This window comes from Tauraco erythrolophus, chromosome 6, assembly GCF_009769465.1.
Source record: "Tauraco erythrolophus isolate bTauEry1 chromosome 6, bTauEry1.pri, whole genome shotgun sequence".
In the NCBI taxonomy this organism is placed as follows: Eukaryota; Metazoa; Chordata; class Aves; order Musophagiformes; family Musophagidae; genus Tauraco; species Tauraco erythrolophus.
This window is the reverse complement of record NC_141470.1, coordinates 20,345,287-20,417,375: the sequence shown is the minus strand read 5'-3', so window position 1 is coordinate 20,417,375 and position 72,089 is coordinate 20,345,287. Positions and strand designations below refer to the sequence as shown.

At 42.7% G+C, this 72,089-nt stretch overlaps 2 protein-coding genes and 1 non-coding gene across 3 annotated transcripts; 1 reads left to right on the top strand and 2 right to left on the bottom strand.

Moving 5' to 3' along the window:
- Positions 1-14,179: 14,179 nt before the first annotated feature.
- On the bottom strand, positions 14,180-53,401 carry BBOX1 (gamma-butyrobetaine hydroxylase 1). Its single transcript, XM_086613754.1, has 7 exons — positions 53,018-53,401; positions 50,905-51,019; positions 28,276-28,474; positions 19,450-19,555; positions 17,149-17,345; positions 16,303-16,469; positions 14,180-14,340 (listed from the first exon to the last, which is right to left on the bottom strand). Exons 1-7 carry the CDS (start codon positions 53,399-53,401, stop codon positions 14,180-14,182), a joined length of 1,329 nt encoding a protein of 442 aa, XP_086469880.1.
- Positions 46,936-47,008, top strand: TRNAA-AGC (transfer RNA alanine (anticodon AGC)). Its single transcript has one exon. It is a non-coding gene; the product is annotated as a tRNA-Ala (tRNA).
- A 16,354-nt stretch (positions 53,402-69,755) lies between the features above and the next one.
- Positions 69,756-70,382, bottom strand: FIBIN (fin bud initiation factor homolog). The gene has a single exon (XM_009983880.2). It carries the CDS (start codon positions 70,380-70,382, stop codon positions 69,756-69,758), a length of 627 nt encoding a protein of 208 aa, XP_009982182.2.
- Between the last annotated feature and the right edge of the window lie 1,707 nt (positions 70,383-72,089).

Genomic DNA, 72,089 nt, shown 5'->3' with positions numbered 1-72,089 from the left:
TATCCTGTAACTGTAGCTGGTTTGCTTTATAAGCTTAGAACAAGTTATTTAGCATTTTCCACATCTCCTTGGGCGCACATAGGGGTTTACTGTCCAACCCTGTATCACTCATGAGGATTACACTTAAAACATCTATAGCAAAGAGACTAATAGCGTTCGTATTGTTCGCATTAGTTCTCAAGTGTGCTGAGAGACCTGCTTTCCTTCCTGATTTTGGCAGATCATTGATTTTATACTTCTTCAAATATTTTGCTTAGTTCAGCAAGCATATATAAAAAGATATTTTTTTATTTTGTTCTAGGAAATGTAATAATCTATTGGATTAAATAAAAGAATTACCAGGGGTATTAATTTAAAAGAACTGGTTATCCTCCTTCTGATTTAAATGACTTAGCAAGGTTGATAAAGATACTAAGAGCTGTATAGACCTGAGCAGAGAAAAAGAATAATTTAAAGAATAATTTATTATTACTTTTTCTTTTTTTTTTTTCTTTCAATTTGAGGCTAGTATTATGAACACTTATATAGCACATACATAAATGTATATGAACACACATAATATTTCTGGTAATTCAAGAGTAGAAGAGATCCTTAGTTAAAGAAAAACATATTTTTCTGCTTTCTTCAGACTGGTTTCCAAAGGCAGTTTCCACCTTCATCCAAATAATATTTGTCTGCTGTTGAAGGCTCTCATGTTAGAAGTCAAAAAATGTTCTTCACTGGATGCTCTGACAGAGCCAATTTCATGCTTATGGGTTACGGCTGAACGTTAAGTTTTCAGTTTTCTAACACAAGTTATAACAGCATGTTCATTCTGCACCAATCAAATAATACAAGTGCCCAAGAAGTAGTTCTTGTTGACTTTCCTGTTGAAAACTCATGTTCTCAAACTTCATCAGTCAATATTGCCTTGTGTGTGTATTGACAGGATGTCGGGCTAAGAGGAAAGCGTGAGCTCGTGTTGACACAGCGTTACTTGGAGGAAAAGGTACATATCTGCTGGGAGGGTTGTGTTTAACAAGAGAAATGGCTTTCGATGCCATTACTCATTTGAAATCAAGCACCGCAGTCAATTTGTTCAAACAGCAGGTCTGCAGCCTCCTGTGAAGTCTTGCTGCACCATCGGACTGGTCTGGCTGGGCTGGGTGAAGTAGTAGAAGTAGTAGACCCAGGAATCTTTGCCTTGTTTGGTTCTGATAACCCTGTCCAGGGCCTGGCTCTGGTAGAGCCGTGGTGCAAAGCTTTCAGGTGGTGCCATCCCTGGAGGTTGCTTTGTTTTTCCTAGGGACCATTAGTTATGGTGATGTTACCTATCTTCTCACAGATACACCTATTGCTCAGACAACAAGACAAAGTTGCTGCCAGTGCCCCTGTCTTCAAATATACTGTACGCTTGTGTTCCCTGCAATGGTGGTCAATGGGATTAGTGAAGTCTAAACAAGTTTTAGCTTGTATCTGCTAGCCAGCTTCAGGATTGTGCTGGTACCCTGATGCCAAAGGTTATGTTGACCCAGAAAGGAACTGGAGTACATCCAAACTCCTCCGTGCTCAGCTTGCTGATGTATTTGAAATAATAGGGCAGCTGCAGCAAAGATGAGTTTTGAACACTGGATTTTCCTTTCCTGGTTTAATGTCTGTTCTTAACACTGTGATAGCCATCACTCACACAGTTGTGTAAGTTATGGTGTTTCCCTTCCCCTTTACTGAGCAGAGCTGTGGCTCTTGCACAAGTTTTTGGGCCAGTATCTGTGGGCAGGAGCACGCAGGGGATCTCGAGGGCTGAGCAGAGGCCTTGATATTTCAGGTCTTTCCTGTCCTTCATTTCTCCTTTTTTTTTTTTCCATTCTGAAACATTCCCTGTGAAGGAAAGGAATCCATGATCTCATGCCACTTCTATGTTCAACAACCATTTTTGAGAGAGCACTTTACCCTCTCCAGGAGGAGTGGTGAGGGATGTGTTTATGAGCAAGGATGGTTGTGCATGGCAGCAGAAAATCTGAGCTCATCCCATCTCTCCTTTCCTAAACAAGAGCCTAAAAATACTGCCAGTATGGCTCGCTGCAGAACACAGAATATGGGGCTCCTTGGCCGTGTAAAAGCTGACTGGAGCTCTGCCCCTGTTCAAAACACTTTCAGATTTATAGGCCGTGTGGACTAAACAAAAATACTTGGAAGGAGTAAGGAGGCTTTCAAGGATTAGTGATTCTTTGCCTTGTTCTGGACAAATAAACCCATGAGTAAAAAGAGAATAGAAATGTGTTTACTCAGATGAGACGTTTGATCCGACAGGGAGAAGCAGCTGCAGAGCCAAACTCACCCTACGTGCTGTCTCATCTCCAGGAGACGAGGGCTGCAGATCAGACCTATTAGTCAGTCCATAATCCTGGCGAGTCCTCTTGTAGAGGGTGAAAAAGGTCAGAGAAGACTGTGACAACACTTACTAATCCTTAGCCTGTGCTGTGGTGATTTTTTCAAGTTGAGTCCATGACTTGGAAAACCCCATTTCTAAGCTACGTGAGTCAGTGCTAGCACACACTAGGTCACCAGCGTCTTCATCGACTCAGAGCTTTCGTGTGCCCTGCAGCGCAGACCGGAGCTCTGCATGGCCAGAAGGCAGTGAGAGCAGAGCAATGCTGAGACGAATGCCAGAGCTCCCCCTGCTTTTAAAGAGAGACTACTGGATGGCACCGAGCTGCTGGGGAGGTGTCTGCTGGTTTCCACCCCTGGGCTGACACTGGTGATACCCCGCTCAGCTCTGGGACACTGGTTGGTTAGATGGGATGCAGTGTTGGAGGCACAGGCGAAAGCGGTCCTAGGCATGCGCGGGAGCTAAAAGCCTTGGGAGCTTCAAAGCCTTGGGAGCTTTGAAGTCAAACAGTGGGATGGACGCATGGTGGGTCTGGGCACCTTCCTGTGTAGGCAGAGGTGAGGAGACTGCTAACCAAAGATCTGGTGTGAGATGCTTTTATCTGTCTCTGGTGGATCCAGCTCTGGATGTCACCTTGCAGTCTGTCCCCTGGTGCGTGTTTCTTATGGCTGTGTACATGTGAGGCCGTGCTGCTCCAGGTGCTGGGCTGCAGCCGCGTTTGTAACCACAGAGCCAGGATTGCTGTGTTACGTCCTGGGCTACTTGGGTTTATATCTCATTTTCCCAGGGTGAGTAATGTTAAAAGTGGAGAGCTTGACAAGGGGAATGTGTGTCCGTAAGGTAGAAGGTTATTCCTGAGGTCCCTGGTTTATTTCACTGCAGAGAAAGATACGGTGGGATACATTCATGGGAATGAATTACCTGTGTAGGAAGGAAACATTGATTTCTTTGCTGCTTTGACTGTTCAGTTTGGAGCTTGACAGCATGCCAGGGCTTCCTCAGACAGCTGATGCCTAGGTGAGGTTTGACCACACACCAGAGCATCGTGAGTGGATCTTGTGTGTTTAGCTGCTAGTGCCAGCTTAGTACAGTGCTCTCCCACGAGCAGGTGGGTGACCCCAAAGCTGTGCCAGTACGTGTACGGGCTCTGAAATGGAGATGAGTCTAGCTGAAGTATCTCCTTATCTAGCTCACAAAAATCCAGTTGTAACTGAACTGCTTGCTATACGGACAGCAGGATAATGTAGGAGAAGTGGAAGATGCTTACAGCTCCTCAACTCCTCTGCTATCATAGAATGGTTTGGATTGGAAGGGACCTCAAAGATCATCTAGTTCCAAGCCCCCTGCCATGGGCAGGAACACCTTCCACTAGATCAGGTTGCTCAAAGCCTCATCCAACCTGGCCTTGAACACTTCCAGGGATGGGGCAGCCACAACTTCTCTGGGCAACCTGTTCCAGTGTCTCACCACTCTTATTGTAAAAAATTTCTTCCTCATATCTAATCTAAATCTACCCTCTTTCAGTTTAAAGCCATTTTCCCTTGTGCTATCACTGCACGCCCTTGTAAAGTCTCTCTCCAGCTTTCCTGTAGGTCCCCTTTAAGTACTGGAAGGCTGCAATAAGATCAGCCCGGAGCCTTCTCTTCTCCGGGCTGAACAGCCCCAACTCTCTCAGCCTGTCTTCATAGCAGAGGTGCTCCAGCCCTCAGATCATCTTCATGGCCCTCCTCTGGACCTGCTTCAGTAGCTCCATGTCCTTCTTGTGTTGGGGACTCCAGAGCTGAACACAGTATTCCAGGTGGGGGTCTCATGAGAGCAGAGGGGCAGAATCACCTCCCTTGACCTGCTGGCCATGCTGCTGTTGATGCAGCCCAGGATATGGTTGGCTGTGCCACGTGTGGAAGGAGAAGTACTCTAAGTGGGCATTTGCAGTGATGTTGAAACAAGGACATAGCCAGGATAAAGAACGCAATGGGTACACAGGAATCCCGGATATGTGCTCAAGCTGGACACAAGTCTCATCCTCACTGAATGTGCTGTTTCTGAATGCCCTCCTGTGCCAAATGTGAACGAAGGCCATGCATTCTGCTGTTGCTCTATCTGGTTCCCCGGGAGAGTAAGCAGCACCATTCCCAGCCATTACCTTCATCTCCAGAGCAGAGAGTAATTTACTAGGGGAGCTCCAAGTGTAGGAGCTCCAAAAAATCAAGGACTGCAAAATGAAGCAGCAGATTGAGAGCATGGTGCCACCACCCATGGACCCAAGCTCTCTATAATTTGCTCTCAAGAATGATCTCAAGGGGAAATTTCTATTCCTACCCATATTCAGGCTAAGGGGCATTGAGCAAGCTTGGTGCCCACCTCAAATTACTACCAGTCTAAGAGGATAACTTTGCTGCTAATGCAGTAGGTATGACCAAAACCAACCTGAAGAGCTTGTCTCCACAACAGAAATAGCATCCTTCATTGTACTGTGATTGGATTGATTCCTTCCAACTATAGGTTTCTTAAAATATTCATGGCTGAGGTTGCCTACAGCAGGGTAGTAGAGTTTCTATACCCAAATCCATCTGGACTGCTACATCTGTGAGCTTTCTCCAATCTCACCTCTGTGCCCGGCAAGATCATGGAGCAGATCCTCTTGGCGACTATGCTAAGGCACATAGAAAATAAGGAGGTGATTGGTGACAGCCAACATGGCTTCACTAAGAGCAAATCCTGCCTGTCTAATTTGGTGGCCTTCTATGATGAGGTTACAGCATTGATGGATAGGGGAAGAGCAACTGACATCGTCTACCTGGACTTATCCAAAGCATTTGATACCGTCCCACATGACATCCTTGTCTCTAAACTGGAAAGACATGGTTTTGATGGATGGACCACTTGGTGGATAAGGAATTGGCTGGATGGTCACACTCGAAGAGTTGCAGTCAACAGCTCGATGTCCAAGTGGATGCCAGTGATGAGTGGTGTTCCTCAGGAGTCAGTACTGGGGCCAGTGCTATTTGACATCTTTGTTGGTGACGTGGACAGTGGGATTGAGTGCACCCTCAGCAAGTTTGCAGATGACACCAAGTTGTGTGGTGTGGTGGACACGCTGGAAGGAAAGGATGCCATCCAGAGGGACCTTGACAGGCTGGAGAGGTGGGCCTGTGAGAACCTCATGAAGTTCAACAAGGCCAAGTGCAAGGTCCTGCACATGGGTTGGGGCAATCCCAAGCACAAGTACAGGCTGGGCGGAGAATGGATTGAGAGCAGCCCTGAGGAAAAGGACTTGGGAGTGCTGGTGGATGAGAAGCTCAACATGAGCTGGCAATGTGCACTGGCAGCCCAGAAAGCCAACCGTATCCTGGGCTGCATCCAAAGAAGCGTGGCCAGCAGGTCAAGGGAAGTGATTCTGCCCTTCTACTCTGCTCTTGTGAGACCCCCCCTGGAATACTGTGTTCAGCTCTGGAGTCTCCAACGCAAGAAGGACATGGAGCTACTGGAACGAGTCCAGAGGAGGGCCACGAAGATGATCAGAGGGCTGGAGCACCTCTGCTATGAAGACAGGCTGAGAGAGTTGGGGCTGTTCAGCCTGGAGAAGAGAAGGCTCCGGGGTGATTTTATAGCAGCCTTCCAGTACTTAAAGGGGGCCTACAGGAAAGCTGGAGAGGGCCATTTACAAGGGCATGTAGTGATAGGACAGGGGGCAATGGATTTAAACTGAAAGAGGGCAGATTTAAATTAGATCTAAGGAAGAAATTCTTCACTCAGAGGGTGGTGAGGCACTGGAACAGGTTGCCCAGAGAAGTTGTGGATGCCCCATCCCTGGAAGTGTTCAAGACCAGGTTGGATGAGGCTTTGGGCAACCTGGTGTAGTGGAGGGTTTCCCTGCCCATGGCAGGGGGCTTGGAACTAGATGATCTTTGAGGTCCCTTCCAACCCTAACCATTCTATGATTCTATGGAGGTTCCGTCTCATCAGCTGCTGCTAAAACTGAGGCCACCACCTTACTGTAGGGGAAACAAAACAAAATGGGTACTTGGATCTTGGCAATTGCTCCCACCAGTGGCTAGTATTAATGGGAGTCTTCTCCACTGGCACTGGTGGCTTTGGGTTTGGCCCTGCACAGAGGAAGTCCAAGAGCACTGGTTGCTCCTTTTTTTTTTTTTTTTTGACCCTAATGTGCTCGGAAGGTCTTTAAACGCCTGCACTGGCACAACAAAATACTTTCAGTGCTATGAGTAGTCCTTCCTATCAGCCAATATAGGCCACTCCACTGCATTTTTCAGGAAAAAAAAAAAAAAGTCAAAGCTACAGAAAGCATGTATATTTCTAAGTGGCTGTAGCCTTTTCATTCTTCTTTATCTGCTTTTCCCATGAGGTCACCAATAGCACTTCTTATTCATGATTTCTACAGTAGGTACTAGAGGCTTGTCCTGGAGTGGGCAGCCCTGGTTTCCCCTTGGGGCAAGGGAGGGCTCCTGCTGCACAAGAAGCTGCTAGGAGCCACAGCCCCTCACCAGGCGCCCCTGTGTTAATTAAACCAAACCATATCCCTTCCTAACTTGCTGTTTCTAGGCTCTATCCACTGTTGTGGTATGCAGGGATGATAACGTGAGGGAGACCAGCCATTGGGAGGATCCTAGACCAGAAACCCAGCTGACAGCAGAGACACATGCACAGGACAACCTGCTCCTAAAGCACAGCTCCCCGTGAATGCTCTGGCATCATTAAGTACTCCAAAGTAATTTTGCAGCTTCTCTGTCTTCAGCCTGTCCTTGTGATGGTGGCCGATGCCGGGGTACTCGCTTGCCCGCAGCGGGCAGGATCCTGCCCATGCACCTGGACAGCTGCCTGCACAGCCCCTCTCTCCTGCGGCATTCCGCTCTGAGGCTCTGCAGAGGGTACCAGAATGACACCTGTGATCCCTTCCCCAGTGATACAGCCATAAGTGGAATAACCTGAAGGGAACATAATGAATCTGTCCTAAATTTTGCTCGGTGTCCTGGATCCCTGAGACATCTGCAAGGGTACCACCAGCAAGCCAGGAGATAGTGAAGGTTTTTCCTCCTCTGTAAACCGTTTGGAACAGTAAGGTAGAAAATGTCAGGGAGGATCACCAAGCTGGGAACGTTAGGATTAAGTGGAAAACTTTCAGGAGGGCTTCTCAGCTCCTTGGCACAGTAATGTGATAAATCATCTGTAAAGTGCTTTTCCAGCAGATGTGGCATGCATGTAAGGTGCATCTGACAGCAAACATCTGTCTAGACTGCAGGAACAATGTGGTCTGTTTTTCCTATCATATCAGTTTACCTTACTCATCTGATGGAGATAAATTCCCCTGAACCTTGGCTTCCCCTTGGCCACTGCGCTTCCCAGCTGAGCACCCTCCATCTCGTACGTGATGGCAGGGATGGCAAGCAGACGCAGCTCGCTGTGGCCACTGGCTGGGAGGAGGCAAGGTTGGCACATGGCTTCCAGCTTCAACAGGGTTTGAAAATTAAACTTCAGTTATGAGAGTTTAGCCTAGCTCGACACGAACTGGGTTGTGGGTTGCATCTAAAAAAGGAACAAGACTTACCATCTTCCTCTGGCCAGGATATGGCTGTAATCTCACCAGCCATATTTTTTCTCGCCAGACTGCAGTGGACCTCTCACAGAATGTTGATCTGATTACATTCCCACAAATTTCATCTGAATTGTAATAAAGGGGACTAAACACCTGAAATCCAACTTTAACCACAGCACAGTAGCTTTTGGCCTTCACTTAGTTGCCATACGAAGAAGACAACTTTGTCCTTCAGCTTATGTTTTTATCCCTGCTGCTATGAGGATGCAAAGGCTGAGTCCAGGGAAGGAAATTCAAACAGTCAAGTGGAAATCTGCTAGGCGGTTAAATCCTACAGAGTGGGAAAGGAGCTCCTCCTGCAGCAGGTGTAGACAGAAGAGGGCTCTGAAATACATGGGTTACCCCTCTGCTGCATCCTCTTGCTCAAAAAGAATTAATCTGTCTGGAAAAAAAAATAAAGTCAGATGTAAATCCTTAGCCCTGGAGATGAGTGAAGTGCACTAGAGGAGATGATGTTTTGCCCTCTGACACTGATGGTTCTTTTAGCTTTGATAGCTGCTCATCATGAAACAACAATTAGATTCTGCTTTTTAAATCAATGACGATGGAAATAAGGGCGATGGATAAAAGTAGTACATAGAGCATACTGTTTATAAATTGATAAATAAATAAATCCAGAGTTGAAGAACTTACCGGATTGCATGCCTCTGGGCAAAGAGATGGCATTTAGAGAGCTGGGTTGTGATGAAGTCAAGGAGAAGCCTCAAATACAACACAGAAAACTGCCTCGGTTTCCTTGCAGGGCATGGCTGTAAGGGAACCACTGCCACGTGGCATCAGGGAGACGTGAAAGGATGAGGAAAGGCTCTTTCTAAATCTTTGCAGTTGCCAGAAAAAAAATCACATGAGCTGGCTGTGCAGCATTTGATTTTCTTGGCAATCTTCAGAGGAGCCAAGAAAATCAATGGCTAGGGTTTTCCTCCTACTTACCCTGGTCTAGTGTGTTTACTTGTCAAAATTAAAACAAGATTGCAAGCGTGGGAAAACTTGGTCGTGAGCATAGTATTGGAGACAGCAATGGACTTTAGAAGTGAGACTTTAGCAGTGTCCTGCCGATTTCCAGACGTGTTATGGGGAGTTAACCAGCTCCTCCGTCACGAGCAGTGTTTCAAAGGCACGCTGCTGCAGAGCTTGCTGCTGCAGCCTGCTCCTCATCCACTTCCTTTCAAGGGCGTTACATGGCCCGTAGCACGTTTTCCTAACAGCGTTCCTGTTTGATTAAAGGAAAAAAGCAGGCCAAGATCTCAGAAATTGAGTATGACGTACTCTGAAACTTTCTGTCTCTTCTCCATGTCCGTTGCTCTGTGATCTTTGCTGCTTTGAATGCTTCCAAAAATAACTTGAAAGAGATGCATGGCTCGATTATTGCCAACATGAGTAGTTAGTGATCTAAACGACTGCTTGGAAAGAGAGGACAGTAGAGAAGCCACACTCTGCTATCCACATGTTCAGACCTCCTTCCTCATTTTGCTTGAGCTAATAGGGAAAGACATGTCTCGTGGCATGGCAACAAAGAAAATTCTCTGTCTGCTTTAAAGCTATCTGGTACTTTTATAAATATTAAAAAAAGTCATTAAAATACATAAAACATTTGACTTTAAATATATTTTACTAACTAAGCCATCTCATATGCTACACAACACCCCAAAAGCAGCTCCTAATCCTTTGGTTGACCAGACACGTTTGACACAATGCAGAGCAGCCTTGGGACTGCTCTGAATTGCTGTGGTTCTGCTGAAGATCCTTTTAAGTAGTTGGGAAAAACAGCAGCTCGTTGGTTGTTCTGGCCGCTCTTCCTGATCCCCAGCACCGTCCTGCAGGAGATGTGTCAGGAGACCGGGAGATGTTCCTCTCCCTTCCCTCGTGCCGCGGGAGCAGCAGGCCCACCTGCCTGCCCACCCCTTGGTCCAGCACCGAGGGGGAAAGGGTGGCTGCAAAATGCCCTCTCTTCCTTCTCTTGGATCTCATCCCATGTCCAATATTTTGATTGGTTTCAGCCAGAAACATCCCATATAGCTGCCACGTCTATGCTTTAGTTAAAGTTTGATATTACTTTGGCTATTTTCTGGAGGTCCTGTAGCTAGTTCCCTGCCTTTGGCAATTTCCTTTTCTACACTTTAACCAGACACGAAGCAGAAAAATAGGTTCCTTATGAGCAGTTCTGATTTCTGTTCCTTTTAGTTTTGATGTGGGCTGGATTTTTCGTTTGTTCGGTTGGTTTTATTTTTTGTTTAAAGGGGAGGTGCGTTTTGGTGCTCCTTCTCCATCGCAATCTTTACCATCTTTTTCGTGCCACTGGATTGGTGTAACAGAGTGGGGGGCTCTTTTGATGTAAGTTTAAAATACGTGTATAAAATGTATTTATTATGTGAGCTTTTACCAAAAGTGATGTCAAATTTCCAGCATGAAACCTTCAAATATGGACTTGCCCTAAACTGACAGTTAGCTGTATGAATGTGTAGATTAGCATAAAAACTCATCTGCCTTAGGGAGAATTTGAGACATGATCGCCCAGTGCTTTCTCTGATTTTTGTTGGAGAAAAACACAGTACAGAATGAATACATATTTTCCAGGAGTAATATATTGTACACGTGATGAAAGGCTGCATTTAATTTGTTGGACATATATAAAGCGATATATTTCAACTTGCAAAGCTGGGCAGCTAATCCAGCTTTCTTCCCACAACAGGCATTTGGAAATTTCTCTGGATGTGGGTTTGCTGTCCACCCAGCCAAAAGAAGTTGGCATGTGCTGCAGGTAGCTCAGCAGTGGCTAAAGCAGAGCTTTAGTGATCCACAGAGATGTCAGCGTACTGAAATGCCCAAGACACTCCTTGCTTTCAGCAAGCTTTAAAAACTGGAAATCTGATATATATAAAAAAAAATATTTTAAAAATTGTACATGAAGACAATGCCACAGGATTGGATCCAAACATCCATAGCTACAAAATGCAATGGGAGGAGAAGGCGGCTGGGACAGAAGAGAAAAGGTATTTGCAAATAATAAAATGGATTTTTCCTGTTTCTCCACCTGTGCCGTGTGCCCAGCAGATGCAGCCAGCTGCTGACGGCAGGGTGGGTAGCTGATGTATCGTGAACAGCACAAAGGTAACACGGTGTTACAGCTTTGGGACTACAGCTGGCAAAGTGAAGTCGGCATCCTCTGGATACAGCCCAAAGCTTCCTCAGAATTGTCTTGCAGACATCTATCACCAGATAATTTTCCTTGCTGCTGTAAGACAGCAGAGACAGCTGGGCCTCCTAGTCTGCGCAGGCTGGGGTAGCTGTGCTGAGTGGCCTGTGCATGTCAGTACCGTAGGCAGATCAGAAGCTGGACCTATCTGAAAGCTTTGCAATGTCATTCTTTGGTATGGATTTAGAGATGAAGGGGAAATAAACCCATTTTGGGCTTCCTCCGTCATTGAGCCTGACCAGGTATCAGTATCAGGAGATCTACTTTGCAGATAGTTAACAGAAATACTCTCTTTTCCCAGTACGACTGTAGTAATATGCAAAGGTGTTTAGAATTAAAATTTGTGATACAGAAAGTGGCTGGATCCTAGAAGTTGAGCAGGGGGTTTGCAGCCAGAAACGTAAATTTTGATTGTGCATGAGGTTTGTGTGAGTAGCCTGACCCTTTCCCACTTCAACTGTATGTTGTGTCACAGCTCACGGAGGCGTTGCAGGGGTTAGATTTTGTCTGTGCAGGATTTCACTCTTCCACTGATGAGTGTTTTTTATCACTATTTGTACTCTCTTCTGCATGAAATATTTTGTTGAATATGTAATAGCTTGAATTATGTTTACATATAAATCTAATGAATTTGTAGGCTGCACATTGCATGCAAGCAGGGTGATTGTGCTGTTGGGAGCCTGGAGCCACAGCACTCCTACACCTGTGTGTGTGGCATACACCTGTGATCTGCAAAGCTGCTTTTTTTTTTTTTTTAATTATTATTTTATCTATTTAACACTCATACTATATGTTTTGGGGCAGTGTGGACAGTTCAAGGAGGTGCGGGTGTATAGAGTACAATATGTCTCAGGCATGAAGTATGAACTTCAGGGATCTCTTGTGTGAGTTTTTAACAAATGTACTTCCTGATAAAAAAAATCTCAGCAGTGCAAAATTAGATCCATAGAGAGCCTTGAATAATTACGGTGGGTTTTTTTCTTCTTGTTTTCTCCACAGCTGTTCAAAACTGTGGGTTTACTTGTATTTTAACTGTATGTTAAGTATATGGGATGAACCTGATTGGATCCAGATCTAATCATATTTCAAACATTTGTAAATAACAATAATGACACTTCGTATCTGTGTGCAAGATGTTATGTGTGAGATTAGATACGAGCCCAAAATAGTAATCAGTTCCATATTAGCTTTTAATAAACAGAAATTTGAATAAAACAGTTTTTAGAAAAGTACAGAATAAAAGCAGAAAATAGCTCTTTTGTATTAACCACTGGTATAAATCCCAAGATGTCTTGTTTTAAAGTAATAAATTGCGCTCTTCACTAAATTGTTATATGGAAAATATTGCAGTTAATCCACAGTACTGCTGGTGTCTTACAGAATATAGGTATTAACCTTTCCTCATCTTTCCCCCCTTTTTTAGCAAAGGCAAAAAATACTTTCCTCGTATTTCTGAAATTAATTATTAAAGGAGGCACTGAGAAATCAAATTCCTACCAGAAGCTGGTTTAGTTATGCTGTGTCTTAATGTTATAAGTTTGAGAAAAACATTTCACTATTTACTAAAGAGGAATGGTTTCGAACTGCACTATGCTAGATCATGACCAAAACCTAATTTGGTTTTACTTGATTGTTCAGCTGAGATATCTGTTGACTGTAAATGGTAAGTAGAAGCTATGGAAGTGTTTGCAAGCTGATGTTAGGGTCTTGCTTATGTTGAGTTTTTTTGTATCAATGAATTTATTTCCACAGTTATTTAATTCTGTAGTAACAGTTCTGTTGTTTTAGCCTACTAGGAAAAGCCTAGGATTTATGTGACTTTCAAGGAATAGTTTGAAAATAACCAATTGAACAGAGCAGCTCTGAGAGTGGAGGTGTGATTATTTTGTCAGGCTCACAGCATGGGGAAGAGGGCGTCCTGTTAACTCTGCAGCTACAAAGACAGTAAAAAATAAACTTGGTTTTATACTCACTAATATATCTACTAAGTATTTTAAAATTCTTTCTCTTTCAATCTGGCATCTGAATATAGGAAAAAACTCCACTATTTTGGCTTCTCTATTCAGAATGTAAGCTAGAGGAAAATATCCTGCAGATCAAGTCTATCGGAGGAGCGCTCCCGTATTTGGTGTAACAAAAATGAATCTGGGTTCAGTAGCCACTTTTCTGTCAGATGCGGAGTCAATAACCACCTCTGTCACTCTGTGGTTTCTAGCAGCCAAGAGGCATCAGCGTTCCTCTTCCCGACTTTCCTCAAAAGTCTGTCTGCCTGCAGATCTTAATTACATTGGTGCACAGCATCTGATGGGATTTATGACCCTATCTGTGACCTCTACGCTGAGATTTATTTCTATCCTAATGCAGAGGAAAATTAATACGACTCATTGTCTGGTAGCTCTATAGTTTTTGAGCTTATGGACTCATAAATGTAGAAAAAAATTATTTCTGGCTGTGATAGTAATCACATGTATAGCAGCATGTAGAGAACATAGCATCCGTTGAATGAGATGTTGTATGAAAGTGGAGTTCTACCTAGAAAGAAGTGTACATAAAAATAACTCCACAGCAGTGGTTGCTTATGTTGATAATGAATTTTAGTTATGATGTATATAATAAAGAATGCTTCTCTGAAAGTAGAGGAAGGTGCTGTTCATAACAAACCTTTAGTAAGTAATACTTTAAGCTCTTTTTTGACGCTCCCTTCCAAGCTTTTTAGGGAGGTATATTTGTTGAGGCACAGGAAGGCATTGAGATACCCAGTCAGCCCAGTAAAGTGAAAATCTTTCAAGCCACTTTGCGCACTGATTTTAAAAAGCAAATAAAGTGACAGAGGTTTTATAGATTCAATACCAGGACACAGACAAATCTTAAATTGTTACGAAAACCAGCTTTCTTAGCTTATGGAACTCAAAAATATATTCATGATGTTAGTTTCTGAACACTTTTTTTTTTTTTTTTTGAGGTTAGACAATCTAGGTTTTAGTCATTCTAGTTAGAAGAAAGCTCAGTCCCTATTCAGGACGCTCTTCCTGAGGAGCCGGAGCCTTGACATGACCACATCCCAGTCTGCATAGGCACCTTCCAGGTGACGAGTGACTTCTGATCCCGACGGGTAGCTTTGGCGACCATGAAGCACGCGCCAGTTATCAAACGTCACTATGTCTCCTATAAAGAGATTACACGGTGTTTAATATTCAGTATGTTATATTTATAATTCCTTCAAACAGATAACATGGAGGTAGATTTATATCAACAGTTAGGGAGCAATAAGTTTTTAGTAGCTCGGCTGGAGATACACAGCGACGACACAGTAATGTTAATTTAGCTGGTCATTCTCAACCAGGGAGGGCAGGTCCCTTTCAACCTCTGCATCTTTTCTTGTATAACTAGGAGTTAAAAGCAGAGTGGTAGGGGAATCCACGCTGAGAAATGCAGGCCTTGAGTGGAAAAGCCACTAAAGCAAATCCACAGGAAGGATAAAAGGGGTGAAAGCCACTAGGATGATTTTTATTTGATCAGCCTGGTGCTATTTTTACTGTACATATCTTGCATTACTGTCCCTGTTAAGTGAATTTTATGAGAATAAAGTCAAGCCATTGAAAGTTAGGAAATCACATAATTAAGGCTAGCATGCCATTTTAATTTTTCTCCCTTTTGTGCCACCATTATGATAAATCTCTAATTAAATAACCTTGTACTCTTTCTTTACTTCTTCCCCTCCTCTCTACTACCAATTTAGTGCCTTAATTGATGGGATGGATGGTACTAATGTAATGTGAAGTACTTTGTTTTACCATTTATTACGTGATCTTATAAATTATTTTATTGCATATTCCCAACAGAGGTTAATTTTCTCATAGACACTTTAAAGATACTACCATCATAGTACATGAGGCAGGCAGATACACTAATGAATTTACTTTTGTAACATCTCTTGAGAGATGAAGGCCTATTCATATCTTTATTTTATAGCTGGGGAAAGAAAGACTAGAGATCAAGGCCAAAGATGTTAAATATACGCACGGACTGACTTTTAAAGAGTAAAGGGTGTTTTTTGCAGCATGTTTTATGTTTAAAGCACAGCCCTGTACAACTCTAGCTGAAGTTTCGAGCGCGTAGTGCTTCTGCAAATCTGCCTCCAGATGTCTTGCAGAGGCCACCCAGAAAAAGCAGCACAGCAGCAGTGGCCTGTTGTCATTTATCCAGCTTTACACTGGCATTTGGTGTCTCAGCAAAGATGACAAGTGAATTCCCCGCGGCACTCTTCCGCTTCCTTCAGCGTTACGGACATTATGCAATTGCACCATCTTCTAGATGTTCTGCAACTCCTGCAGCTACTCTCCCCACTAACAAATTACAATGTCATAAAGAAAGACATATCATTTGGCTTAATGTACATACTCTGCATCAAATGAAGCAGAAGAAAACGTATGTGATCGTGTATCATTTAATGAACAGACACTGAATTATGACAGCACAGCAGTCTTACACGTGGCATGTCTCAATCGTGCTGCTATTGATATGACAAGTTACAATTTCCTATATAGTATGGGGTTTGATGAAATATAAAGATTATAAGATACGTTGGACTAATTAATATATAGACTCTATTCTCCTCTCCCTTTTTGTTTTTTTTTTGTGAAAGAAATCTGTGGAGACCTTCTAGCAGCCTGTCAGTACCTAAAAGGGGCCTACAAGAAAGCTGAAGAGGGGCTTTTTACAAAGGTGTGTAGTGACAGGACAAGGGGCAATGGCTTTAAACTGAAAGAGGGCAGATTTAGATTAGATATAAGGAAGAAATTTTTTACAATGAGGGTGGCGAAACACTGGAACATGTTGCCCAGAGAAGTTGTGGATGCTCCATCTCTGGAAGTGTTCAAGGCTTTGAGCAACCTGACATAGTGGAAGGTGTCCCTGCCCATGGCAGAGTGGTTGGAACTAGATGATCTTTAAGGTCCCTTGAAACCCAAAACATTCTATGATTCTATGTAAAGACGCAGTATAAAATAAAACAGGTGACAGAAGGACTGACATTTCCTCTCAGTACCAGTGCTAACCATGCTCAAGTGTTTTGACTGCTTGGAAAGAACTGTGAAAAATCATTGCGAAGAGAAGCAACTTACTGACCTGGTTTCAGCTTGTAAGTAAACTTGTGTTCTGCACTGTTTAATAAATTATCAAATTCCTTTAAAGCTGCATAAAACGGCCTCACTTCTTCAGCTGGTATGTCAAACACTGTGTCTCTTGTTGCATTATTGTAATTGATGCGAACTGCTTGGCCTCTGGAATCCACGCTATGAAACAGAGAAGGACAGGAAAAGGAATGTATTATGTTGTTACTGAAACATTTTAAGATGGTTAAACAACAACCAAACTTTACTGCAGGAATTTCAGTTTGTTTCTACAGTGAAATTTAGCTTGTTACTGAGTTGGATTTTGACAATTAAGCCTAGCTAGCAAAAGGGATAATCAGGAGAAAGTGTAGACGCTTGAAACCCTCAAACGTCTATATTCTATACACTTTAATTGTAGAATTGTAAACTCTTTAAATTCAGAAGAGATTATGAAAATTTGCCTTTTATCTTTTTATAGTATATAATTCTTAATCTAAATAAATGCTTCAAATTGTGACCTGTCTTTGGCATGATACATACATACATTTCCTGGAATTTAGTAACAGACCCAACTGCTGTTAAGCTGTGTCTGTATCTAGGAGCTGCTCTAATTACCACCACTTCTTGATGCTATGTGGCAAAAACAAACAAGGAAAACTACGTTATGGTGGTACAAAGAACAGAACAAGTCATAAACTGGCAAAAACCCCAAATTAACCAAAAAACCCCTCCAAAAGAACTACTGACCAAGTTAAATCAGCATTTCCCCACAAGGTGGCAGGACCAGACCTTCTCCTACCAATGCGTAATCCACCATACAAGAGGAATTTCATTTTTCGATGTTGTTGAACCAACTCACTCTATAATCCTTTGTTTACATTGCACAGCAAAATCACAGTAGTCCACCCCGACGTCTGTATAGTCTACAGCAGTAGAGGACAGGATCTGATACGCTTGCGGATTTTGTTTCTTCAGCTTGTTGGCTACATGAAATCCATCCACAACTTCACTGTCACCTCCTGCAGCTGTTTGCTTTATACAATGGAGAAACTGAACCTGGCATGAATCAACATCACATTACGAGAAGAATTAGCTCGCATATTTAACAGTTCATTAGTATCACTTCCCTCATATCTGTAGTTCTAGTCTTTTGGTGGTTTGTTTTTTTTTTTTTTTTTTTCAGTGAAAGACTGAGTTCCCATTACTGCAGCTGCACACACTACTATCACACAGGCAGAAAATTGAAGTAGCATGTTCATAAATCCATCCCATTTGGGATATCTTCTAACGCTTGCAACATGTGAGTCAACTGCAAAGCTCTGGTCTTGCTTCTTTCCTTTGAGTCCCTCTTCGCGGTAGTCATATAATTTTAAATGCATCACGGTCTGCCTCAACAAAGAGGATTAGTTTTCTCTTGCAGAAATAAAGTGCGCTGTGAATTATCTGCTTGCCGAGGGGAAAAGGTGTCTCTCAGAAGGCAACAGGCCCAGTGCCTCTATCATAAACTATGATTAAGACAGTTTCATTTCACTTCACAGTGAAATTGCCAAGGGGTAAGACAGAGCAGGTGGTCTAAACAGGGCTCTTGGTTACACCAGTGTAAATCTGAGCTACTGACACAGGCAGTAAAACTTCCCGTGCCATTAGAGGGCTCAGTGTAAACGTGCATCTCAGCCCAACTACACAAAATACATCTGTTGTACCAATGGTAACAGCGTTCACCTTTCCCTTCCATGGATGATGAATTATTTCTGAGACAGTTAGGAGAAAAAAAAAATGGAAAAAAAAACAGGAGGAGAAAGAGGAGCAGCTTGTCCCAGACTCTCCTCACCAGCTGGACCCATAGTCCTTGATGATGGTGATGAAAGGGGAAACTGAAATAACCAACAGTGCAGAAGGGTGACTCGCTTGGAAAGGATGTAAGTTAGTTTATTAATTTGGTGAAGCAGTTTTCTGCCCTTCTGCCATGCTCCTTTTGGCCAGCAAGCTATGGGAGCACTCAGGGCTCCCACTGAAGGCAGCACAAGGCAACTAGCCTTGCATAGACACGGCAAGCAAGGCTTGGCACAGCTAAGGAGTGCTGCACTAACAGTAAACATCTCTGAAAATGTTCAAATGAGAATTTAGGTTTATGTTTTAGCGAGGTAATGTTTCTGCTAGATCTAATAATCAGTTGTTTGTTTTGTTTTGGTTTGGTTTTTTTTAAATCAGGGTATCTCCTGGGAAAATAATTGCCAGATCAAAACCTAGGAAATGCTAAAATTATTTTTACAGGATGGCTCTGAAACTAATCATCATCCATTTTAAAACATTTCTACAAATACAGAGGTAAATACACCTTAAGAGTTCGAATATCATGTAACAAGTAGATAAAGAAAACTGCACATTCAGGACAATGTTCAAAAATAATTCAATATGCTTTAATTCTTTTCTTTCTTACAAGCACATTTGAATGAAAAGGTTATGCTTTTTTTTCTAATGTTTCATAGCAGGGTGTGAGTTAATTCAAATCTGCTTTCTGTTAATGAAGCCCTATTCCATTGTTACTCCACATTAACGAACAGCATCTAAATGATATTAATAGGCAATGGTAGTGTGAAGTATTTGGTGTGCACTTGTGGATAAACAAACCACATTGGCTTTTTGTTTAATTATAGAAATAACTGAACTCCACAACATGAGAAAGGGAAGTTGTAGGTATGAAGCTTATAGATGAAAACTTTGCCAGGATTGTCTTTGTTCCTTTTTTCTGCTCCTACTACTTTTCAGTTCTCTGGTGAATTTGTGGATTAAGCTTTGATATGTCACAACTTAACTACAGCACTTAGATGCCCAACTTCTTCAATACAGTGAAAGCAGCAGTGAAGCACACATGTAGGACCCTAATGCTTTCTCATACGGTAATATTCTCAATACTTTGTGAGTTTCCATTTAAAAATTATGGCATACGTAATGGGCTTGTTATGTAGAACTTGCATCATAATGTATATATTACATACCCATGTGTGTAGATTATTTTATGCAGATTAATATATTGTTATTTTTACATGGCTCTTTTCAGACAAAATTCAGAGTCACTCAACGCTAACCATATTTCACACAGTAGGAACATTTTCCTTTCCCCTTTTCTGTTGAGAAAAAGTCAGTGGATTCACCTTACCCCAGGTGGATGCTGCAGAACAGGGTAATCAGTGTGAAAACATAGTTTCCCGGTTGTATAAGCCACATTGTTAGCATCTGCTTTGTCTTGCACTTGCCAAGTTGGTCTTTATAAAGAAAGAGAAAAGAGAAAACATGTTAAAACAGCCAGCCAGGATGCCAGCCAGTACACACTGAAACAGCATGATGAAATCACAGTACGAAAGAATTGTTCCATCTTTGACTATGAAAATATTATAAAATTATAAGGAAATAATGATTTAGCAGTGTCCCCCCCCCCCAAGCAAAGAAGGCTGATTTCTGCTGTCCTAGAATCAAGCTAGAAACTGAAGTGTGCCAAGGGACGTGTGGCCCCAGGGTAGTATCTAGAAGAACGATGGCTTTCCAGTGGTGAATGCAAATGCTAGGATAAATCATCATCTTTTTACTGAGGCTTCAGAAGTAAGGGTGTGGAAGTTGGCCCATTTCTTTTTATCAGCCTTCCATTTTCTAGCTGCCAAGTGGAGCACATTATCAATGAAGTATGAAATTGTTAAAGGCTATGTAACTTTCCCCAAAAAATATTTTCAGAGCTTTGTGATCTTAGAAAATATAGAATATCCTTTGCAGTGAAATCTTTCCTGTATCTTGAAGACTTGCCACTAAAGGAAAATGTCTTGATGAAAGACTTTGTAACGTCTTCCCTTTCCCTGATGCTCTTTCTGGGAACTATCCCCATTTATTTTGTTACATAGTTTCTGTCTTGAAAGTTGACAAAATTCAGTACGAAAGTTTACTGTCGACTGCAGGGGAATAAAAAAAAAAGTCTTCGTTATATGACAAGGACATGAATACATATCGTTGCAGCACAATAAAAATCTGTTTTGAGTGACACACCATGACACTGTGCAGGAGAATTTAAGACAAAGAACTACACGTTTTGCTTGTACAGAGTTCACATGATTGAAGACAGCCCTCAGCAGATACATGTTATAGATCCAGACATTTGTCTGGAAAAGTGTAAGTCACCATATGTAGCCCATGTAATCACAGGAGCATGTGTGATTTAAAAGCAAGTATGAAACTCATTTTCCCTTGCGAAAGGCTATGGACCAAATATATTATGTTTCAGATGGTGTGTGTCCAGCATTACTTCTTAGTAATATTAAAAAAAAAAATAGGCTAAAGAACGTGCAGACCAAAATGCTTTATATATAGTATACAAATGCTTTTGTTCTAGGAGTGGTATTTAGTATAGAAACTATGCCAAATGCTAAAAGTAAATTTCTGAAATTGCTAGGAGGAAACCCCCCTTGAATACTTGCAAATGGGCTTAAGTGCCTGGGAAAAATCATCTTTATTATTTGGTACAGCACATATTCATCAGTACATGACTGCAGTACTCAAGTATGATAACTTCAACCACGCTTCCCTAGTTCCCAATTTTACAGCCAAGAAATAGCCTGTTATATCATCCTTGTCATTAGCGTTGAAGGTAGCTAGGCTCACTATATCTTTAATTTAAAAGGCTCCAGTGTCACTGGAAGGTTCTAAAATGATTTAACACATTTTAGTTGTCTCATTTAAATGAATATATACAATTGCTGGAATGGTTGTACCTTATAAAATCATTGCGAGGTTTTGCTTTTGTGCTATTATGCTTGGCGAGGGGAGCTGGTTCCTGGGAACATGCCTTCCACGCAAGGAGCTTCAGTCAAAGCTCAAGTTACTGACTTGAAGTCAGCAATGATTAAACGAACAACACAATGCTAATGGGGAACTTGGCACTGAATATGAAAAAAATCAACCTTACTTTGTCAAAGTCTCCACAGAGGTAAAGTATTAACTCTGTCACGGGAAGAGCGCGCAAGAAGGAAGAAAACGTGGGTAACATCAGAGGAATCGTGGTCCTTAGGGGGAGCAAAGAACCTTGGAATGGTTTATGGTTTAGTAATCAGGGTCAGATTTCAACATCAATTGCTCAGGCTGTTGGACAGAGGAGGAAATTTGGCACTAGGCAGGTGTAGCGGTTTTTGCATGAAGCGGCAACATGGGCTCAGTCTCCCTGAGCAGAAAAGTAGCCTGCCTGTTACAGCCTTAGTCTTGCAAAATTGCTGCACTAGGAACTGAAACTACACTTGAATCATCTTGTTGTGCACTTTATTAAAAATCCAAGTCTCATTCATAAGAGATAGGGGACCAATGTCCTTCTCTTGCAGCTGAGGCTCTTTGGGAGGTGCAGATGGTTTGGCTGTCTCAGTGGGAGTGCTGGGGCCCTGAAGGAAGCCCTTCACACCACCCCAAGCCCTGGGCAAGGTTTCAGAACAGGGGAGGAGCACAAGGTCTAGGGCATGAGAAGTTAGAGAAATGAATTGTGGTATGACTGGAGACCTCGTTAATGGGAGTTGTGCCTCTATAACTTAAAGAAAAAGGTTAATTTAAAAACATGTAACCCCTTGTTGTTATTATATGGCTGATACAGAGAATGTTTCCACTTTTTACTGTAATGACATTTTAGGTAGCATGTACCATACAGACATCTAGACAAGAAAAAAGGCGCTTTTTTTCCCATTTGTCAGAGTTATATTCATCACGGTTACATTTCTTTTTAAATTTCATGGTCCTGCTGAGGTAATGTTTTATTTGGCAAGCTTGCCAATTCCAAATTTATCCTTTTATTTATGATAGTTGGAAGGTCTTGTATTGGCTTCTAGTGAAATAGAAAAGGAATTACCCAAAGTTATTATTTTATTACAGTAGTAAAAGCCACCTCAGAGTTGGATGCCAGTAAGAAAGGACTTCTGGTTTAGAGGTGAAGAGATGGACTGTAAAGTGCTGCTCTAAGTCTGTTGTTAAGACTGAAAACTCAATGGAGTTTCTGCTACTGCAAGAAATATGTAAGAACAACAAGATCAGGCACTACGAAAATTATATCTGAGAAGGAAATAGGTCAAATTATGAGAAAAGATGCTATAGGGAAAGAAGTATTTTCTTCTCCATTATATTGTTAGGCTGGGTTCCAGCCATACGTGGTAAAAAATACGAAATTTGTTCCTTATAAAACACTCCCCCTCCAAATATCCAATAATAAGCCAAAACAAGTCTTTTTCAAGACTTCATGTGATGAATTACACATTTAACAAACGCTGAGTTATTAAGCTGTTTGAATACAGTTCTCTAGCTATTTTCTGATGTTTAGCGTATTACCGCTTCATAGACATCTGTATTAAAACATTTGAAATTAGTTTTGTGACTTAACTTATTAAAAATAGTTTATGGATAGTTTCTTAAACCACTACATATAATAACACAAAATTAATGCACGGTCTTGCTTGTATTTTCCAGTACTTGAGAAATCCCTCCCTCCTCCTTTTTTTTTTTTAGAAAAAAAAAAAACCCACAACAAAAACACAAAAGCAGGGCTCTTTAGTAAAAAAATTAGTGTAAAGTGTCATTTAAAAAAATTTCAAAGCATTAATCATTAACATCACCAGCATGGCGATGAGAACAGCTAAACGTTGCTGAAGTTGTCAAGCTGCAACATGTGTGCCTCCACATGTGTGCCTGTGCCCAGGGAGGAAAGAGACTTGGTTGATTGTGGGCCAAAATGGAGAGCAACTCTTTTGAAAAGGTGTAATATTTTGCAGCCCCACTTTCTATTTACAGCCTTTGCAATTCAAGAAACTTCTCTTAAACAGAGACAAAAGATAACCCAACAACTCCTCACAACACATTGAGGAGCCAACGCCTAGCAGCAGTGTGTCGGTTTTGCCTGCAAACCCTACGCACGCAAACAGATGATCCTTGCTTCTGGACTTCTGGACTTCATCCAATGCCAGAAGAATACAATGGTGGGGGCAGGCAGTATCTTTCTAATGACTTGAGTCAGCTTGGGTCAAGGTTCATCTATTTAGGTAACAAACTCATCTTGTACACCTCTGTGGCAGGATATTTGTGCTGAACCTTTCTGAAAGCTTACTGTTCTACTACTGTGAGTGTTAAGTTTGAAAAGTGTCCTGGTTTCAGCTGGGACAGAGCTAGTTCTTTTTAGCAGCTAGAAGAGCTCTGTGTTTTGGTTTTAGTCTGAGATTTGTTCTAAGAATGTTGATAATGCACTGATGTTTATAGTTGGCACTGAGACCTCAAGGACTTTTCAGCTGCCGTGTTCTTGCCAGTGTGCAGGAGCACAAGAGGATAGGGGGGAGCATAGCTGGGACAGAGGGTCCACAACTTCCCTTATGATTTGAATGTAGACGTAGGATTGAGGGCCAAATTGGCCAATGAAGTTATTCCATATCATGCAGTGTCATGCCGAGTATAAAAATGAGGGTTGACTGGAAAGAAGGGCTTTTGCTCTTCTGGGGGCTCTCACTTTCGGACTCTGAGTACTATCCCTCTCTAGCTCTTTTTTTTCCCCAGGCCTTTTGCTCATCTGGGATTGTGGTGTCAGGACTTATCTATTTCAGGATCGTTAGTCTGGGACAGAACAGGCCTTGATCACCAGGTGGTGAGCAATTACACTGTGCATCACTTGTTTGAATACGTTATTATTATGCACATATATATATTCATATATTATTAGTAGTAGTATTAAATTGCTCTTATCTCAACCCACGGGTCTCTTTCCCTTTTCCCCTTTAATTCTCTTCCCCATCTCTGGGGGTGGGGGAGGATGAACGAGCGACTGTGTGGAGTTTAGTTGCCGGCCAGGTTAAACCACGACAAATAGGTATGACTTTACTGTACAGCCTTGATAAAGGCACCCTTACACTGCATCTTGGAGACAGCTAAACAGCATCTGATCTCTGAACTGGAGGAATGAAAGCCACGACGTAAGGAATAGCACGCTTGCCCCAGAGCAGGCTGCCTGTGCGTGCACAGTTGCTTTCTCTCCTTGCAAGTCTGCAACATATTCTGAAAAAGAAAAGTGTATTCAACAGTTTTGGTTCCTCCTGCCCTGAAAGTCTGGCTCTGCTAATGTGCACATTATGTCATATGCATCCTACCCCTTTTATAACCGTGCCCTTCCTTTAGTAATGCAGCATATACTCTTTTTTCCAGAGCGGGACATAAGCCTGTATGTAGCTTGTGGACCTCACCCTGTGGCAGAGCTGGTTTTTGTTTCTTGACACCCAGACTAGTCTGCAAATCTGGTCTTTGGATGTCCGACTCTCTTTGACCTTATGCTCTTCAGATTTTAATTTAATATTGCAAATTCAACCTCAGCATACAAAGAAACGTAATTAGCAACTGTCAAATGGCCTAGAGTGAATCTAACAGTGGTGGCTCAATTGGGATGATGTAAACCAGACTTCAAAACTCTCAAATGCTACAGCTGTGTTTAAAAAGCAAAAAAAGGAAAAAAAAACCAGAAACTCAACTGAACTAAATATTCATACTAAGTATATTTTCTTGTAAATGCAGAATTCTTAGTCAATTGGAAAATTTTCATAACATTGAAACCCTTTTTCTGCAGCCCGATAAATACATGAATTAGCAAATATGTTTTGGAAAAGCGAGGAGACTTGTAGCCTTTTATCATTCCTTTATTGTGAACCCTAATACTTAAGGAAATATAAAAATAAGGTTTAATCAGCACCAATAGTAAATCTTAAACAGTGAACAGAGCTCTAACCATTACTTGGTCAAATGGTGTGGACCAAGGTCACATTTCAACCTTGATCTTGTATAGAATGTTAATGGAGGGGGAGGTTGTTTGTAGGATGTATTAAATCATTTTTAAATATATATATCTCTCCCTCTGTATATCTGAAAGACTCAGAACTCACCCTGACAGATTACTTTTATTGAAACCATCTTTAAAGAGATTAACCATTAATTCAAGCTGACTTTAAACAAGGTGAAGCATTTAATAATCATCACTGTTTACAATTGTATAAGGGAAGAGTCAGAGAGGGACAAGACTAACTTTTTTTAATTGGGAAAAACCCATTCTGATGACACAACTGATAAACTGGCAAGTGTCCTTAGGGCAGTCTGAATCTCTTGTTAGCTGAACTTAGACAAGGAAAGTAAAGTATATCCTAACAGTTAATGCACATTTATACAGTAAGGGACTTTCAGTCTCTTAAACACAGCAGAATTATCACAAGCAGACAGCTTCAAACACACAGCTGGCAGTGATTTTAAACAGCAAGAATGGTAGGGTTTTTTTTATCTTACAATGCTGCAGTTAATTCTAAAAACTTTCAAATGCCTTCGTAAAAAACATGTTACAGGGCTCAGCAGATGGCCAAGAAGTGAAAGACAGTGGCCTGCCACGTCAGGAACATTAGAGTAGAAGACTGAAAGATCATTTCCAGTTTTCAGATCTAGGAACTTCTAGATCCAGTTCCTCATCTCTGAAACTTAGGAAAGCAACTAAAAGCTCTGTTGTACCCAAGCACACCATACCATGGTGTATGTTGAAGGGATTGTGTGGCATCCTTGGGTTGTTTTCATATATTTTTTTTTTTGTTCCCCCCACTCTCTGTGGAGATATTATATATTTTATTTTAATGATATGCTTTAACAAAGAACAAAAACTTTTTGTTGTTATCTGGACCTTGCTGTATTCATTTCTAACTCCAAATGCTTGTGCAGCTGTCTGGACACCAACAGAACAAATGCTTCATCCTTCAGGTACCCAGGAGAGGTGGGAAACACCCTCCAATATGATCAGAGTTGGATACTCCTAAGAATCTCCTAGTATCTGTTATTAGGATCATGTCAAAACAAAACCAGAAAGCAGTACTATTTTCAAAATGGTGCAAGTTTTAAATTGAGTCCATAGTAGAGTGCCAAAGATAGAAGTGCACAACATTAGGCATGTTTTTAACAGTAGAAAATGTTTTGTAGCACTGGGTCAGCGTTCTGGGTTGAGCAGGGGGTTCTGCTCCCATTTATTTCAGTAGGATTAACCTAACTGAATCCCAGTTAACTTTGAAAACCACTTTTCCTCCTGGCACAGTAAGCAGAAAGAGGAAACCACACCTTAATGAAAGTATGTTATCTTAACTACCCTAGTACATTTATACGTTACTCCCTTTAAAGCTTTACAAATATTTATCATGGCTGCCTCAACTGACAAAAGCTTCGTAATATTACTGGTATTTTAAAGCAGTAATTCTCTCCATCCCTTCTTTTCGGAAGACAATAGAAAAAAAAAAAAAGAATAGTGACATTCTCACAGGCTGTTCTACATGCTGTGAGTTCACTTCAGTTTCTGCTAATTTCTAGAAGATTTCTTGAGACAACTTTCCTGATTTGAAGCATAGGGAAAAATTCCGCACAAAGAGGTTGACTTTTGACATAAATGAGACAAAAATAAAGGATGGAGATTTGGGTCAGAAGCAACTTACACACTGCCAGAAGTTGCTAGTACATCACAGTAGCTATTTCTCTGCCTCTTAGAAATCGTTCACTAAATCTAAAAGCCAGCAGCATCAACGACATCTTTTTTTCCATAGCTAATGACGGAACGACACTTATAACAATGAGTCCTAATAAGCATCGGAGCTTGAAGAAGGGACCTTTTGTTTGCCTTCCTCCCCCTCACCTCAACTAACAATCTTATTTAATGTATTTCTCTTCGTATCACAGTGCTGCTCTTACCAACCTCACCTGCGTTGCATGTTTTGGCAGGGCTCATATGTGCCTTCACACAGGAGCACTAAGGGGCACAAAAATCTTTCCTTCTCATTTGCAGTCTTGGGGGAATGTGTTTTTTCTGGCCAAGGCTGGAAATTTTTTTCCCCACTTCTATTGATTTTGGATTTTTTTTTTTAGACAAAGGAGAAGACACTGGTTATTGCCTACGTGATTTGTTTGCTTATTCTCTGAATTAGATCCAAGTGAAGGAGGACTCTTGCCATAATTGTTATCTTTTATTCTGTTACAGGGGAGAAGGGAGCTCTTGAGATGGGAAGCCCTGAATGTTCTTAGTTTGGCAGCTATTCAGGCACCAAGAATCACAACTGTGTTTAAATATTAGTATCCATTTTTGTCTTTTTTAAGAATAAGTAGACATCCAAGTCATAGGGTTTTTAGATACATTGTAAAAATCATACCAGCAGCTGGGGGTGAGGGACAGGCAATATATCAGCTAATACAATTGCTCCTTTACTTAGATAGATGGAGGTCACCGACACAGCTCAGCAAGATGTGAGCTACCATCATCGTTTGTTTACTCGCCTAGTAGGTGCTTGAGGAGTTGGAGGTTTGGTTTACCACCTCTTGGCATCAAAAGGGTGATTCACAAGTTCCTGCTTGCACTCCTGCAGGATAAGCTCTTATTTTTGAAAAAAAGCAGTCTTAAAAAAATGCTTGCTGGGACTGGTTGTGGCAGTCCAGAGCAGACTCAGTTAAGAGCAGGGAAATGGGTACACTGCCCATCTTCTCGTTGATGCGAGACACAATAACGTCATCTAAGTTGCACCTATTTCCATGACTTGAAATCAGGCTAAGAAAAAGTTTCAGTACAGGTAACTGTTCCTCTAGTCAGAAGGGGACTGGACTGGGGATTTTTCCTTTTGCCCCATGGTACAGTTAAGTACAGCTATCTTGTGCTTATCTTTTATTTGACATCATCTCTTTTCAGGCATTTTTCCTGCTCTCAGCAGTTAATGTTATTGCTGCTTTTCTTTACACACCCTGCCCATGACAGCAAAGCAGTCCTCTTGTACAGAACATTAATTGACGCCACATTTTCTAACATGCGGAGAAGAAAAAAATTCACCTTGTTTTAATAAATTAATCCACAAAACAGGTCCAGCAAGCTGAAGTGAAGTGCATTAGAAGTGATTACATAGCCGGCAAAGCAAGGATATTAAAAAAAAACTAAACTCACCCATAAAAAGTGAGACGCAGGAACCCAATCCTGTGGCCAAGTTTAAACAACTCTCCCTGCTTAGGAGCAGCTCCTGTTAGTAGCACGATTCCTACTTTCTTTAGGGTGCACAGCCACTTGCATGCACTTTCATCATCGTGCATGATTTCTTCAAAAGGTATTTCAGGAAGTTGCAGGTCTGAGCCCCAGTACTGGCGTTCTGGAAGGGAAGAAATAGAGAAAGAAGCGCTTTGCTGTTTTAGCATCAAAGCTCAGGACACGGTCGAAGTACGAAGTTAATGGGATTTCTATACATTTGTGAATACGCTCTCAGTCCTGCAGTCAACCACCTGAAACTGAGTTCTTTGGTTTGCATGGATAACAAGCAATCTTTATGATGAAATTCAACAAAACATTGCAGTTAAAAAATATGAAATAAGAAGTTGAATAAAAAAAGCATTTGAAAGGGATATTTTTGTATTAACGGTACATCAGAAATGTACATATTCCTTCTTCTGTCTGTACTGGTGAACCACAAGAGTGAAAATTTGAAACTAAGGCTCATTTGAAAGATTCTTGTCTAGGGTAAAATAACATGGAGCACTGTGAGATCTCCCTCAGATGTATTATTTATTGTATGGATACATAATAATGAAAAGATCATATTCCTGAAGCAGGACAGGAGAAGACATATATGCATATATGAATATAACAGCTTAGAAGCAGCGTAACTACACGGACTGCATAAGTGACCAATCAATTTTCTTCTGTAGATTTGTCTTCATGAAATGATATCCTGTTACATTAAATTCTGCAGGATGGTGTCATGCCTTGCCTTTTCCTCTGCGAATTTTTGTGTTTTTTTGGTGAGCATTTATCTTATTTCAGGAAACAGCAAAGGAGAGCCCAAGATGTTAACAAATCCAAGCACTGCTAGAAGGTAAATAAAATGATGGAAAGTGATGAGTAAGTAGTTACGTCATGCCCATTCTCAAACAAAATTCATTTTAAGAGCATATGATGATAGAAGAAGAACATGAGAACTGCTATTTTCTACCATAATCAGACATCATCTTGCTGAATAGACCTTGTGATATAAAAGGTGGAAACCTGCAGCCATTTGTTAGAGGCAGGTATGGACTTACAGGCAGAATGGAAAGGGCTTTTGAGCCTGCCTTTCCTTCAGACCTTTTGCTGCTCCCCTCTTTCTTTTTGTCCCCTCAAACCAGTGGCAGCTGCATGGCACATCATCCAAAGCTATAAAAGTAGTGAAAAATCTATGCAGCTTTAAAATTAAGTGCTGCTTAGCCTCTTTGTTTTATATGTTTACAGCTACTGCTAAATCTGTGCCCTTCTCTAACTGTATATCTATGCCTGCATCTATAGATGTGGATTTTTAACGCATGACCAATCCTTATTACTGTTTTCTAGTATCACAGTTCTATAATGGTTATTGGCTTTGATTTAATAATGCTTTTTAAAAATCTCATAACCCATCCTAAAGCAATCATGTTCTGGTTGAGTTGGAGAGTTCCCAAATAGATAAGTCACCTAATACAGAGAGAGGAAATAAAACTAAAATACTAGGTCATAACTAGAAAAAAAACTCAATTATTTTCTCTTAACCATATAATTTTCTAAGGAAGAACGTACTCTGGTGTCAGACAACATGGCCTTATCTACATTTGTAAAGATCCTCTAGAAGCACAAGAACAGACAAGCGCAAACATTCAGTGACAAAATAGAGTAATAATTAGATATGGTCATGAAATCTAGACAGATTTTTCATGTTATGAAGAGCTACACAATCCAAATCTCATCTTCCAACATAAATAAGTTCTAGAAATTATACCTAGAGTACTCTGCATTCAACAAAACTGTGCACACTTAAAATTTTGATCTGTATTACAGTGCTGGAGGCTGCACCTGGAAAAGGAAAGTCTCATTATGTGTCTAGGCAGGCAGCCAGACACAAAGTCCCCAGGCACGGCATGGGAAAGCACGGCAACCGCTCGCAGCGTAAGTCCCACTCTGCCTACTTTAGGTGCCAGGACACCTCCCTCACCTCATCGGGCTTCCCAAGGGGAGAACACACAACTCCTCTAGCATTGATCGTGGCATCTGGTCACCACTGAAAGCAAGGTGATGCCATAACTTCAACTACTGTAGCCAAGGTCTTAGGCCAAAGCCCTTGATTGTCCCTCTGCTCTTCAGGAGCACACGCTGCCTGCAACTCCTGGTCTGTCACTGCAGGTCACTTGGGTGTGTGCTGGCAACCAAAACCAGCATCCTCTGAACTGGTGCACTAGATGTGAAGAGGATGGCTCCCACCAGGTGCAGGGAGAGGAACTCAGCTGAAGCCAGCTGCCCCTGTCATCCCAGAAGCAGATATTGTTGGTCTGCTTTGCTAAAAATCTTGTGTCTGGGCATTAAGGCATAAACGCACTTGGATTCTGGCTGCCCCTACTCAGATTCTGGACTTAATATTTCTTGCTTTTATTTTTCTTCTTCTTGGTTTATTTTGTGTCCTCTTTCCTATGTGTTTCTTTCCTTCTCATCAGGCAATCTTCGATTTTGAGACCTTGACTTTAGTAGAGATGTCAAGACTGGGATTTTTTCTCTCTCATAAGATCTTCAATAGAAAGGTAAGAAGGAATTCCTATCAGTGGGTCTAATGAAGAAGAATCTTCTTGCATGAAGCAGGTTGTCTTAGCCTTTGTTGGAGGCACTCTCAATTCCAGCGTGAGCCATAGGAATGGCCCAAATGTTTGCAGAGCTAGGCAGTCCCTTCACATGCACCTAAAAATAGCTTCCTTTCCTGCCTCCTTTCTGTCCCAGGACAGAGGTCTCATGCTTTGCATTTTGTTCCTTCCAATTTCAGGTAACATTCGGCTTTCTCCAGGTGAGACACAGACACACGGAGATGAAGAATTTAGTACCTGTCTCTCACTGCTCTTCGTTTTCAGGACTTTGGATGGCTCATGGCAAATGGTGAGGGAACGTGCCTACGCTCACCCAAGGCAGGGCAAAGTCCCAAGATTCCCCATAGGAGTTCAGAAGTGCAGCCAAGAGAAAAGCGCAGGAAACCTCTTCCCATAGCCCAGGCCTCACCAGCTCCTGTGACACATGCAGAGGCATTTCGGCTCTGGCCCAGAGAAGAGAAGCATTATGCAGGAGAGGAGTCCTTCAGGTCCACAGTGATGCTGGAGCTCCCCTTTCAGGGAGGGTGCAGGAAAAAGATAACGGCTTGTTCTCCGCTTCTTGCGCTCCTCAACAGGGGATGACAGCTAACAGGGGAAAGCCTGTCCAGTTATTCATGTCTGAGGACATTTGTAACTGAATTAAGTCTTGGGCCCCTGCTGGGGGAAAGCCTCTCCAGTTACTCATGCCTGAGGTCAAACATATTTAGAGTAAGTCATGGCAACCTCCCCAGAATGATTTTTTTCTTGATATTTTCCCTCAAGTAAACACAAAGTCCTTCAAAAAGACTCCAACAGGGACATTCACCACTGCAGTTGAAGGGCCACCCACTGTAGAGCAAAATAACCCAAGTGGTGGCCTGTTACACACAAAAAGTAGAAGCAAGTTAAGCAAGGTATAAGACTTGTAGTAAACACAGACATAAGCAACAAAGATAATGTAACCAGTGACCGTGTGTCAGCATTTTATAGCTTAATATAAATTCTAAGAGCAAAATCAGCAATTAGCATTTTCTGAAATAGGTACAAAAAAACACACACAGAATAAGGAACCACAAAGAGAAAGACAAGCGCACGTATGAACTATAGGAGACAAGTACAAATAGTAAAATATGAAAGAGCTAAAAACCCCACATGGGCAGCAGGTAGAGAAGGTAACTGGTGAAGCCAAAGTAACCCCACAGGACAACAGGAAATGTGCTGGAAAAACACCCAGAAAACAAATCCTGGTTGCAAAAAAAGAAGCAACTGAGGCACGAGGAGGTGTGCTTCCCACCATCCCTTCAAAGGGAGAAGGAGAAGAATAGAAGACTAAGAAACAATGAGAAAAAAAGACAGTATCTTACTCCAGGTCTGGCTTCCATCACCAGAAGATACTCTTCCCCCCTCACCTCAAAAGTTGGAGAAGCTGCAGCACCAACTCCTGTTTTATACTCGTGGCTAATTTAGGACAAGCTTGTCAAGGACTAATTGTTTCCCTGTGTGTTGATGGTGGTTAAGGCCTAACCCAGGGTGATGTGTACTGTTAATGAATGTAGGTCCAGTAAAGCATTGTTTGGAAGTTTCAAAGGGTGCTGATGTCTTTTGAACCTGTCACCAACTCTCTAAGCGCTATATGTAAAACTAAAGGTACGTATGGACAGATGTGCACAGAGGTTCAGTTGTACCAGCCAGGAAGGACAGAGCTGGAGCTCTTTTCCTGCTCCAAATGCAGTAGCATCCTCATATTCCCCAAATAAAACTGACTGCACGAGATGCTATGGGGTGGGCAGGAGAGCAGAGCTCGTCTGCAGAGAAGTCGAGAGGCACTGGCACAAGGGGGACATGGGCAAAAGCGAGTGTGGTGGGATGGGGATGGTGGTGGCTTCTCAGAGGGGTTGGTCCCAGTGAGCTCCTCACAAATAACTGATGGTGGAGACAGGAAAACCAAAGTACCAGGAATCCTGGGGAGGGGAGGAATCACAACAGGGCCACTGAGGAGAAACATCAGCCAGAATGTTTAGACTGTGACAGACCTCGTTAGTAAATGGGTTCCTTGATATGACACATGAAAGAAAAGATGACGGGTATACAAGGTAAGAGTCAAACACCTTGAAACACAATGGGGAAGGTCGGGGGGGGTCATCCGAGGTCAACCAATTAGCCCATGGAGTTACTTGAGATCAACCAATTGGCCTGTGGGTGTTAGTGAGGATGTAAGGGACTGTGTTGGATATTTGTGTCAACATTGATGGAACAACAAACTGCCAGCTGACACCACTGCCATATCAACAGAGGACCAGTCGGACCGCCTGGCTTCTTACGAACCTGAAGGTGGAGCAGATGCTAAGAAATCTAACATAATCCCCTGCGCATGCACACAGACCAAGGGCCTGGAGGACAGAGGGGGCTGGAGACCCCTGAAGACCCCCTAGTGACAGTATCAGGCACAAGTACCACCACTGGGTGGTCGGTGCGGGTAAGCAAAGCAGCTCTTGGGATATGCTAAAGTGATTCTTGGAAGAATGAATCCCAATAAAGGAGCAGAAACGACCAACATAGGATGGAACGTCCCCCACCAGACTTGAAGATGAACTGGACTGTCAGGAGGCCACAGCTCTGTGGTGGTGGCTATTGCAACTGACTCTTTTTCCCTTTCTTTCTCTCACTTTCTTTCCTTTGCGTTTGCAAACTTATTGTCGGGCAAATAAAACCACCTGGCGCTTGACTCGATTTGAGTGTTAATTCCGCTCCAGAGAATACGAGCAAAACTTCGCTCCGGTCTAGGACCGGCACGTGCCAGAGGTAAAGCACTGCTTCTGTGGACCCCACTGGGGTTACTTGAGATCAACCAAGTAGCCCACGGGGTTATTTGAGGTCAAATTCCCTTTCTGGGGACCCCACTGGGGTTACTTGAGGTCAACCAACTAGCACAGGGAGTTACCTGAGGTCATCAGTTGGCCTGTGAGGTTGCTTGAGGTCAAACTCCCTTTCAGGGGACACTACCAGGGTCACTTGAGGTCATCAGTTGGCCTACGGTGTTACTTGAGGTCAAACTCCCTCACTCAGGATCACACTGGGGATACCTGAGGTCAAGCAATTAGCCCATGGGGTGACTTGAGGTCATCAATTGACCTGTGGGGTTACTTCAGGTCAAACTCCCCTTCTGGGGACCACGCTGGAGTTACTTCAGGTCAACCAATTAGCCCACAGGGTTACTTCAGGTCATCAATTGGCCTGCGGGGTTACTTGAGGTCAACCTCTGCTTCTGGGGACCCCACTGGGGTTACTTGAGGTCAGCCAATTAGCCCACGGGGTTACTTCAGGTCACCAATTGGCCTGTGGCATTACTTCAGGTCATCAATGTGGGGTTACGTGAGGTTAAACTCCCTTTCTGGGGACCCCACTGGGGTTACTTCAGGTCAACCAATTAGCCCACGGGGTTACTTCAGGTCATCAATTGGCCTGTGGCATTACTTGAGGTCAACCTCTGCTTCTGGGGACCCCACTGGGGTTACTTGAGGTCAGCCAATTAGCCCACGGGGTTACTTCAGGTCATTGATTGGCCTGCGGGGTTACTGTAGGTCAAACTCCCTTTCTGGGGACCCCACTGGGGTTACTTCAGGTCAACCAATTAGCCCACGGGGTTACTTCAGGTCATCAATTGGCCTGTGGGGTTACTTGAGGTCAACCTCTGCCTCTGAGGACCCCACTGGGGTTACTTGAGTTCATCAATTGGCCTGTGGGTTACTTGAGGTCTTCAATGTGAGGTTACTTGAGGTTAAACTCCCTTTCTGGAGACCACACTGGGGTTACTTGAGGTCATCAATTGGCCTGCGGGGTTACTCGAGGTCGACCTCCCATTCTGGGGACCCCACTGGGGTTACCTGAGGTCAACCAATTAGCCCACAGGGTTACTTCAGGTCATCAATTAGCCTGCAGGGTTACTTGAGGTCAACTTCTGCCTCTGGGGACCCCACTGGGGTTACCTGAGGTCAACCAATTAGCCCACGGGGTTACTTCAGGTCATCGATTGGCCTGTGGGGTTACTATAGGTCAAACTCACTTTCTGGGGACCCCACTGGGGTTACCTGAGGTCAACCAATTAGCCCACGGGGTTACTTCAGGTCATTGATTGGCCTGTGGGGTTACCTGAGGTCAAACTCTGCCTCTGGGGACCCCACGGGGGTTACTTCAGGTCAACCAATTAGCCCACGGGGTTACTTCAGGTCATCGATTGGCCTGTGGGGTTACTTGAGGTCAAACTCCCTTTCTGGGGACCACACTGGGGTTACTTGAGGTCATCAATTGGCCTGTGGGGTTACTTGAGGTCAACCTCTGCCTCTGGGGACCCCACTGGTGTTACTTGAGTTCATCAATTGGCCTGCGGGGTTACTTGAGGTCATCAATGTGGGGTTACTTGAGGTCAAACTCACTTTCTGGGGACCCCACTGGGGTTACCTGAGGTCAACCAATTAGCCCACGGGGTTACTTCAGGTCATTGATTGGCCTGTGGGGTTACCTGAGGTCAAACTCTGCCTCTGGGGACCCCACGGGGGTTACTTCAGGTCAACCAATTAGCCCACGGGGTTACTTCAGGTCATCAATTGGCCTGTGGGGTTACTTGAGGTCAAACTCCCTTTCTGGGGACCACACTGGGGTTACTTGAGGTCATCAATTGGCCTGTGGGGTTACTCGAGGTCGACCTCCCATTCTGGGGACCCCACTGGGGTTACCTGAGGTCAACCAATTAGCCCACAGGGTTACTTCAGGTCATCAATTAGCCTGCAGGGTTACTTGAGGTCAACTTCTGCCTCTGGGGACCCCACTGGTGTTACTTGAGTTCATCAATTGGCCTGCGGGGTTACTTGAGGTCATCAATGTGGGGTTACTTGAGGTCAAACTCACTTTCTGGGGACCCCACTGGGGTTACCTGAGGTCAACCAATTAGCCCACGGGGTTACTTCAGGTCATTGATTGGCCTGTGGGGTTACCTGAGGTCAAACTCTGCCTCTGGGGACCCCACGGGGGTTACTTCAGGTCAACCAATTAGCCCACGGGGTTACTTCAGGTCATCAATTGGCCTGTGGGGTTACTTGAGGTCAACCTCTGCCTCTGGGGACCCCACTGGGGTTATTTGAGGTCAAACTCCCTTTCTGGGGACGACATTGAGGTTACTTGAGGTCATCAATTAGCCCATGGGTTTACTTCAGGTCATCAATTGGCCTGCGGGGTTACTTGAGGTCAACCTCTGCCTCTGGGGTCCCCAGTGGGGTTACCTGAGGTCAACTAATTAGCACGCGGGGTTACTTCAGGTCATCAATTGGTCTGTGAGGCTATTAATTAACCATTTTGCCTACGGGGTTAGTTGCAGCCATGTGCCCTCTCTGGGACCTGTGCTCGGGTCACCTGATGCCTTCTCCCTCTTACTTGTAGTATTTATTTTATTCTTACTGGTATGATTTAATATTTCCATGCTTTTAGTGCAAGTAAATATGAGGGTTTTTTTTACAGCATAGAAGTCTCATACAGCCATTCAAACCTGGCCGCCTTTCAGCAATACAAAGTAGGACTTGTAAGTCTGTGTTTGACTTAAAACTTCCCCCACTTTTCATAACTATATCATTGTACATTATTGGCATCATCCCATCTCAAAACATCCATTTTTTGTGGAAGGCAGACTATGGTCAAGAACGTTCAAAAATTCTATATGTACAACCATGAAAAATAATACAGCAAGGGTTACAATAATTGTCAGTGAGAGCTGTGAAATGTGTGAAACATTTTCCCTGCTGAAAATGATTTTTCACTCTTAACTAAAGGTTTCCCCTTCTGAAATCAAGGCCGTTTTATTGTAATTGCCAAAGACGACAGATGTGTACAGGGAAGAATGAAGATTATGACTCTGCATGACTGAGTGCCAAATGGTTATCTCTGAGATGGTGACTGGAGATATCCAGGACTTCTTCACTGGACAACTATGGATTTTTCCTCCATCATCTTTCCATATTGAGATCCCGAGTCTTACCCACATGGCTCTAAAATGCCACACTGGGTGCCAAAATAAAGGACTGTTGTGGTTTAGGCTGATCTGGCAGCTAAACTCCTCGTAGCGGCTCACTCACCCTCCCCCACCCCCCCAGCGATGAGGAAAAGAATTAAAAGAGAAAAAGAAAAAAAAGAGACCCGTGGGTTGAGATAAGAACAATTTACTACTGCTGCTACCAATATATATATATACAAACATATAGAATGATAAATATATACAAATGAGTGATGTACGGTGTAATTGCTCACCACCCCTTGACCGAGGCCCGTCTCATCCTGAATTAACGATCCCGAAACAGATAAGTCCCGATACCACAATCCTGGATGAGCAAGAGGCCCAAAAATAGAGAGTGAGACAGAGAGAGTACTCTGAGAGTCTGAAAGTGAGAGTCCTGGCGGAGCAAAGGCCCTTCTTTCCAGCTGACCCTCAGTTTTGTACTGGGCATGACGCAGTATGATATGGAATACTAATTGGCCAGTTTGGCTCTCAATCCTAAATCTAAGTACAAATCATAAGGAGGGTCATGGACCCCCGTCCCGGCCATACTCCCCGCTATCTTGTGCTCCTGCACACTGGCAAGAACACGGCAGCTGAAAAGTCCTTAAGACCTCAGTGCTGACTACAAACATCAGTGTGCTGTCAGCATTCTTCTCAGAGCGAGTCTCAGACTAAAACCAAAACCCAGAGCTCTTCAAGCTGTTAAAAAGAAGAGCTAACCCTGTCCCAGCTGAAACCAGGACAGCATGACACATATGAAGCATGTTAGAGGAAAATGTTTGTCAATTAAATCTTCTCATAGAGCTTTGCGAAGAACCTCGTTTAATAACCTGAGGCCAGTGGTTTCAGTTTCCCTTGCCCCTGTCCATGAAAGATTTTTCATCAGAGAGCCAAGCTGGAGGAGTCCTCTACCACTGGAGCCACCTTGCACCTCTCTATAGGAGCGTTTCACTTGCTTGTAACTTGGATAAACTTTAACCATTTGGGCTGAGGTTTTCCATGGCAGTATCTGCTGAAAATAATTTTGGGAGAGGTTTAACAACCATGAAAAATAGATCAAAAGCCTACATCAACGAAAAACAAGTGGCACAGCCAAGTCAAAATTTCTGTATTGGCTTAGTGGAGAAGTTTTAGTGCTTTCATTCTTTCAAGTGTCAAGTTTGGCAAATAAGTTGTTCACATATTAGGAATGTACATTTTCTGTTTCTGTGAAACTTGTCAAGTTTGTCCAATACTTACAGCTTTGGAAAATATCACCTTGCAGATGCTCCATAGTCTTTTTTTTTTTTTCAGTTTGGCAGAAAAATTGTCCATATATTCCTTTCACACTGAATATGCCCCAGACTATATAGCAGGATGATATTGCAAAACACAGACGAGGAAAGTAATTTCCGTGTACAATTAGAAGACTCACAGGAAGCAAGGCCAAATATAGCACCTACTGCGTGATTTAAAAATTGTGTAATTCTAAGCTCAAACATCCATTCCTTGGGAACTTCACACACCTGTTGATTTCAGAATAGTCCAAAGTTTTAAAAGAGAGATAATGATAATAATATGATTGTTCTTCCTCAAGTGATGGAATGCATCACTGACTTCCCCAGACTGATGTACAACTGAGCATCAGCTCAATACTCCTACTTTCCATTATTCCACACATAATTTTGTGCAAACTCAAGTCATGTTCATATCATACCAGTAGCATACAAGAGCTTTGGAAAAAACTACCAATAGAGTCATTTGTCTATGTAGGGAAGCTAGGAAGAATAGGGATGCTGCAGGAAGAACCTCTTTGTTAACCACCTGTTTAAAACTACTCCAGTCAGATATATTTTGAGATTTTCAGAGACGTTTGCAAAATCAAATTGATTTCCTTCAATACAAGGCAGTGCTGTAGCTGTTCACTACTGAACGCAAAACCACACAGTAACAACTAAACCCCATGATTCTTTATTTTGGCCTCAATATTCCTAGGCCAAGATCACACTGTTAAAATAATCAGGAATTTCCCCCCACCCGGCCCATTTTCTTCCTCCAGACTAATGCTGCCAGGACCAATTTTGCTAGACAGCACTGAAACAGGTAGCACCTACGTTTTAATGGCTCCAGTGCATTCAGCCGAGAACTCAAGGGAACGGTAAAGCAGACAGAAAACGAAAAGGCAGGAAATTAATCATGGAGCCCAAAGCACAGCTTCTCACCATGACACTTTCTGGAGTCTGCTAGTTGTTAGTGCAGTTAACTTTAATTTAATTTGTCTGTACTACTGGCAGAGGATACTGGAAGCCACAGTTGTGGGTCACATTTGGTACTTTACAACTATTGGTGATTTTCTTCTGCAGTTGGAAGAACCCCAGAGAAGAACATCCTAAAATACTGCACAGTGCCTCCCAACCACTGAACCCATCCTGGTCTTTCATTTATTTGTTTATTCATGGACATGTTTAAATAGTAAAGGGTTGAAGGCCAAGTGGAATGGTTGCCCATGCACCTGAAAGAGAACTGCTACAGGGACTTGGTAGTGATTTTATTGTCACAAATTCAGTTTGCAAGCATTGTTAGTATATTAAAACTGAAATGACTACAAAGTTCACTAGTGTAAATGAATCTTAGGCCAAGATACAACTTTTATGAAGCGGCCTTGCAAGAAAGCATCATCGGTAATTGTTTTCTCCCTTGTATTTGCACTACCACTTACCTACATGTATTTATGGTAGCACATACACACACCACGCACACCAGTAACTATAATATCGAAAGAGTTGTTAATAATGAGCGGTACTAACACTTCCTCAAAAATAATTTTTTTTCTATAGTAAAACTCAGTTTTTATTTTCTTATAACTTCAGCAAAATTATTTTTTTGGGATTTTTTTTTTATGCTGAAGGATTCCTTATATTGAATTTATGAGGAGAACAATGAGTCAAAAGGATCAGCTGTTTCTTAGAACAAAACCAAGCATGGGTGTATGCTTTTTGCTTGTATTTGAGAAAGTTCCAGCTCTAACTCCTCTAATTTTGGTAACTGTGCGATGTCAGAAATACATATCAGTGACTCCTGTGACAACACCCTAAGCTTGTTGAGGTCCAAGTCCATGAGGAGACTTGGTAACAGACCTTCCTACTGCTTCACATCTGAAAGCATCCTCACCACTGTGCTGCTCAGGCAGCCAACCACCCACTGCAGGAGGTCGCCCGCAGATGCTGTGACCTGTGGAGAGAGACAAGAAGGAAAGAAGGCTGAGAGTTGGGATTGTTCAGCCTGGAGAAAAGAAGGCTCCAAGGAGACCTTATTGCGGCATTTCAATACTTGAAGGGGGCTTATAAGAAAGATGGAGGCAGACTTTTTAGTACAGCCTGTAGCAATCAGACAAGGAGTAATGGCTTTAAACTAAAAGAGAGTAGGTTCAGACTAGATATAATAAGGAAGAAATTTTTTACGATGAGGGTGGTGAATACTGGCACAGGTTGCCCAGAGAGGCTGTAGGTGCCCCATTCCTGGAAACATTCAAGGTCAGGTTGGATGGGGCTCTAAGTAATCTGATCTAGCTGAAGACTGCTCTGCTCATTGCAGAGGGGTTGGACTACGTGACCTTTAAAGGTCTCTTCCAACCCCAACCATTCTATGAGCTGAGCTGTTGCCGTGCTGTCAGAGGGTCTCTCCTGGGCCTCATAGCAAGAGAAATGTGAACTGAAGGATGGGAGCAGCTGTCAGGGAGGAGAAAGAGATGTATTACCTGGGGAAAAATTCAGGGAAATGGAAGTGGGGAGTGGGTGGTGGAAACAAGGTGGGTCTGGAGACTGAGTAAAAACTGCTGCTGGTTCCAGAGGGAGGTAGGGTACCTCAGCCTGGCAGCTTGGGAGCTGAAAGCAAGGTGACAGAGCTCCAGAAAACACTGAGGCTCTTCTAATCGAATAATCAGACCGTAACTGTTTTTTTTTTTTCCCCTTTTGTATGAACTGCCAGAAACTGCCAGCTGGTGTCTTACACGGAGACACAATCAGCAGCACTGCCCGGGGAACCGCGTAATTCATTTCCTGAGGGGTGACTGGAGCAGAAGTAGCCAAGGGGAGGGATGGTCCAGGCTGAGAGCTGCCTGGGCTCTGCACAGCCGTACCCCCAGCGCCAGCCACTTGATGGACCTCTGCTCTGCTCCCACTGCCTGCAGCTGCCCGAAACATTCACAACAGTGCACTTAATTCTAATTCACAGAGAAAAAATCATTTTGTCGTTGAACAGAGAGCATGCAAGCCTTTCTAACACCCACCGTGACAGCCCTCTGTCCCCTCCGCTGATTTCAGCTGGGCTGGCCATGGTACCACAAAGCGGCAGCGTGCGACCACCCAGCTCATGACTCTTTTGCACAGAAATATATGTGGAGTAATTTCTTTTTCTCCTGTACGAAAGATCTATTTCAGAGTCATACTTCTCAAATACAACAATGTCTGGCTCCTTGCTCTCTTCTTACTAATTTCCACTTGTAGCATCTCATAAATTTGCCAGTTTGTACACACAAATAAAACACAGGCGCATGTTCAATCCAAAGAAGTTGCACAGTAATGGGTAAACAGGACAAAGATGTTATTTCTTACATTTCATTTTGCATAAATTTTGCACTGATTCCAGTCATTTGCAAAAAACTAAACACTAGTTTTAAGTCAAACATTCTTTTAAATGTTGAATCAGAGCTCCTGTTCTTACAGTAAAGACATAATTGGTTTCCCTTGCTTTGATGTATTTTGGCTGAAGATGCTTATTCTTTAGAGAGCGCACAATAAAGCATGAAAAGATTTTATCCATTCAATAGAATAATTATTCTGTTTAAATCACATCTAGCTTAGCTGGCATTTCAGCTAATAGTCAATTAACTTGTCCAATCATCAATGAAAGAGATTACATACTAAAAACGAGACCACAAACATTTGAAAAACGTAGATGGCATCGTTCATAAAACATCCATACCTCTCTTCATTCCAACATCCCTTCAACAGACAGGACCAACAAAAACTATTATATGTTTCAAGCAGCTCTCAGAATGGGAGCTCTGGGAGATTTCAGCTGGTGACTGAGGGACATGCTGCACTGCAAAGTGATGTAAAGAGCCACGTTTGCTTTGTTCCCCCCGCCTCCACCTCTAGACATAGGTAGCAAGTATAAAATGCAATGTTCTCATAACAAAACGAACACAGACGCTACACAGTTACAAAATTTTTCAATAGTTGCAAAGTCTGCAAATTTACGACCACTAGTATTCCTCTCCCTTTTGGCTAAGGCTAGTTAGAGACTGTCCAAGAAATACAACGTACATACCCAAATATAAGCTATCCACATAGACCATCTTTTATACTCTACCCTGTGTTTCAAAGCAGCTCTAGTACGATTGACAAGCTGCTGAATTTTACAACATGTTCACAAAATGAAAAAAGCTCAATCCTTGAGGAAGGATATAATCTCACCTCATTAAATTCCTTTTTGAGACCACTCCATGGCCTACTACTCACTGCTCCAGTGTGCTTAACTCAATACACATCCTTTCACATGCTTGAAAGGTGGGGAAAACATAAAATATGAATGTTTCCCTTTTTCTCTATTAAAAGGTATGAAATTAAAATAGCTTTAGGTATGCTGTGTGAACTGCCAAGAATATAATTTGAAAGACAAATTTAAGCTTCAGTGTCAGTGCAGGTAAATAACCATGTGAAAACTAATGGAATATTTATGTTTCAAATTTTCCTTCCTAGTCTTTCTTGCTGTCTTGCTAATAAAATTTTTCCTAATGTTCCTTACATAAAACAAGGCGTAGAAGACTAATAGTATTTCAAGGAACACACCAACAGATTTTTCCCCACTTTGGGAAATAAATATACACACCTGGAATTTAACTGCAGCTCCAGGAGCCCCAGACTTCCTCAAGTACATGGACTGTAAAATTCTCTTGTTCAAATTCCCAATCCCACTGTGCTTGCTAGAAGTTCCACCTAATACGGGATGCCCCTTCTGCAGCCAATGGATATGGGCTGTGGCGTTGGGTTTTGGGGTGGTTTTGGCTTTTGTTGCAAACACCTGCTTTGCCACAGCACTGCATACCTGTCTGCAACTCTCCTTGATGTCAGGATAACGAATCTGACAACCCTTGTAGCTAACCTGTGGAAAACGTTCAAGGAACAACAACTCATTTGGTCTTCTTCCCAAGCAGGTCCCCTGCAGTGGAGGCTGTCATCAGGCCTCACATCTTCAACTCTAGGGAGCCAAGGGAGACAAAAGCTAAATTCAAAATGCTTTTTTAAGTAACCTGCAAGACCAATCTTTTCTCCATGTAAAAACTATCAGTGATGTGAATCTCACTAAGGTAAGGGGAATTTATCCCTTCCCACACCCCGCAGTGTATTCAGAAATCAACATTGCTTGCAGTCTGAAGAGATGCTTAACCTTTACGGTACCGCTATGATGTGGAACTCTCAAAATTTCAAGGAAACTGGACTGCTCACCTACACTCTCCAGGCAGCTACTAAAACTGAGAAATGGTTCAAGTAAAGCAGCTTCTTAGGCTTTTTTGTTTTGATGTTTACCTACTCTGTTTAAAAAAAAAAAAACAAAACAACAAAAAAACCCCAAAGAATGACAGAAAGAGGTAAAAACCTGCCTGGCGAGGCTGTAAACTCTGTCCTCGCAGTTCCAGTTTTCTCACATGAATTCACTTCCAGTGACAAGTGCAGCCAGCATCCTTAGTGGTTTGGGTTTGTTTTTCTTTCGAAAGGTGCAAGCTGGTACACAAATGCTTATAAATCCTACCTCATGTTTCAGAAAATAAAGGCTCCAAGTTCCCAGTCCTTCAGTGGCATCTTGATGCAGCCAAGAGCTTAGTCTTTGAGCTACTGCAGGAGTAACCGTTCTCCCCCTGACATTTGCCAATGTACTCTGTAATGACACTGTGGTAAATATGCCAAAAGCTGAAAAAGCATTGTGCGCAGCTCCAAGTATTACTAATCTTGGGAAACGTACGGAACGCAGCAGCATTTGGTATCTGGGAGGGAAAAAAAATATCCAGGGCGGCTTGTAAAGTTACTGCGATTAAAAATATGCCCTCACTTTGTGTCTTGAAATCTTCCTTTTAATTTGAAACTTTTTGTAGTTTGCCTGAGCTCCAATTTTTACCTATTCTGAACAGCATTAAGAAAATCTGCTCGAATATGTGCACCTGCATTTGTATTGTGATGTATCTACCATGAACATGGGAAACAAACGGTTCCTTCTCTCTCTCTCCCTCCTCTGCCCCTAGGACTTGATTTCTTAGATGCTCCTAGACCACTAATCACGTACAGCACTTCCCACTGAGCACTTTGTAGTCTTTCTTGACGCACTGTGCTCAAAAATGACACACACTACGGAAGTCTTACTCCATCAAATGGAGCAGGACTACTTCATCTCTTCTGCAGGTTAGACATCTCTTTGGTCTCAGCTGAAAGCCACGTTTGCCTTGATCCTGAACCAGTCTGTCAGCATAAGCTCACATTCGGCTTGTGACCAGCACCAGCTCCAGCCAACCTGGGTGGTTATTTCCCTGCCTTGCACTAGAACAGCTGCTGAGCTGCAGTGTCCTACAGGAAACCCTGATGCAATGACCATGGGTGCTAAAGAAATATGAAAGAAATAGTCTGCAGAGAGTGGCCTGGCTCACATGCTTTTACTACATTGTTGTAGCAATAGAATTTTTTATTGTTTTTACCATTTCTCCTGTTTTTCAAGGTTTCATTTAGAGTTGTAACCCTGGTCTTTCAACACATTTCCAGTCAACCCTTGGTCGGTGTCATCTGCAAATTTAACATGGCTATTCCTTTCCATCATAGTCATGGACGAAAATAAGCAACAGCATTGCATAAAGCACAGACTTTCGCAAAACCTGTCTTGATATATCATTCTGTGTTGATGATAAACCATTACAGCTACTTTTTGACTATTTTTTAAAAGACGAGAGATTTCCTTAGCACATTCATAAAAATTTCATGTGCAACAGAGTCAAATGCTTTATATTAAGAATATGAGTATGACTTCTTTTAACATTAAGTATGCCAAAGAAAATGATGAAAAACAATCAAAGACCAAACTTGCATATTTAGAGCATAAGCCAAACCACTGTCTTTGCAGCACTGCATAAACCTTTCAAAACATTAGAAAGGCATATTCTCCATGAACAGAAAGAAGCAGGAAAATAATTTACAGCCATGACTAAAATAAAATGATTCATGACAATAAAGCCATACAAAACCGGGAACTTACAGCATTTCAGTATCAGCTCAAGGCTGTATGCATAATAAATATTTTTCCTAATAGCAAAGAGGAAATTGGCTGACAATCATACTGGCTTTCTGCAGTTGACTATCAGATGTTTACTCATACCAGGCGCATACAGTAAGTTGCAGAGAGCAGATTATATGGTGACTTCCTCATCATTTTAGCACAGAATTTCCTACAGCCTTTTTAGTCTTCATGCTCTACATATTAATAATTTTGAGTTTGTTTTCAGAGAGATCTTAGAGCTTAATTCAAATATACTGGTGCCAGATTTAACCCTTCCAATAGCTGCAATAGATCTGAGGTATAATTTCTAGCACTTATGTCTGATATATGCATCAACTGCTTTTAAACAACTCATATTTGTATGAAAACCAGTGAAGGACTTCCTCTCCTGACAGGTCCAGAGACCATCACAGCCAGGTACATACAACAGTAGTAGGAGAGAGATAAGTAATAGGTCTACACTAAAATAAGCAGTAATTAAAAGATTTCCCTCTCCTCAGCCCCAGATGAAAACGTTGTATGTTGTCCAGCATTTACAATTTGACAAATTAGCAGGTCCATAATTCTTTGGAAAAGGGACAGGAAAGCATACATTATAAAACCAAAACATATCCTGTGATGTGAAGATATCACAGATATATATGTGAAGATAAGTTCTTCCACTTCACAGTAGTTTAAAAAAAGTCTATATGAAGGTCTTAGAAAATTGTGTGCTCCACAAGGCGAGTTATTTTCCCATATACCAAACCATGGGAACTTTATTCCCATTTTTATCCACAAAACCCCTTCAGTCTGAAAAATCTATCAAGAAGCTGCCCTGAACAGGGACAGCACTCTTTCCCAGTACTTCCTGGCAGTAAGTGATCCCACTCACGTTCTTAATTATTTTATCATGTTAGCACAGCACGTTTTTTCCCACTGTGTAACCACAGTTAATATAGTTTCCATTATCCTATAGCTGAAATCTAAGAACATAAGCTCTAAAAGCTGAAGAGCTAAGAAAGATAGGAATGAGACATTAGTGCCTGGGCAGCCTTCGGTCTCACTTGCACAGCACAGTTGTCGTTGCCAAATTAAAAATCTTTATGTTTACAAATGCAGCTGAACAATTCCTAAAGGATAAAAACAAAGGTCTTGTGGAATTATTTTGTGTCTTTATTGACCATTTACATTATGGCTAATAAAAACCCAGATCTATGCACTTTTCAAAATGAGAAGAATGAAATACTTTTGAGCGAATTAATCAGTCACTGCCTTGTTCCATTTCAGAACAATAATTTGGGGGGGCAGGAGGGGAGCGGGAAGAGAAAAAAAGAATCTCATTTCTTGATCATATCAGGTTAGTCATAAAAAAAAAATTACATTACAATTTGCACAAAATGAGAAGATGGCCTTCGCCCAGTTCCTGCAGATGATGTGCATGCATCCCCAAACAGTTGGAATTATTCAGCATTTACTATGCAGGTTGGAACAATGCTGGTCAAAACCTTCTATACTGGGGTCATGTGGGAAAGAAAATCTAGACATCATAGATTAATTTACTTAATCTAAAATTATTTTGTCTACAATGTGTGTTTTAATGTTTGTTGGAGGCTATTTTGCTATATTGTGAATTATGTATATGGCAGGCTAACTCATGGGGAGTTAGGGATTAGGTGAGGGGAATTAGCTCAAATGGTAGAGCGCTCGCTTAGCATGCGAGAGGTAGCGGGATCGATGCCCGCATTCTCCACATCTTTTAACATGAGCCAGCAACGTGCACTTACAGCCCAGAAAGCCAACCGTATCTTGGGCTGCATCAACGGCAGCCTGGCCAGCAGGTTGTTGGAGGTGATTCTGCCCTTCTACTCTGCTCTCGTGAGACTCCACCTGGAATACTGCATTCAGCTCTGTGGTTCCCAACATAAGAAGGACATGGAGCTGTTGAAGTGAGTCCAGAAGAGGCCACAAAGATGATTCGAAGGCAGGAGCACCTCTCCTGTGAAGATAGGCTGAAAGAGTTGGGGTTACTCAGCCTGGAGAGAAGGTTCTGAGGACACCTTATAGCAGCCTTCCAGTACCTGCAGAAGGCCTACAAGCAAGCTGGAGAGGGACTTTTTACAAGGGAGCGTAGTGATATCACAAGGGGCAATGGCTTTAAACTGAAAGAGGGTAGATTTAGATTAGACATAAGGAAAAAATTTTTTACGATGAGAGTGGTGAGGGATTGGAACAGGTTGCCCAGAGAAGGGCTGTCCCATCCCTGGAGGTGTTCAAGGCCAGGCTGGATGAGGCTTTGAACAATATGGTCTAGTGGAAGGTGTCCCTGCCCACGGCAAGGAGGTTGGAACTAGATGATCTTGAAGGTCCCTTCCAACCCAAACCATTCTATGATTACATGATAATCATGGGGGCAGCTCTTATTAATTATTACTACAGAGTAAATTCAACGACCAAACTCTTTTAGTAAAAAACTTTTAACTTCTTCCTCTTAAAATGACAATCTCTCAGGACTCAGTAGAGAAACTGAAATCACCATTGATGCTGTTAACATCCTGATTCAAACTTCAGTGGAGCTGGATATATCTCCAGTTTCGTATTATCACATTTTAAAGGATGATCATCCTCTGAAAACTTTAACCTTAGGTTAAAACCTTAATCTAACCTAAGGTTAAAATATTAAGTAGCATCAGGTACTACCTCTGCTGAATCTTCTTCTCCTCCACCCAATATCACAGAATCACAGAATGTTAGGGATTGGAAGGGACCTCAAAGGATCATCTAGTCCAATCCCCCTGCCGGAGCAGGACCACCAATAGAATTTTCCTATTTTCCAATAGGAAAATACCACTATGATATTACTTAATTCCCACCTCACACCCACACTCCCCCAAACTGTTGTTGGGATGCCAGTGTCTTGGAAAATGAGCCTCAGCAAATGCAATTCAATGCAGTGAGAGGCCTGATACTGGAAAGCACCTGGTGTACTCGGTGTCTCCCACAAGCACCCTCTAGCACACATAAAACCTAAGTTACAGAGAGACTGCACCAGGGGGTAAATCACTCCTGTGGCGTCTGTTGAGGAGAACACAAACAAACCGCACGGAAAAAAAGAGTATCTTGGAGACATCAGAGCTGGAGAAGATGGCTCTTTTACTGCTCTTTTGGAATTATCTTGTAAGCTGAACTGAAACAAGCCTCAGTGTACACAAACAGCGGACTATGTACCATGTGGACAGGACTGTTTTTAAAATAGCAATCTTGACATATTGCCAGAGAGCTATTCATAGTTGCTCCCATCACACAGTGAAAATCTGACCTACTCTTCTTTTCGGTTTGACATCTGATTTTTTGAATCAGAAATTATGATGAAAAAACATCATAAAAGTAAGATGAAAAGCAAATAATCATTTGTAAAAAAAAAAGGGAAACAAAAAAGAAAGCAGAAAAAAGCCACAGCTGTGATAACGTCAGCAGTGAAGGTTAACCTCTAACTGCAGCAGTCTGGTGAGCTCGCTCTTATATTTGTTGAACCAGCATGCAGGGCTGGCATTCCATATCATCGTCTGTAATTCTGTACTGCTGGGATATGATTAGCTACTTAAGGGCACGTAATTTGCAGTGTGTAACTCCACTGACCAGAAGGAAGCTAATTCTAAACTTACCCCAACACACAATGAGAAACAAGTCTTAAACCAGCCAGCAAGCAAACTCACAGGCTTTGTAACTGCAGCCTTTTTTGCAACTGAAACCCCCGAAAAGCTGGAATAAACTGTCCATCACAATGAGCCAGATCTTCTCTGGAAATATGAGGAAGAGCAGAACGACACTACTAAACAAAGCCAAAGTTATTTAGTCTCACTTCTATAAACATATTTCTTCAGATATACCATAGAAAACAGAATTTGCAAAAGCATTGCCCAAAGAATAACACATATATTCGGTGCATATTTTATCTGGATGGCTTCATTGGAGAAGAACGGAAGCAGAGGGGAGAACTGGTCTCCGAAACAAGCATCGTATTTAGATGCTGAGAGTAAGCACTGTGTAAATGTATGCGTATGAAGGCCAATCACAGTAAGTTAGGCTTAATAATGGAGGAAAAAAGTAGCATCACATCTGAAATACTGAAATCTCAGTTATTGATACCTTTCCTAATACACATAAACAGAGATCTGGGCATTAATTAGAGCAACATTAAATTACATCCCCCCAAAGGCTACAAAACCTCTTGCTAGATTCCACAACATCTTCATTTTTCCAAATAAAAATTCTTACTATCTGAGAAATCAAGTCTAATTCCCTGAATGAGGTTTGCATCTTCACCATATTCATTCTGGGAACACGCCCAACCCTCCAAAATAGTAAACAGTGTAGTTTATTCTTGCCAAGGCTAAAGTGAACTTTTATATCGCTGGGGGAAAAAAAGTTCCATTCTGAACTATGAAGAGTCTGTTACATGATCCACTGAAATGAATGGAAATATTACTCATCATTTAAATTTTAAGCCAGATATAAAAGTCTGAATCTTAAGAACTGACTTTTGTTTAGGAGAACGAGTGCTAGGAGCTAAGGAATATTTGACCTGCAGAAGCTGGGAAAGATAACTGGCCCCTTCAGTTGTTCCTAAAAGTGCCAAAGAAAGCTCAGATGTAGGAGATGCCTAGGGCCACACGTTTTCCCATTTCTCATCTTTCATGGGAAAGGAAACAAGTAAACTTTCTTTTCTTTGTTAGAATAAAAAAACATCCCAAAAAAGGACCGTAAACCTATCACAGATTTGCCTTTCACTGAGCTCTGAGGAAACGGATGCCTGGATCTGAGTTTCACACCATCAGCCGTCTTTTTTCTAAAGTAATATCCTGTTTTAACGGATACAATCTTAACTGGGAACACAGACGCACAACTTTCTGCAACAGTAGATCTCACAGGAACACTGTCAAGAGCGACAGCACAAATCTTGCAAGTTTTCACACGTTTCAGGCTCACAACCTAAAAGGCTGCCAAAGAAACGATGACGTGGCTCATGACAAACCTAAGTGGGTTAATTAGTTAATTATTCACTCAAAAGGGTGAGCGATTGGTACCGGGTAAATGTTACACTGCCAGTTGCAAAAAACACATCATGACCAAAAGACAGTCAACCACTGCAATAAGCGGCGGATGCAGAGCAAACACAATCTGAACTTCAGCACCAGATACTGCTCTGCTACATGATTACTTTTTAACAGAAGGCCATGGAAAGAGAATTTTTAAAATCTGAGTTATAATTCCCTTGCCATTCTAAAGAATACTCCTAAAAACCAAAACATAAATAATTGAAATGGCGCACACACACTTGCATTGTCACATAGACCACTGCTGGTCCACAAGGCTTGTTTTTGAGACCTACTAACCCTTTCTGGAAGGAGACAGCTTCTAGGCAAGCAAACACAGGCCAACCAGCTGAATTCCTCCCAAGTTTGGAGGCTCTAAGCAGGAAAGGGTCACCACACGTTCCTGGCACCAAGGAACTAGTGCTGGTGTTCCAGCACTGAGTGGTTGCCACTTCTCCAGCTGGGTAGACCTGGTCCTCACGCGGGGACCTCTAGCAGGGACTGTCAGCATCGCATCTGAACCAAACATGACAGATGTGGGTTTAATTCCTACCTGGTAAAAATAAATGTTCTTGCATTTCTGCTCTGGCTTCTTCAGAGAAGCATCGTTTTTTCAACCACTCAGCTTCATATTCGCTTGCGTGTTCATCGGGCCATGTAATAGAGATCTTCCGACATAAAATGAAAGATAATTTTAGAACAAAAAATTTCAAAAAACATCACCCAGAACAACAACAACAAAAATCCTTAGAAAGTACAGAAATTGTAATATTTAGATCGATAATCACAGTTAAGGTTTCCCTGTAGCATAACGGCAAACGAGTAATGAAAACTCAGCCTGAACAACATCCAAATTCTGATACCTTTTATAAACATTCATTTTCACATGAACCCATGACCTCATTTGCTGGTTTGTGTGGGCTGCTTTCCCTGTGAGAGCTGTGCTTAGCAGAAAGAGAAGAAGCACAGAAGCTGGCACATATGACTGGGGAAAGCGCTACACCCCAACTCGGAAGAGAGCAAAAGTATCTTCCAAAACACTGACAGCTTGGTAAAGATGAAAAAGGATGAAAAAGGCAAAAAAGAAATGCTAGGAGTGAAATCTCTCTCCCAGTTTTGAAAAGTCTTCCCTCCTTCAGATAAATTTTTAAAAGGTGCTGTTTTTATTAATTCCTGGAAAAAACATGGAAAGAAAGCATATGGCTTTGCTTGTCATGAACCAAAAATGCTCAGCACAGCACACACCCTCAGCTGAATTCTCAAGGCTGTTGAGCAGGTACCAATTCCCATTTCACACAACACCGCTCATTCACACTAAGGTGACACACCAGTATCTGTTCAGGATTAGTGCTGTGCTTCCCTCAGTTCCTGAGTATAAATGGGAGCAGACAATCCCTGTACTATCCTGATACATTTGCCTATTCAAAGCACTAATTCACAAAGCATTAATTTTGGTGACAAACAATCAGCTCGGCAGCCCGGAATTCCTCAACACAGACCATGAGCCTGTGGCCGAGCCACGCTCCCGCACGGAGGAGCGTGCCTCTGCAAACTCTGCAGCCTCTGCAAACCCGCCTGCCACGAGGCTGCCCCAGCTGCTAAAGGGTTGACTGCTGCACCTTTACTATGTATAAAACATCTTTAACTGTAAAACGAAGGAAAGTGAGTTTGCATATCAGAGGAGCCACGTTACTTTTAATAAAACCTATAAAATCTAAACGATGTTAGGTTTTTATACGTCGGGAAAGATTAAAATTCATAGGGAGAGCAGGTCCTGTCCTCCCTTGCCCAATAACCTCCTCTTTTTAATGAACAAATGTTACTGTAGAGAGGTACAGACAGATACAGACACAGGCCCTAGGCCAACCCTGAATATTGGGTTCAACTTTGCTTTGAGTGCTTGCTCTAAGATGAAGTCTTTTGCACATTGGAAATTAGAATCATAGAATCATAAAATGGTTAGGGTTGGAAGGGACCTTAAAGATGATCTAGTTCCAACCCCCCTGCCATGAGCAGGGAAATCCTCCACTACACCAGGTTGCCCAAAGCCTCATCCAACCTGGCCTTGAACACCTCCAGGGATGGGGCATCCACAACTTCTCTGGGCAACCTGTTCCAGTACCTCACCACCCACAATGTAAAGAATTTCTTTCTTATATCTAACCTAAATCTGCCCTCTTTCAGTTTAAATCCATTGCTCCTTAGCTAATAAACTGATGTTTTTGTTATGGATTAAGGTCATCATCACTTTGCCATTTGTTTTTCTGATTTTCAAGACACTTATTTACAGAATAAAGAGGGAAAAAAAGACATGTGAAAGTGTAATTAAAAGTGTGGGGAATGTCTGTATTTTCTTCCGAGTGTTTTTCTCCAGCACTTTTCTGCTGCTGGAGAAACATATAGTAGAATTTTTAAAAGCACAACTATATTCTAAAATCCTGTGCTTTCTGCATAACATCCATAAAGTGAAGTTTCGTATAAAGGGTGGGAAGAACTGAGTTCCCCAAATTGCGATTATTCCTAAAAGTTTTGCAAATACACTGTAGAGTTTGTGGATAAACGGATTGCGTTATAAAGTAAAACCTGGTACTGCCTCTAATGTACACATGAACAAGCGTTGTTGGACAAGTTTCCTGAAGGACAGAAGGAAGGTTTGCTTCAAATACCTTTCTTCTATCTGGCAGAGCGACTTCCTTCACCACGATGTTCACATCCAGGTCCTTCAAGACCAGCTTGCGCGCCCTGGCTGAGCGCAGGAAGCAGTGGGGACACTGGCAGTTGTCCCTCAGCCAGACACAGGGGTAGCGGCTCTCGCTCCCATCCTCCCACTCCACGCGGACGAAATGACCGGCGTCCAAAGCTTCCACCTTCTGTATCCCCAGGTTCATGGTGAGCGGCTGGGCGGCGCGGACCTCCGGCGTGGTACTCCGCCAGCGATGCCGAGCGATCCTGGCGAGCAGGCTCCTGCCCTCCTGCACCGGCGGCAGGCAGCAGGTCCTGCCTCCGAGGACTTTGGCCCTCTGCAGGACGCTAACCACCACCCTCCACATTTCGGTTTCTTTAATGAAATCGTCGGAGGGAGAACGCCTTCGTCGAGTTCCTAAAGCACCATAAAGAGCAGTTTGTTACTGAAGGAGTCAGTCAGCAGAAAGACAGTTTTAAGACAATTCTCCCCTCCCTTCCTGCTACCTAGACCTTCAGGAACATTCATTATCTGTTGCTTAACGTTTTTCAAGACATAAAAGATGCACTGGGACCCACCTACTCAAAAATCCCTTAGTTTAGCAGGGCTTCAGTTTGATTCATCATCTTGGCCATCTTTTGTTTCTGCAGTCAGCTCAATATGTACAGCACACAGTCTCTTTAAAAAAGACACCTCCAGATGGGTTCCACAAACCAAAAGCAGAGGCTACTACCAAATATGTTCAAAAACTAAACCTTTAAAGTACACATACCTTAACTCGTGCTGTGGCTACTACGGAAAAGAGAATACAAAATTAATCTCTTGTAAACACGACTGTACCTACAGCAGCAGCTTCAGCAAGCGCTCCCTTCCCCTTTCACAGCCAGACTGCTTTCGACAGATATACCCTTTTATTAAAGCTAGCTGCACACTGTACTGCAGAAAGATGATGCATCCAGATCTTAAATTAGGAAAGAAGTTCTGGTCTAATGTTCTTCTTATTCAGAAAAAAAACTAGGCCTCTCCCTGAATCAATAAATCATTACATATATTTTTAATAGACTCTTTAACTATTTCAAAGTTTGCATATTTGTTCATTGTATTTTTCTGTTGTTTTTGTTCTCAAACTCACAGGGCAAAATATTGATTCCTTGCTAGGACCAAAGTCTCCCCAGTTGTCTTTGTACAGGGAAAACCTCATTGGCTTCAGTATTTTGACTCACTAAGACCTACTGGAGCTATCAGAAGTTAGGGTTTTTTTAGTTTTTTCTTTGCTATGAATTAGAACTAGGTTATACAGGACCCTTGGGTCTCTTTTTTTTTTTTTTAATTCCATTTGACTGAGTAGAATATTGATTTCTACTTTCTCTTGTTTGCGTGCAGTAGTCCCATCGGAAACCAGCAATTACCAACCTTCACTTGCAATCCAGTCCAAGCCACAGCTACAGTTTTGTGTTTACAGACTTAAATCTCCTTTATTCAAAAATGAGTTCATTTCCAGATTTAATATCTTCCCTTTCATATATATATATATATAAAATGTATGCAAACATACATTTGCAAAAAAAAATATATTAGTATCTCCATCTTAATTCTAAAGCATTATTCAAGTACTGCAATTGTCCTTCTAATTGTAAAAATATTTACATAGCAAGACTGGCTGCAGTTTCCTTCTGAGATTTCTTGGACAAAGTTTTATTATGTATGACTATAAAGATGCGGTAGGTATGTTTTAAGTTTTTTAACATGTGATAATTGGATACTTATTCTAATGTCCTTGAAACAAAAGACAAGTACTGAAACACGATGAAAGTTTCCAATATACTGAAACTTTAGAACATCTGGTTTAAAAAAAAAAAAAAGAGGACAACCATTTTAACACACTGTGAACTCTTGCTACATCTGTACTGATTTCAGGATAGTTCTCTGTTCAAGGCAGTGGATTATCTGATGGCACAGGTCAGATTCACAAATACACTTAAGCAACCAAAATATAATTTAGATGGAAGTAGGACAATTAAGACGCAGGAGCGCAAGTCACAAAACCATTGCCTAATTGCTTAGGCAACTCAGAGGCTGTTGATACTTGTCCTTCTGCATATGAAGATATCTCAATCTCTAAAATGCTAATACTGGCCGTATCCAACGCTGGCATGATGCAATCAGAATTGAGTATCCTCACACATACCCCTTACCCAGTTTACCTGAGATTGGTGAACAGGTGGCTGCACACCAGAAAACCTTGCAAGGCACGACAGGGTAAGCGACATCAGAAAATGACATCTGGACAACATTGAATTGTCCCGCACAAAGCATTCACATCCACTGGAATTTAAGAACACTGCTAGAAAGCGTATGAGCAACGTAAACGGTCAGATCCATTTATTCTGCCTGACTCTCAGTGTATGAAGGATTAAGAAATCTGAACTTGCTTTTAAGAGGCTCTTCATAGCACTAGTGGTAATAGAAAATCATGTCAAAATTTTCTTTTATGGCAAGAAACTGAGATGAGTTTATTGTCTTCCTATTGCAGAGGTCACTTAGCTGGTATTTGTTCACCTGGTAATGGATAACTCAGTCACATAAAATGCATGTCAAGCAGAATCTCTTCTAAATCCCTAATAGTAAAGTTTTGTAAATGCTTTGGAACAAAAGGTCAACCTAAAAAAACCACAGATGCAACCAATCGTGCCAGACACAATTTCTAGATAAAACAAGAATAATAAAACTTCTCCAAGTTACTGAGGTGATTTACACATAATGTGTGTTACAAAAGGGAAGGCTGTAAGCCAAATGGGAATTTTCATCTTAGCTTGGATGCAAGAAGCCTTTATAGCTGGGTTCACCTTGCCTAACTTCAAACACGTAACAGTGACCTAAACCCAAACATCATACGCACCATCCCCAACACTCCTAACAGGCACATCTGGATCACAATTCAGTTGACCTTGTCAGAAACCTGCTTTAGGATGAGACAAACCAAACTCTTCTTTTCTCTCCACTGACTACAAAAAGAGCCTCAGTGACCAGATGCAACACGGATGTTACGCCGTTGGTGTTTACATTCAGCAAGGCTACCTTTCATGGCATTAAGAATGGATTGAGAGGAGCCTGGAAGAGAAAGACTTGAGGGTGCTGGTTGAGAAGCTCAACATGAGCCAACAATGTGTGCTTACAGCCCAGAAAGCCAATCATATCCTGGGCTGCATCCAAAGAAGCGTGGCCAGCAGGTCGAGGGAGGTGATTCCGCCCCTCCACTCTGCTCTCGTGAGACCCCACCTGGAATACTGCATTCAGCTCTGGAATCCCCAACACAAGAAAGACATGGAACTGTTGGAGCGAGTCCAGAGGAGGGCCACAAAAACGATCGGAGGACTGGAGCACCTCTCCTAAGAAGACAGGCTGAGAGACTTGGGGTTGTTCAGTCTGGAGAAAAGAAGGCTCTGGGGAGATCTTACAGCAGTCTTCCAGTACCTGAAGGGGGCCTACAGGAAAGCTGGAGAGGGACTTTTTACAAGGTCATGTAGTGATAGGACAAGGGGCAATGGATTTAAACTGAAAGAGGGCAGATTTAGACTAGATATAAGGAAGAAATTTTTTACATTGAGGGTGGTGAGTCACTGGAACAGGTTGCCCAGAGTTGTGGATGCCCCATCCCTGGAGATGTTCAAGACCAGGTGGGATGAGGCTTTGAGCAACCTGATCCAGTGGAAGGCGTCCCTGCTCATGGCAGGGGGTTTGGAACTAGATGATCTTTAAGGTCCGTTCCAACCCAAACCATTCCATGATTCTATGATTATGATTAACTGATGCTTCTGTTTACAGGCACCCATTGCTATGCCCAATTCACTAAACACACTTCTGCTGCGAGAATCGCAGATGGTGGCAGCCCTAAACTTTACTACCAGACAGAGAAAGCCTACATTGCCATCAGTGGTACCCAGTTCCACCAGACTGCAGGTTTTGGTGTCATTGGTCAAAACTATTGTTCATGACAAAGTACTCTCCTGAAATACTCCCAGTCCCAATAGCCAGAATCTGAAAGAGCCACTGCGTCCTGCAGACAGAGGGGAGGATCCTGCTCTAGCAGAAACCTTCGATATGTTTAGGGTAGGAAAGGATTCCACTAGACACTTTGCAATATTAATAAAAATCATTATATGTGGCTTTTTTGACCTGCAGATCTACTTTGTCTACTGTTACACTGCCTCAAGACTCCAGATATATTCAGCTCTTTCATTTATGTCTGTTTATTGAAGCCAATGAACTTGTATCTGCATAACACCACTGTTAATTAAGAGAAAATCGGGCCCCCCAGCTCCACCATTATTCAGTTTGCTGGTTATGCAAGAGGAAGCCATGAAAATTATTATAGCAAAAAGGTTTCCCTTGTGGTGAAGTTAAGCATTTACTCTTTAAATACACCAGTGTTTCCATTAAACTTTTGTTTCTGTCTTTGCTGTAAAGCAATTTTTTGGGTTAGCCACCTACTGAAAGAAATCTTGTAATAATAAAAAGACTTTATTTTTTTCCTTGAGTTACTCATATCACGGTGTCATTACGAAAATGAAAACCCAGATGACAATGATTAAAAATATCTGCTACAGCATGCCCTCTAGATGTTTTTCTTAGATTCACAAATTAAATAGCTCTGCAAGTCTAATTTTTGTCCCATACACACGGCGTCACAGCAGAAACTTCTCCCTTTGGTAGAACTTTCTCCAATTTGCATCAGTGGAGTGCTAGTGTATTCTGGATTAAGTTCTCCACAGAGGTCACCCAGCACGTCTTCACCAGACTACTCCAATAAGGCATTTCACCAAGCAGGGAATTGTCGCTCTTTCTACTATGGTGCTCAACCCTCTCAGCTGGGACCTCTGTGCCAGGTGAGTGTCAGGCACATCGTGTCCCCTCTTTCTCACCTGCATTGTGCAAGACCTGGACAGTTGGGCTGTCCAGCTGCAGGTCATAGATGCAGCATCCAGCCACTTTCTCTCTCCCAGGGACCACCAGTCTCCAAACCAGCAAGGAGGAAGAGGGTAACACACAGCTCCTGCTGGAACAATGAAGGCAGCCCAGTGTTGGTATTCCTCCTCCCTGGAGCAGCGGAGGACAGAACGCATAGAGATGGGACGAAATACTCCTCCAGTAGCAGTAGCCAAGCCCCTGACTGCCACAGGAGCAAGAACTCCCCATCTGATGGCTCTGCCTGTCACCAGGGTGTTGTAAGGAAAGACATCTGAAGACTGGGTGGATTTTTCTGGAAACTGTGTTACTTCTGATTTCTAATTAAGTGATTTTTCCTTATGTTGAGCACGCACGGATGTTAAGGATGTTAATTTGCAAGCCTGCAAATAGCAGTGAAGAACTCAGAACTGTTCACACCAATATCTTCAGAAAATCCTGCAATTGCTCCCTTAAAAGAGAAGCTAACCACACAGAAGCTAACCACACAGAAGCTAACCACACAGAAGCTAACCACACAGAAGCTAACCACACAGAAGCTAACCACTGCCTCCGCACTTGATGACGAAGCCATTGTTGCCCTTTTACTATTAAGTGTATCTATAAATGGTTTAAGTGGGCAAAATGACCATTTCTGTTGCCGATCAGGGATTTGTGCAAGTATAACTGCTGAATTATACTGCTATTTTCTCAAAACCTTTAAGACACTACACTAAATGCCAAAGAAATACAATTTTAAGTCTCAAAAAACCCGGAGCCCAAGACAGTTGACCTACTGGTAAAGAAAAAACAAATCCAGACACCTGGTGCTGATGGTGCCAGGCCACTGCATAAAACACTTCTCTTATTCCAGGAGGCTATTGAAGATGCTTAATGAAATAAATCACACAATACGGATTCTCTTATCGTGTTCAATGGAGTTTTTCAATTCTTGACAGCTGTTTAGATGTTTGTCTTGTTATTTTTTTTTTCATTTTTACAATATAAGTAGGATATTAATCTCAAATTAATAGGGGCTAAATCACCAGCAAGAGTTTCAGGGGTTTTTATCCCCTTGCCTTCTCAAAATTTTCAGGCAGATGTGTATTCCTGTGCTGCTATTTCACACTTGAAACTGCATTCTGTACTAGACTAGAAATAGAACTTACTGGTTCGCCTAAAGTTAGCATAGTCATAACCACAGTCAAATCGAAAAGCAATTGATAATGCAAAAAAATTCCCTGCTTCACAGCTCTCCGCATTTCTTGGCTCTGAACTACTGTTATCTGCATGAACCTATAAGACATCATACGTAACTCTGCTGTCAGTCATCAGACCTCAGATATATATAGTTTAAAACAAATACTACCAAGAGCTCCTACGAGTCACACCGTCCCGTATGAACATTGTCCCAAGGATTTTCTGCCCACATTGTCATTATTCGCTCGTCATCCTCAGCAGCGTGACGAGGGTCAGCCTGGATGCTGACAGGCAATGAGGATTTAAGGCAATCTCCATCACCTGGAGGCTACACTTCCAGTCTTTGGCTCTCCAGTTCAAAGGTAATGCTCACTATTCCCTTTTTGTCTCCTTCAGCCTCCTCAAACCTCACCCCACTACATGCTCCAGACTCCCCTGTGTGCTGATACCAGCAGTGTGTTTGTCAGCTTTACCCGCACAGCTGCTTAAAAGTTAATTCTGGTTAATGGTACCCAAAGACAGCTGAGCTACTTTGGATATGTTCTCTTCACACAAGGTTAAGAGGCTGCAGAGAAATGAAGGGTATAAGTAGTGTATCATAACCAAGTTTTAGCCCATCTGCTGCATCAGAACCTGGTCAATGTAACCAGCTCCGCGTAGGATGTAGCAGAATTTAACATGGGTCCATAAAAACTGAGACAACTGCAGGAAGAGCCCGAACCGGCGCCAGTTTGAACTGAGGATTTCTACCTTGTAAGCACTGCCCAAGCCAAAAAAATAATGCCAACTTCAGAAAAAAGAATAACCCTAGCCTAAATCCAGCGCACGTATTGCCTTCGATAGCAAGGGTGAATCCTGCCTACGAGAGCATCAGAAAGCTTCCGCAGGTAAACGTTTGCCTGATGCGCTTATCTCAGGATACGACAGAAACAAAGACGTAAATATGTACCACAAAGGGGAAAAAAACCTCTGCACGTTTATGTTACTTCACATCCACATATAACTGTGGATGAAGGCCCAGGAGGAGAGACCGTCGGAAGGATTCCTGCTCGGGAGCCAGGCTTCAGTCCCACTCCGCCCTTCCATCTCCTAAAGCAGCGCTGCGAGAGCGCACGACAAAGCCGCTCGGTGAGGCGACCCCCTTCCGCCGCGGACAGGGGCTGCTCCCGCCGCGGACACGGGCTCCCGACGCGCTCCGACGCGCTGCCCCCGGCGCAGGGCCCTCAGCCGTGCCCACGCCCGCCGAGGGGGGGCCGGGAAGGACGTTACGGCCGATGGCGCCGCCTCGGCAGCTCCGCCGCGGGCCGCGGCGCCCGCCCGGCGCCCCCGCCGCTTCCCAGCACCGTGCCGGGACCGCGGGCGGCGGGGGCCGCGCTCCCGGCCCCACACCCAGCTCCGCTTACCTGCCCGCCGCCGCCTGGCTCCCCCCGCGGCGAGGCAAGGCTCGGCTCGGCAGGCCCGGCCCCGGGGAGGACCCCGCCGCCGCCGCCGGCGCGGCGTGTGCCAGGGAGTGCGGTTCGGGGAGCTGTTTGAGGCTGAGGGGGATCTTTCATAAATGATCGAGGCCCCTGCGAAACGCGGCGGAGAGGAGCGGGCTCGGGGAGTTCTTCTAACCACCGCGGTGACCTTGCGCTTGAGCGAGGGAGGGGGTTTAAAAAGGCTTTTGGCCTTAATTTGAAGATGAGGAGTGGTTTTAAAGAGGTATTTGGCCTTGATTTGGAGATGAAAGTTTGGGAAAAGTCATCGGTTCCCGTGGCTTTTGCTCCCCTGTATGTAACAAACACTTCCCAGCCATTTCAGGCTCCTGGTTTTTGGTGAGAAGGACATTGGACTGAGAACCCTCTTTGGACCAAAACCCTCTTCATACCAGGGGACCAAATCACGGACTTAGGAGGAAGCATGCCAGAGGGTGTCTTGCTTACCCTCACTAGGGTGTGATTAGCCACACCTTACAACAGAAGCAGAAAGAAAGAAAAAAAAAAAAAGAGAAAAAAACACCACCACCACAACAACAAACAAAGCAAAACAAAACCAAACCCACACAACAAAAAATCCAAGCTGAGTTCTTTATATGTCAGATGTAGCCTACAGTGAACATCACCGAATACAAAAGATTGTCTTTACAGGCAAGATTTAGTGGGTCTGTGGCCCAACAGAGCCTATGTTGTGGCATAAAACATCCCTGCTATTTCAGATGGAGCTGCCTTGTCTGTGTTCTCTGAGTTAATGGTGCAGATGATTATACTGTTGGACCAATCTTGTGAGCAGAAAGCTTCAGGCAGATGAGCTTCCTGGGAGTAAATTTCAAAACAGCATTAACATACCATCACTATTCAGTGCCCAGCACCTTCCAGCTAGCAAATAGGTTAATGCTGCCTTTATTTGAACAGAGTGTTTCTTGTGGTTGAAGGGAGGGAGGTTCTAGCGGGCAGAAATATGGCTTGTGTAGCTGAAGGCAATAGTGGGACGTAGCAGTTTTTGGCTGGAGGTGCTCATGTTGGTCTTCAAGTTTTCAGTTTGTACTGGACTGGTGTCCCCACCTTCTTCAGTACGTATAAGCTGAGCATGACTGACATGAAAAAGAAAAGCTGAACTAAAAAGGAAAAGGAAAACCTTTATTTCCTCCTGACAGGAAGCTTTTTCCCAGCTGTGCAAGAGCTACCGGCTCCACTGGACAATTGGGATCCATACTGGGGTCTGCAAAGCACCCAAAAAAGTTCTAGTGCCTCAATATAACCAATAAAGGCAAAACCTTCAATGTAAATATTGCCGAAGCAGCGCTTTTCACAGACAGTAAAGCATTCACAAAGATGAAAAGTTGGCTAGTTGGATGGAAACAACTACATGCAGAAGTGAAAATATTCAATGACTGTTTAGAGACTGTCTAAGCATTTTGGCGGTTAAAAAGGGCAAAGACTGAGTCTATGACTTATAGGAAATTAAATATTTTTGTTGGTAGTTATCATTCAACATCTTCAATAAAAAACAATCTTCACATGCCAAAGGAGTGCTGTAATGCATGGAGTGGGATCCATGAGTTTCTCTTAAGGAAAGAGTGGTAGGAATTAGTTGCTTTCAAATTACATCCCAAATCCATTTTCCACCTTTCTTTCACATTCTTGCCTTGTTTTTTTTTTCTCCATTTTCTCTTTTCTCTTGGTTGTCATGGCTATCTTCCTGGTTTTTTATTTTTTTTAAGAAATAACTAATGTATACCTCCCCCTTACCCCCTTTTAAATACGTTATGTGAAACCATGAGCTTGGAAATTCTAAATGATTTTCAAGGTTTGCTAGAATAGATGTCTGGTAGATAATTGGATTCATTCCATATATCCATATATCCTGTTTACAAATTGCTTTATTTATTTATTCCAGAACTTTAATTACCCTTCATTAAAAAAAAAAAAAAACTAAGATAATTCTGTACCTGTGGATATTTTATAAAGAGTACGTGCCTTATTCCCTGTGTTGATTGCTAATCTGCAAGTAGTAGCTCTCACAAAATGGCCTTCTGCCTATGCTCAATTGTTGCTTGAGAAGCCGCAGTTTTTTAATTTCCTGACTCTTGTGCTGTTGGCCTTGCGACCTATTACATTAACACTAAGTTTCTCAAGTATTTGGCTTCTTTGTTTTCTTTTATAACCAATGCACACCCTATTAAATGCATACTGACTGAAAGAAAGCATTTTATATTGTATATGTTTATGATTCATTTCTTATTTTTACTAATTAAAGGGAGAATCAAGTGAATCAATGTTTCAAGTGTGGAGAAACAAAGTTGTGTCTAAATATTACATTTAGAATTTTTTAATGAGTGAAATCTGTTATTAACATAAACTAAGTATATAAGCATACATATAAATTCCCATCAGGCTGAAAAAATAAAACAAACAAAAAGAAATTTTGTTTAGACCTTGAGAAGAAAGGCTATACGTAGACCAAGACTGAAGAATTTTTTCAAGCCAAGAAGGGAACGTTTTGAGGTATTATAAGCATAATAAGGAGGGTGTGAGAACTGAAATGGTCATAAGTCTCATTCGGTAACAGGAGCACTCGAAGGTGCTTGCAAGACTGGGTCTGTATTTTTATAAGGAGTGTTACATAATACACAAGTGGAAAAGTATCCTATCCGAGTGGAAATAAAAACAAACTGCCTTCAAGATGACATAACTCAGCAAAATATGACTCATTAGTGTTGTGCTTGTATTTGCTGAGCATCTATAAAAGAAAGAATTTTAAGAGAGGTATGTCAGAAGTGCTATATAATGAAAATCTGGACCTTATTTACTTTACAGTACATTTATGTGCCTTTTTACTGCCACAACATCGTTCTGCTGAGTTTCGCTGAGTCCTGTAGTGCAGGATCAGTTCCCTGACTCCCTTTGGGCTTTGCTCTGTCGCTATCATTCATACGGGGAAGTATGATACCGGATACCATGGGGGGTTATGCCGTGGGTTTCCATGTGACTGCTGGTCTATGCAGTAAGTTACTGCCAAATAAATTTAAGGTTGGGAGCAATTAGTAGGTAAAGGGCATTGCAAAATTTAAAGTCACAGGCTAACGTGCAAGAGCATAAGCAGCAGAACATCCTTAGGAAGCAAACTCATCCAATAAATCCAATAAATTCAATCCAGTAAATTTGTTACTCTGACATGACAGCACAAGGCTATGGACTAGATCGATATTCCCAATTGAGTCAGACATACCAACAATAATGATGTTTTCCAGGTTCTGTGAACTTCAGCTCTGCGCGCACGCTGAGGAGATATAAGCAGCAACTTTGAGCAGGCCTGAGACATCTGTGTGGCAGGGCAGGCTGAAACATAGCTTAGAAATGTAGAGGAATTAATATTAAATTCGGTAAGACTATGTAAGTAAATACAGTCACACAGCCTGCATATGGTTGCAGAACCAAACACAATGGAAAGGTGATTAGTATAGGAGCTATAAATCAATATATATGTAGCACAGAGGGGTGCCTGTTTTTTTGAAAACCCTATTTGCCAAAGAAATATAAATGTTAGAAAGAAAAACTGGGCCTGGTTGCAAATTAGCTTCTAGGGTAAATGAGCGCAGGGTGAACTTCAGTTCATTCTTGACGTACACGATCGGATTTATTCCTCTGCACTCATATCAGGAAAAAAAACTGAGCATGGTTTACCTCTTGTTCATTCACTTGTTTTTCTCTGGGGTAACGCTTCTGAAATTAGAGGATATGCAAGATATTATTTAAAATTACAAACCTAATAGCATCCTGACTTGTGTGCTGACCCAGTTATAAACTAGCTTGTGTTTTATTGTGCCTCTCTTAGAATCCAGAGTTAATAAATATATTACTTTGTAAAAAAGCATCAAAACACAAAACTAATTTGCAAGATATTTAACATATACACTCATATTACTCTGAATTTTAATATAGCTTGCAGTTAAAGCATATTAAATTAGAAAGAAATTCAAATTCATAAAAAAAGACAAGAAAAAGAAAAGTTGACTGCTCTTGATTAACCAAAGAGCCGTCAGCACAGGAAGCGTATGGGAAAGAATTCTTTATCGTTACCCAGGTAAAGGCATAATCTTAGAAGTAAAAAAGCTGGGAACCTAAGAGCAAAGGCCCACTGAACCAGTTGTCTTGGACCTAGCACTAAACTGAAAATCTTGGTCACGTTATTTTTGAGAAGAGAGGACAAGTAGATAGAAAAAAAAAAATCTTGCAGTATGGACAGTCTGTTTATAGTACAGTCTCTATTATTTACAGTAAAACTAATTTATGTTGGTAACTCCTGTAGCAGTGAAATGTTTGCAGCATGGAAAAAGTATGGAAAACACAACGTAAGTATGTAGCTTTTGTGGTCATCCTGCACTTGCCAATATCTAGCACTGGATAATGAATCTCTCCGTAAGCCAACCTTCTCCAAGGACTTTTTTTTTTTTTCCCCTTAAAGAAAGTTCAGACATGAACAATTACTATTAGGTAGGCAGTTTCTAAGCACTTAAAAGAAGTATACATACAGCCTAAGGAAGGTTGTAATCTGAGAAAATATGATACACTTGGCATTGTCTTTTCTTATGAAAGAATCCTAATGGCATGTTGGAGACCGTCAGCGATACCTCCCCAAGGTAAGGCAGTTTTCGAGGACGAATGACTCTACAAGCCATGAATGACTCTGTCCAAGCCACATCATTAAAAATGTAATGATTATGGAGACCATATGTTTTTCTTGTTACAGAATTAGTCGTTAAATTCTGTCTTCTCCAGTTGTAAACCAATCTCGTAGGCAGGATGACAACTTTATGAAGAAAATAAAATAAGCACAGAGTTATAGTCTTTTTATATGTATATATACTAATAAAAGCTTTTTAAAAAGCATGTAGTGGGGTCAGTATTTTTGGCCAGTTTCACATACTTCAGGAATGAAATATGGACTCAAAAATTATTCAATTTTTGCTCATGGTTTGCCAAAAATCAAAGTAAGAGAAAATAAATTCCCTAGTGGGCTACAAATAAAAATGCATTTTAAAAGATAGAAAAATGCCAAATTTTGAATATACAGGATTACTTCAAGAATAATGGCTGTCAAATACATTTCCCTCAACAACGCTTCTGTCTTAGCAGAAAACTCCGTTACCAACCACAAAAGTGATATCCCATAATCATGAGCAAGAAGCTGGGAAAGTAACATGAAGCCCATCTAAATAACCAGCTACCCCAGCAGCAGCAGACAGACCCAATAGACTTTCTCCACAAAATACAAGTTTTCAAGCTAAGATTATCGCCGGAGCTGATGCTTTCTCTGCAGCTCACCAGGTTGTTTCTGTTGACTAAGGCAAGTCTATTTTTTGCTTCTGAGGTACACGTCTTGGCAACCTGCATCTGAGCACGTGACAACCTATGGGAGCAACGACTTAGCTGCAGACCATTTATACACCCAGCTTGGCCCACACAGGATCTTTGAGAGGCTTACCATGTTTTCGAAAGCTGCCCTGAACTTCTTGGTTTCTCAGGACGGTCAACCTGTGAAATTGTGGAAGTTGCAAATTAGAAAGTCACCATTTGCACCACCACCACCTGGAATTCCTAGCCCTTGACTTGACAGAAGGCAAGCGCATCCTTTTCTTTCCCAAGCTTTTATCAGTGCTGATGTGAGGCAGCACAGTTTGCTCCATGTTCATACTCTGAGCATCTTCCTCTCTGTGCATATATTGGTAGACATGAGACTGTCCACAGGTGAGCACTGCCTTAAAAAATAAGCTACCTGGAGAAGAGTGGAGGCTTGTCTTTTAATGCCTTGCTGTAACTTGATGAGTTAAATCACACGCTGAGTGGCAAAGAAAACTGAAGTATTAAGTAAGCTCTGTATGACTGTTGCAGCTGCATTACTTGTTTTGTTGTGGTTTTTTTTTTCAGAAAACCTTGTCACTTGCTCTTCAGTTCCATCAACTCTTTAATAAATTCACACAAAAACCACCAAGTCAACTTAATTTTAGCTCCACCCTCTGCATTTAAAAAGAACCCAGTACTGATGCAATATTTAAACATAACAGGAGGAGCTATTGAGTCAAAAGAGCTGCTACAATCCTCCTTTTGAAGCTCTCTGCTTAAAAACCCTTTATTGTTTGAAACAGGTTTTATAAAAACAGAAGATCTTCATCTCTAAGGAAGTAAGTTTTATCAGATAAAAAAAAGCAAAAGCAGCAAAAAACTTAAGATTGCAAAGAAGATTGCAATATAGTTTAAAAAACCCACTATTTTGAATTTAAAACTTTAAACTGCTGGGTATCACCGAACACCTCATTCTTGCAGGCACTGCAGATTTATAAAGGCCATTTAATGTATTACCTGTGACGCAAAATTGATACATTTAATGGATATGTTTAATATATACATTTGCTTAGACCAGCCAAACAATCTACGTCAAATTCAAGTAGATTGAAATGTCCTAAAAGAGTTTTGTACCAGCTTCATAAAATCCACTTAAGACTGACCCCTTTTACTAAACATGTGAACTTACACATCGACCAGACTCAGATGTATGCATTTGCTTTTTGAAAGAGAACAGTTAAAGCCTTTTATAATCAATGTTAGAGTAGAATTCTGATTTTGTTCCAGTTTCAAATATAAAAATGTTCATATTTGGCTGAAACATAAATCAATGGAGATATTTACCAAAATATTCATATTTATCAGGTGAAACATTAGTGTAGATTTTAAAGAACCGTGGGCTTGTTTTGTTAGATCACAGCTTATAGGGGTATTGAGCAGAATGAGTTATACTGTAAATCTCCATAGGTCATGTACTGTCCTGCTTTGAAAAGCAAACGCTCTGCAAACATTTACTCTCTTGGTATGCTGCATATGCTGATAAAAAGCTTGTTACTGCAAACAGAATAGCTAAGCTGCTTAAAGCATATTCAAGAAGCTATGTTTTACGCTACTACTACTATTTTTCTATTAGGATTTGAATACTGCTCTCATATAGCTAAAAAACTAGCATGGCCTGCCACTTTGGTTTCTTGATTAGCGATCACAGTTCGTGTTATACCCAATGACTCAGAAAGTGAGTAAGCAGAGACTAAAACTCTTTTTAAGAAGCATCTGGGCACAAATGGAATCACATGAGATCTTTGGCATCTACTCCTAAACAGGTGAGATTCAGAGAGAGAAACTGGACCTGAATGAAACCCTCAGGCACTTCTGGAGCTTGGTCCATCCCAGAAATGCTATATAGTTTGCTGTGACAGTGGGCAGACAAGACTGAGTGACTCAGATGGCCCTTTTCACTCTTGTGTTTTTACATCTAACCCTAGTGGCAAATAAAGTATCACAAATAAATTAATTTTTAAGAGCTAGAACCTGATGTACCTTCTTATTTAACAACATACTTGAAAATAACACTGAGTGGTTCCACTGAACTCAATCAATGACACGACTGAGTTTTTTCAGGCAGATCTCCAAAGATACGGGAGACCTAAAGGTGCAAACTGACATCTTAAGTATCCTGCTAGGAGCTACATCTCACTGCCTTCAGCGAAAGCTAGCTGCCTGGATGGTCCAGAGGTTCTGTAAGCACATACCTTCATTGGACATTTCCCGGTGCCTTCAGCACTCTGGTCCCAGGTGACTTTTGTTGACCCGCTGCATTTCTGATTAACTTACCAACTGGATGGTTTGCAGACCAAAGTGTAACTGAACGTGAGCAGGATTGACAAGAGCAGACCTCAGATGTGCATCAAACAGCTTCTCTTCCAGTGCCATGAGGTCACTAGTTCCTTAAAAAAAAAACAACTTACAAACTCAAAAAAATCCACCCTATGTGCCCTTCTGTATCATTGTTTTTAATGAAACTTGCTTACCTCTTGGGTCTGTAAATTTTTATTTGTTTTTACTAAAAAGCAAGTTATTTCATTTGGTAAGATCTACAAACTTGAAAGTTTTTGCTGAAAAGATATATTACAACAGCATGTTTTAAATCAAGAGCATCTCAAGCAGAGCAATAAAAGAAAAAAAATGTGCTTTAACATGGTTTTCAAATATTTATTAAAACAACATATAAACTTTTTCCATCCAAAGAGCCATTCTGCCTGCAGTATCTGTAACCTAGTAGCTATGTTACCCCAAATTGACAATTAAATAGCAATGAGTCTAAAAACCCAAACAATCCTCCCCCTCCTTCCCAGTAGGCACTTTTGCTATTGTCTAGGAGCACAAATAAATTTATGAATAGCTTAGCTAGCAAAAGTACAAAGGCACCAACAAGAAATGCCACTGTGCTGGCACAGACTAAACCTTCTTGTCTGCTTTAGAAACATGTTCTGAGAAACCCGGCTCTCAAATTTGGGATCTGAAACGACAAGCACTGCTAGGGCTCCTTCTTCTTACTATAAAAATCTGCTTCAGCATTCTCAGGATCTGACATAAGCCTTTTTGGCTGCCTCTTGGGTTACGATAGCTTAGAGTCACAGATAAGCAAGCCTGGAAGAGTATAAATCCTGCCAGGATAGTTCCCGTCTTTCAAAACGCGAATGGAAATCACAGCCTTAAGTTACGTAGTAGAACAATGTTTTACACGCGTAGAATACATACTGTTACAAAAGCTTAAGAAAGTTAATAGAGGGCCAGAGGTTTCACCCTGAAGGGAAGTAACAACAAAAGCAATTTAAGCATCTGGGAACGTGGCTGGCGAGTGCCACGCTTTATCCACGTTTGCAGCAGGTGAGCCGCAGTAGAAAAGGCGATACATAAACCGACGACAAGGAATCGGAGAGGAGAAAGCTTACTCCGCTTTGTAACCAAAGAGGAATGATACAACGCAGGATGGATTTTTAAATATGGGATATTAACTTAAACATACCTCTAACCTCCCACTTTATAGAAACGCGCTATTTGTTTAGGAAGTCAAATACAATAAATAAGTTTCTCCAGGATAAAGGATGTATTTGCGTGAGGAAGGTGCTTCTTGCAGAGCCCGGCGCTGCGCCCCCCGCTCGCCCACGGGCACCTCCGGGGGGGCTGAGGCCGCCGGTCCGAAGCCCCTCGCTCCCGGCGGTGCGGAGGGTCCGGGCGGCGTTGGGTCCCGGCTCAGGCGCGGAGATAGTCGTTCTTGAGGCGGCTGAGGCGGGCGCCGTGGCTGCGGACGGTGAGGGCGAGGAGGTCGTGCTTGTCCCGCAGCCCGCTGGAGATGTGGCGGGTCTCCCGCAGCAGGGCTCGGGCGTGCAGCAGCAGCCCAAGGAAGCTGTCGCCCAGGCGAGCCTCCTCCCGGCCGCCCTGCTCCTGCCCCTGGCGGAACTTGCCCTCCAGCTCGCTCAGCGACCGGTCCGAGCTGGAGTAGGCGTCGCTGATCTGGGCGGACTCGCGGCGCAGGTAGGTGCTGTAGCTCTCCTCGCCGTCCAGGTCGTAGGAGATGCTCTTGCCGATGCCCTCCAGCACCCGGCCCGCGTCCTCCACCTGCCGGCCCAGCACGGTCAGCTCTTCCCGCAGGCTGAGCCCGCCGCCGCCCGCCGCCGCCGCCCCGCAGCGCCGCTGCTCGCTCACCCTGAAGAGCAGCTGGCAGCGCTCGGGGTCGTCGTTCTCCTCGTAGTCCCCGTCGGGGACGAAGTAGTGGTGCAGGGTCCCGTTGGACATCTCGGGGTACAGCGGGCCCTCGAAGTACGCGCGGCACAGGCTGCAGAGGCAGCCCAGCCACAGCAGGCGCAGCGCGGCCGGCATGCTGCGGCCGGCGGCGGGCAGCCTACGGGCGGGCGGCGCCGCGCTGCCCCCGGCCGCGCCGCCCACGCCCCATGGGGCTCCCCCGCCGCTGCCTCCCCGCGGGCACGGCCGGCTCCGCCGCGGGCCGGGCCGGGACGAGAGGAGACGAGACGGGACGGGACGGGAGGCGCGGGCTGCAGCGCAGAAGCCCGGCGGCGCTCTGGGGCCGGCTGTGGGCGCACCGCCTTTAAAAGCCGGGCAGCCCGCGAGGAGGGGGAAGCGGCCCCCGCGCCGCGCCGGGCAGGGCCGCCCCCCGCCCCGGGCATCGGCTGCCGGGCCCCGGCGGGAACCGCCTCCGGGCATCGCCCCCCCTCCCCGGCATCACCCCTTCGGGAGTTGTCCAGCGCGGAGAGGGGGACACGTACACCTTTCTCCTCTTAATAAACAAAAAAACCCCAACCCCGACATTGCTCAGATTTTCTCATTGTCCTATCACAAATGACTGTTCTGTTACTAATTTGATTTTCACAACAGCTCCGCGTGCCCCCCCGGCAAGCACAGGGTGCGGGGGACACGGCAAAGCTGCCAACGCTCTTAGTCGCTCAGGCCCCGTGGTTGGGCACGGGTTAAAAACTTGCAAGGGGAGAAGATGCAGGTTCGAGTATAAGGTGTAATGCAAGAAACCGTGCTTGAGATTGTAAAGATGGGGAAATAAACACAGAATCTGTTCTTAAGTAAAACATCAGCTGCGTTTGAGGAAAGTCCAAATACAGTTCATCCTATGGGGCTGACTATGCAAAATTTTAAGCATTTCTCTTTCATGAAATGATGTTCTGCATGAATCCAGTAGCTGGATTACAGCAGCGTTGAACTTTGCACGTAACTAGTATAAATCTGTCCTCGCTAATTTTAAGTCATTAAATCAAGGTGAGATTACAAAAAGAAAAGGTCTGTAAAGTTACCAGCTCCTTTCACATTATCTTTCCTCTTTCATGGAAAAAATCACCAGCTAGCAGAGATTATACCAAATCCTGCAGTCATCCAGGGTTAAAACTCTCACTGCTGGTTGTGAGGGCTTTGCATGCAGAAATACTTATATCGCCTCTTTAATGTAAATATTTTAACTGTCATTCTGGTACTTTCTGCATGTTGTAAATAACTATGATGCTTACAGTTAACTTTATTGGGAAATAGGCCAGATGCTTATGATTTATCTCTGCTCTTCCCGCTATTCTGGCCGTTGTAGATTAGAGCCATATGGGGCTCAGGGGACCTTGGCTGTACCATTTCTTGTGCTGCCGTGACTTTACACACCTACATTTCAAATGCAGTCTTAAGCCCCTTCCCTCACAGCGGCTTCGTTCTGTAATCACAAGCTGTCCTGTTTCTGGGCATGCGTGAAGCAAATAGCTGCTGTGGAGACCAGCTGCTCTCCTCAAGCTCAACCATGCTGACCTCCACAAGCTGCTTCTTTCTTCACTTGCAGTTCCTTGAGAGGCTCTGGCTGTCTCCACTTATCTGCCTTTGGTGTGTGGCTGCTGATCCTGTTCCCAGGTGTCCCCACTACCAATGGATAGGTCAGTAAGTACCTGTTTGCTCAGTGATGGGCTTAACTACGTGGCCAGGACCTTTAAGGTACAACACAGCAGCACTGTGTACAAGTTCTCAATGTCAGCGTGGCCTTTAATACTTAATGATAACCCGTGCTATCAGTGTTCCCTAGTATTG

Coding starts and splice junctions, on each gene's coding strand:
- BBOX1 (XM_086613754.1), bottom strand. CDS start 53,401: ATGTGGAGGGTGGTGGTTAGCGTCCTGCAGAGGGCCAAAGTCCTCGGA. Junction 51,020..53,017: donor CTCTGCCAGATAGAAGAAAG/GTATTTGAAGCA, acceptor TTATGTCGGAAG/ATCTCTATTACATGGCCCGA. Junction 19,556..28,275: donor CTGCGTCTCACTTTTTATGG/GTGAGTTTAGTT, acceptor TTCTTTATAAAG/ACCAACTTGGCAAGTGCAAG.
- FIBIN (XM_009983880.2), bottom strand. CDS start 70,382: ATGCCGGCCGCGCTGCGCCTGCTGTGGCTGGGCTGCCTCTGCAGCCTG.